Source organism: Mustela erminea, chromosome 8 (genome assembly GCF_009829155.1).
Source record: "Mustela erminea isolate mMusErm1 chromosome 8, mMusErm1.Pri, whole genome shotgun sequence".
Lineage (NCBI taxonomy): Eukaryota > Metazoa > Chordata > Mammalia > Carnivora > Mustelidae > Mustela > Mustela erminea.
Genome location: NC_045621.1, coordinates 104,843,798 through 104,915,886, shown reverse-complemented (window position 1 = coordinate 104,915,886; position 72,089 = coordinate 104,843,798). Strand labels below are relative to the sequence as shown.

The window sequence follows — 72,089 nt, the reverse complement described above, 5'->3', positions numbered from 1 at the left end:
TGTGTGTGCACGGGTGCTGCTCAGTAAGGACAAGGAATGTAGAATTTACTGTCTCCCAAGTTAACAAAGTTCTTTTTTTTTTTAAGATTTTATTTATTTATTTGTCAGAGAAAGATTGAGAGACAGAGAGAGCACATGCAGGGGGAGCAGCAGAGGGAGAAGCAGGCTCCCCACTGAGCAAGGAACCAGGACTTGATCCAGGACACTGGGATCATGATCTGAGTTGAAGGCAGATGCCCAACTAACAGAGCCACCCAGACATCCCCACTCATTCATTTAAAACCCACTTAGAAGAGCACTGTTCAACATAAATAAAATTCGAGCCACGTATTTAACTTTTCTTTTTCTTTTCTTTTTTTTTTTTTTTAAAGTAAATTCTATGCCCAAGGCAGAACCTGAACTCTCAGCCCAGAGGTCAAGAACCGCATGCTCTACACGGACAGAGCGAGCTAGGTGCCCTGGCATAGTCAATTTTCCTAGTACCCGGATTTAAAAAGTGAAAAGAAACAGTTGAAAATAATGTTCAAAGTATTCCTATTTAATCTGATGAATCCAAAACATGATCACTTCAACATAGAGTCAATGTGTCCAAAACGCAGGGTATCTTTTACACACACAGCACTGCTCAGTAAGGACGCGGAATGCCCATCCGGAATACTTCATCTGAATTTAGTTTGTCAAATTTGCAATCGGAAGAATGGATTCACTTGCCCAAGTTGTTTCAAGCACACATTAAGGCTCTCTAATAACTGAATGAAGTGTCCATTTTTTAAATTTTAAAGTTAAATTAATTAAAATTCAAAAAAAGTACAAATTTATTTCACTCATGCGAGCCACATGTCAACCAGTCCAGGCAATGCAGGTTTAAAGAGGAGGCCACTTTTACAATGTACCTAAAGAGCTGGGCGGTGAAGCCAGTCAAACCTAGACTGAAAATCTGGCCAGCATATCTACTAGCTGTGTGACCTTGGGCAAGTCGCTTAACCTCTCTGAGTCTCCTGTTCCTCTCCTAGAAATCGGAGCTAATAATGCCTACTTCACAGGGCTGCTACGTGAGATCCTAGCTATAAGGGGACCCCGGCCTTAGGTACGTAATAAACGCCACCCCACACTCACCCATCATAACCTCTCCACCTCCCTTTTACAAAAACCTATTTCACAAGTAGATAAGGCAATTAACATATAAATTGAATTTAATCAAGTAAAGCACTGCGAAGACTCTGCTCAGTCTTGTGAGCTACCACTAGAAGCTAGCTTGTGTTCCGCCCTCCAGCCCCTCTGTTCTAGAGGGTACCACGGACATTGCAATTACCTGCTCACACACCCACTCTCTCTCTGGACTGAGAAAAATATTTATGGGTTTCCACTCTGCAGAGCCAACACACACATGCGGCCTGGCACACCCCAGGAGCTCTCAAAAACTGGCTTTTCAATGAAAGAATGAATCATCCTATGATACTACCTGTGGAAAAAGGGGCAGGGGAGAAAGACTTGCCAAACGTGTAAATCTCGCCCCCACATCATCACTGGAGATGGGGGGGGGGCGGTGCAGGGAGGGGATGTCCGCTTTAGCAGAGGCCCATATTATCCAAGCAGCTTTTCCCCAAACACTCTGACCCACGGTGTTCTCAAACTGTCCTGAAGTCAGGTGCATTTTGGAGAAAAACCCAACGATTCTGCATATAGTCCTGTGCATGAAATTCTCCTCCAGTCCCTCCACCGGAAAGCACCAGCTCTCACCTCTTGCGCAATGTGATTCCTGAGCCAAAAAAAAGCCTTTCCTGCCTTCTTCCCCTTTGGGCACACACCTATTCTTCCCTCAGATTCAGCTTATTCACTGCTAACTCCAAGAAGCCACACCTAGCTGCTTGCCTCCCACTATGGGGCCTCATCCACAGCATCCGTGTTGCCCTTAAAGGTACTAGGGTTTCAAATTGTTCCTTTAAATATCTGTCCCCTCTCCCAGGACCTGCGTGTGAACCCCTTGAGACCCAAGTTCTGCATCCCCAGGGTCAGTGTTATGCCAGGGGCTGGGAGGAGGGGACAGATGGTGAGCGGGAGGGGGAACGCGGTCAGTGTTCACGGAACTGAACTGGATTGGATTGAATTAAAATCTCCCAAGCCTTGTGTGTGAAATTTTAAATGACCAAAGATCAGAGAACTGAGTTTTGTAGTCTCATGTAAGGTTTTCTAGAACTTCATTTTTGTGACATGTCATCATTCCAGGAACCAGGACCCCAGCTCGTGCAGGAGTGGGAGGTGTCTGAGGGAAAGAAGGTAGAAAGTTCCACTCTGGGACCTGCTGTTAGCCCAGTGCCCAGGCATCACCTAACGTGCCACACCACCACATGCTCGCCGCTATTCTCGGCAGCTACTTTTATTAATTACATGCATACACTGAGGCTCAATGAGCTTAAATAATTTGGCAGAGTTTTTGAGGACATCAGAATTCAAGTCCATCTCTTTTTTTTCTTTCCATGCCCCTGTACTGCTTCTAAGGCTGGAATGACAGCTCAAAGGACAGGTAAGACACAGGGAAAGGAGAGGAGGGGGTTTCACATCTGTCCAAGGGCCAATCCTGCCTGCCCACATGAGACAGAAGGAAGATAGTTCACTGTTTAGCTTTAGAGAGAAAGAGATGGCCTGCCAATCTGGTCATTGGTGCCGTATGTAACTGCTGAGTCCTTCACTTAACGTCCAAGTCAAGAATGCGGGAGGCACTTGCAAGAATGAAAAGTGCATGAGTTTGAGCACCCATCCGCCCCATACCATTGTCTAACTTTGGACACTATTCCCCTGTCTTCAGAGAGTAGCGACCTACCATGCACATTAGAGCCCAGCTATGTGAAGAACCAGGTAGGTAAGCAATGAATCATCATTACGGTTCTTGGTATTATGAGCAGAACTGCCAAGTCAAACAAGGGTCTTGCCCTCTGTGAACGTATAGTCTCATAGGGATGACAGCAAGGAAATGGAAGCAGGTCCTGCCGCTCCCCCTCACCCCAGCAGAGGATGTGTTCTTGAGCCCAACCTTCCTGCACCAGCATCTTCCTTCTCTGTCTCACTCGTGATCTAGAGACGTCCCAGAAGTGATGCCAGGGCTTTCCGCATCACTGCTGACCATTACGTGCGCTGCCCGCAAAGCTGACAGCATGATGGCTCTGACAGGCAGGAGCCAACCCAGTGCCTACCCCAAGAGGAAATGAAAGCCAGCCTCCCCTCGCCTGGGCACAGGCTCTTCACTGACGCTCCAGTGTGCTGGTTGTGTGCCTGACTTAATGTGACGCAAGGCAAACAGTAATTAAACCAGCCAGCTTGGCCCAGGCACTCAGGCACGCAGAATGGGCACTTGCATGGAAAGGGTTCCAAAATGATACACACAGTTGTTTCTTTCTCTCTTTTCCACCCTGACAACATTGTGACTAATGGCTTTACTTTGGGAGTTTTGGGATCAGTGAGTCCATTTTAGGGTCATTAGTGAGGGGGGAAACAGCCCTTCTCATTCTCAATCTGTTTGTCTCACAGTATTTTTCTCTCCCACTCTCTCCATTGCTCTGACGATCAGCATGAGCACCCTGGCTGTGTGATGCCATTTGGTCTGCACAGTCTCCACAGACCAAATAAACAGAGGCAACGTTGAGAGGCAGGCCATTCCAGCCTGAAAGCCTCGAGTTGTGGTATAGGCGGCAGTCAGTCTGTCTGCCCCGCATGGTGTCCCCCACCTCCAGCCCTCCTGTCCCCACAGGAATCTGCTCCCTCATCACTTGCTGAACACGCCACAAGCCAAAGGATTCCCCTCCCCCGCCACAGCTGACTAAACCCAGAGTCAGTACCTGACATAAACCAACCAAGCCGCAGGCTGACCCGGAATCAAGCACACTCTCCCTAGAATCAGAATTAAGGGAGGCAGCTATGCTCGTCGGGGATGGGAAACGGGACCCTCGGGTCATGCCCACTCAGGGCTGTCGGTCCTTCTGGTAAGATGCATGGCAGGAGGCAAAGAGCAGCGTAAGTGTGGGGCAGACACTGATGGACAGCGGGGTGGGAACTGATCAGCCCAAGAGAAGTTTGGAGAGAAGCAGCCAGAACACTTCCCACTGCCTGTGACTAGAGCCGTAAGGTCCCCTGGATGAGGCAAGAATATTTTATCTGGAAGGGCCTGGAAATTTCCCCAGCATACCCCTTCTTTTACAGATGGGAACATTTCCCACACAGGGAAACAGTGACCAGAGCTAGCCAAGATTAGGCTGTGATGGTTCATGTGATTATCAACTTGGCTAGACAAAGGCACCCAGCTGTTTGGACAACCACCAGTGAAGACATGCTGTGAAGGTACTTGTAAAATGTGATTAACATTTAAGTCAGTAGGCTCTGAGTAAAGGAGATTACTCTCTATAATGTTGATGGACCTCAGCCAACCAGTTGAAGACCTTGAGAGCAAAAACAGGTTTTCAAAAGAAGAAAGAATTCAGGCTGAAGACTGCTAAGTGAAGCTTTGCCTGAGTTTTCAGTTTGCGGGCCTGGCCCTGTGGGGGGCAGACTTACCAGCCCCCCAGTCATGTAGGCCAATTCCTTAAAGTTCTCTCTCTTTCCTTTCTCACCTATCTCCCCCATTTCCTGACGAATGCATGGACTCTGAGTTTTCTGCTAGTTTTCTGGAAAGAGAGCTCTCCAGGGAGAAGAAATGGATTTCTTCACATCAAGAAATAAAAACACTATCCTGAATAGTTTCTGCATAATATCCTGTATTACACAGCTGATATGTCTAGTGGTCATGAGTGGCTCTGGATCCAGCTCCAGCCCTGAAAGATTCCAGGGCTCGCACCTCTCTGCTCTTCCATTTTCTCCTCTGCTAAATGAAGATAGTGGTAGCACCCGGTTCTAAGGAGACTCAAGGGAGTAAATAAGCCAAGCACGAGAAACCCTTCGGAGAGGCCCTGGAGATCGACCTCCATACGTGGTAAATACTGTCGGTGTTGTTGCTGCTAATAATAATAACTAAAAGCACTTCAACACATTCGATCTTTCAACAGTGCATACTGAGTATGAACTGGATCAGGACACTTTCCACTGCAAATGGCTGACCTAGTCAGCGAGAGCCTGTTGGCACGCGTCCCTAGGAAATGCAGCACAGCAGGATCCTGCACCCCAGGACGTCATCAGGGCCCCCTCTCTTCTCTTTCCCACTGAGCTTCAGCTTTATTCTCAGCTGAGGTCTACCCATTGGGTCCCCATGGCCACCGGCTGCTCTAGGCCCAGTCTACCCTGTCCAAGGCTTTCCAGCAAAAGTCCCAGAATTGAGTTCTATTTGCTTTAGACTGGGTCACACGACCCGCCCTGGAACCAGATTCTGTGACTCTGATTGGCCAGGCTGAGGTCACATGGCCAGCTGCAACGGTGGGGTGGGGGCATTACAGAAGCAGATGGTGTGTAAGCAGGGGTATTGGAGGCTGGACGGGCAGATACAGCAGTGGGCCACCGTGGACACGTTCCCTGCACCACCCAGGACTGTGCTCTGAGCTTTACACCACAAATCAGCCTGTCTTCAGACTGTCCTAGGCTGGATTCATCGCCATAAGAAAAGCAAGCTTAGAGTGTTGGAGCCACTAGACCAGCTAAAATTAACAAGTCAGGAAATGACAGATGCTGGAGAGGATGTGGAGAAAGGGGAGCCCTCCTACACTGTTGGTGGGAATGTAAGCTGGTGCAGCCACTCTGGAAAACAGCATGGAGATTCCTCAAAATGTTGAAAATAGAGCTACCCTATGACCCAGCAATTGCACTACTGGGTATTTACCCCAAAGATACAAACGTAGTGATCCAAAGGGGAACGTGCACCCGAGTGTTTATAGCAACAATGTCTACAATAGCCGAACTATGGAAAGAGCCTAGATGTCCATCAACAGATGAATGGATAAAGAAGATGTGATACATATATACAATGGAATACTATGCAGCCGTCGAAAGAAATGAAATCTTGCCATTTGCAATGACGTGGATAGAACTAGAGAATATTACGCTGAGCGATATAAGTCAATCAGAAAGATAATTATCATATGCTCTCTCTGATATGAGGAATTTGAGAGGCAGGGCAGGAGGTCTTGAGGGTTAAGGAGGGAAAAAATGAAACAAGATTGGATTGGGAGGGAGACAAACCATAAGAGACTCTTAATCTCAGGAAACAAACTGAGGGTTGCTGGGGGTTGGGGGTAGGGTTGGGGTAGCTGGGTGGTGGACATTGGGGAGGGTATGGGCTATGGTGAATGCTGTGAAATGTGTAAGTCTGATGATTCACAGACCTGTACCTCTGGGGCAAATAATACATTATATGTTAATTTTTTAAAAATAAGGGTAGAGGGTAAGCCAGAAAACAAGTGTGTGTGGGTGGGTGTGTCTGTACATATATATGTATCTATATCATATATTATTATATTCTACATAAATACATAGGTATGCATATTGGAGTATGATATATTATTAGATACTGTATATTGTAGGGTGGAATAAAGGGACTAAGAGAATCAGAAAGGGCAGACATGGTGGTTGGGACAAGCCCACGAGGAAGAGATCCTTTAACAGAAAACTGAATGAAGGGAAGGATCCAGCCATGCACGGATGAGGTTTATTTTTCTTAAGCCCTTACTAGCACAGGCTTTGCTGATCTATAGGCAAAGATTTTGGCCTCAGGCCTTGTTTGCCCACCACCTCTGTACCCAACTCTGCCTTTTTCTGGGTCCACTTCACCCTCCCCTTTCCCACCTGCTCAGGCTCAGCCCCAGCACACCCAACAGCTGGCTGGACCCAACGGCTCAAGTGTGAAGATCTGTGAACAGCCTTGTAGGTAAGTGAAGGTTCCCCTACCCTTGTACCATTTCAATCTTACGTCCTCACACTGATACCTGGGTTCCAGTGGGAAGAGATTTTGTTTTGCCTTTCATGGTCTCCCAGACGTCTTCATTGCTGGGATCCCACCTTCCTTTTCTAAATTTTCTTCTTGGGGTACATGTCTTGGCCGAAGTTCTGTAACGGCTGTTCCCCATATTGCCTGTCCATCCTCTGGCCAGTATTTCTGACCATACCATGCCCCTGCACTCCTGCTCTGGACACCTGGGCCAGCCCTTCTGATGCTGCAGACCATGCTGGCCCCTCAGACGTGGGGGCCTTTGCTCCATTTTGCATGCTGCCTCCAGCCCACTCCTCCTCAGTGAAAGAGAAGTTCCAAAACCAAATTCCTGATACCTTCTTTGTGGAAGTGTTTACTGTCTCCAGAACCAGAAGAAGTTTGGTTTGGAGTGGCTCTCCAAAGGCCTTATTCCAGGGCACCTCGGTAACTCAGTCCGTTAAGCTTCTGTCTTCGGCTCAAGCCATGATCGCAGGGTCCTGGGATGGAGCCCTACATCCGGCTCCTTGCTCTGCTTCTCCCCCTGCCTCTGCCCCACCCCCTGCTTGTACTCTCTCACTCTCTCTCTCGCTCTCTGTCAAATAAATAAAATCTTTTACCAAAAAAAGTCTTTATTTCCTTCAGTTCAAGAGGCTGTCAATTGATCCTCATTCAGGACATTACCTTTTTAAGGTAACCAACCTAAATGTGAAAATTAAGTTGTTCCCAAGTTTCAGCATCATACAGCCGTCATTGAGACTCAGAGAAAGTTTTGTTGGCAGAAATCCATGGGTCAGGGCTTTCCTGATACACTTTTACCTCCTTGGCTGGAGCATCAGTGCCTCTGGTCTGTCACCTTACAGGAGTGGCAAAACCTCTGAAAAATAAGCTTAGGGTGGCCATGCACATCCTGTGCACTTGACTTCCTGACAGCAGTAAAAAAGGAGCTAACTGACCGTGTAGCCTAGGAGTCGAGCCGGGGAATACTCCATTTATGGAATCCTGGTCCCTAGAGGACTGTAACTTTCTCAGGTGACTCAGACACAGAATCCCAAATGAAGATCGGGACCGGCACCGTGCCACGCAATCACCATCACCACATGCAGCCCATGAGTGCTCACACGGTTTGGCTAGTCCACATGGACAGGTAAATACTCACCGGTGTAGAAGACTCACCAGATTGCTAATCTAAAGATAAAAATGGAAATACTTCATAATTGTTTAGTAATCACTTGATAGATTAACTAAGATATATTATTAAATTAATTTCTCTTTACTTTTTTACTGCAGTTACTAGAAAGTTTAAAACGACATATGTGGCTCGCATTCTTTCTCTTTTGGACATCTCTGCTTTACACACTCAAACCAAAAAAAAAGGATCCTGGGTCTCTGAAGACCTCAACAGATCCATGTGTGGTTTCTGTCTCTCCAAATTCCACTGGTTGATTAAACATCTAAAGCCCCCACTGCTCTCTCCTGACCCCAAGTCTGACCCTTCCAACTTCCCTAACCCTTTTTATTTGATTTCCTTAAAATCATTATGTTAAAAATCTGCACAGAATGTGTGTTCCATTATCAGCTATAATGTGAGGAATTTAAAAACAAAATGGAATTGCATTTAACTGTGCAAAATTTCAGTCTCTTCAAAAGTGTCAGTGAAAAAACAAAATTATCCCTAATTTTTCTAAAAAGTTATTCTTCTTCCAAGATAGGCAAACTTACCTATTAAAGTTAAGGCAGTATAAAATTACAAGTAATGAATATCAACTTCTAAAATGAGGCATGGTTGAATAAAACTTTATTTCTTTAAGATTTTATTTATTTGACAAAGAGAGATCACAAGTAGGTAGAGAGGCAGGCGGGGGCGGCGGGGGGAGGCTCCCCGCTGAGCAGAGAGCCCGATGTGGGGCTCGATCCCAGCACCCTGGGATCATGACCTGAGCTGAAGGCAGAGGCTTAACCCACTGAGCCACCCAGGTGCCCCGAATAAAACTTTTTTAATTAAAATTTTTTAATTATTTATCTAAAAATAAAATCATTTCTGATTCTGATGTTCACTGTCTATCTAAATGCCAGTGTAAAGGCTAGGTGTTGTATATTATGGTGTCATGTCCAGACCTCCCTACAAACATTACCACAAAATGTTCTCCAGACATCATGAGCATGTCTGTGAGCACCAGCCTTACTGGCAAGCGCTTCCAAATGGAAAAGAAAGTTGAGAAGGAAGAAAGCAGCTGTTGGCACTGGTAGAAAAATGACACTTTGTTTTGCAAGACTCCACTGTATTCACGCGTTCTGAGAGAGAGTTTGACAATTTAATTAGTCAGGCTTCAAGGGACATTTTGACAACCTAATTAGCTTATCTTTCCCTTCACTGAAGTGCTTCTGCAATTCAAATCTTCCTTGTCTCCCAAGCAATGATCACCAACGAAGCCTGCCCCGTCACGGTTTACAACCTCAGCTACTCTCACAGAGTAGGTGACACAGTCACCTGCTACTTTGAGGCTCGAAGACAAGACTTCTGGAGAGGTGCTTCTCTGGGGTCTGCTGGTGTTAGTCCCAAAATACAAGTCACCCTATGCCAGTGCTGAGCTCTAAGACACAGAGGACACCATGTGTTCTCAAATACACTTACGTTGTGTGACTCTGATATGCAAGACTCGTTAAAGCTTGAGATCCAGAGAAGGGGGATCCTGGCCAATGTCTTAAGGCAGCCTTGGGATGCAAAGTCAGTCATCCCAGACATGAGTTCATTCACTGAACTCCACCGTTTGTCACTGTGTCCATCTTGATGAAACAGGACACTTACCACACGTCATTAGACTGTAGGTCCCTTAGATAGCCAACAACTGGATCTTTTACACCACTGTCCCTCAGCATCGAGCATGGGAATTTGGCACAAAACATGAGCTCAGTAACTACTTAGTCAACTAACTTACTAGCTTGAGACCCTTCTTTTCCACATCCGCAAAACAAGGATAACATCTTACATCTTGGAGATCGTTTGGAGAATTACATGTGGTAATATTTGTAGAACTTCAGAATACTCTCTGACACACAATAGGGGCTCTATTAATTATCTGATGAATTGATTATAATAAGGACAAGTTTGGAAACTCTCTAGAGGCCTGCTTTCTTATTTACGAAGTAGAAGAAGTGATGCTGATGTCACTGCACGTATTTGAGAATTAAATAAGAGGACATATGTGGCACATAGTACGGGTTCCATAACTAAGTGGGAACAGTGTTGACCATCAAGTGACGATGGTGACAATGAACTTAATGTCGAACGCACCTCATTTCACTCACTTCATGAGACGATGAAGCCCTGAAAAGGCACAACAGGAAAACACGAGCCAAAAGTCAAAGCTCTGACCTCCACACTATTTAAGACCATAATACTTTAAAATAATTATTATTGTTGTTCTCATTATTAGTCATGAAATATTGAGTTAACTTTCACTAATGCAGGCATGTAGACACAGAGAAGAAAAACTCTAGATTCTTCACCATGGAAGTGGATATTGTCCCATTGAGATGATGACCTTGAAATACAAGAAATCCTTTTTTTAAAAGTGCGTAAGACAGCACATATCCTCACAAAGTCAAATGCTACATTGTATAGGGCTGGCTGGCTAGAATAGGATCCCAGACGGAAAAGTGATCAGTGGGGCTGGAGCAGTTGGTAGGAACAGGAGGGACTGTAACTGAATGATGGAGGAACGACTGGAAGGAGAAAGGGAAAAAGGAGAGGGAAGAGAAAGAAGAAAGAAGGGACACGTTGGATGGACAAAGTGAGTTAGGGGAGCTAGAGTACATATGGGTCTAGTTCAATAATAGGAGACTGGAAAGGAATATACTAAGACCAACTCTGTCCTTGACATTAGTTTCGGCTACTCAGGTTTTTCAGACTTGAAGGCCAAGGTCCCGTCCTTCTGCAGTGAAATGATGCCAGTGTGAGGAAGCAGATGGTTCTCCTGTAGCAGAAGTCATCCGTGCTGCAGTCTCAGATCCATACGGGAGCTTGGGCTAACACAAACTTTGACGTACCTTCTTGCTGTTCTTTCTTTCCAGATTATTAGCGAGTTTGTTCACTGCAGCTCCTGGTGTTAGCAGTAGCGTCAGTCGGCATTCTGATCATTAGTCACCATTAATTCCCGAGCACTCCGTCACGGTGGCAGGCATCGGCCATCTGGCAGCTCCTTCCACCATGCGCATTACTTACACATAGCACTTACCCAAGCTAATGTGGCCATTTAGACCACCAGGCTTTCCCTCACGTCCAAAACACAGATACGGGCAATAATATGGTGTCAAAATTAAATCAAGACATTTTAACCCCAACTCCTCCTTTTCCATCTGTCACCTCCCCCTCCCAGACCATGGCTCACTGCTCTAGGGCAATAGGTGGCCAGCCCAGGACCCCTTTAACCAGACAATAAGCTTAAACTCAGGCATTCCAAAAAAAGAGAGAGAGAGACGATTCTGTTTCTGTAGAATATATTTGAAACGTCAGGGGCCAGGCCCCTGAGACTTCAGACTCTAGCACTTTCTTCAAGTGAAGGACATCCAATCAGACAGGAGGGAAAGCCATTCTTTCAAGCCCAGGGAATTAGGGTAAGACGGGCTCCCGGTGAAGGTGGAAGCAGAGGGAAACAGGTGTTAAATGAGGGCTGGGAAGCGACTATGCCTGGTCGTGAGACGCTCCCACAAGAGCCACCTCATCTGCCCCTCCACAGGTCTCCCTTCTTCCTTCATGCCAGGAAACCAGAAGCCACTTTGGAAAGGAGGTGAGTGGGGGAGAGATCTGGGGGTAAAAAAGTGGCATTTCTTTCCTAAAAGACTTGGATTATCTTCCCTACTGAATTAATCAGGTCAAACCTTTTTAAACCTTGAAGGACTTAAAAGTTAATTCAGCGGGAAATGATGGACAACATAAACACACAACGTTTTATCAATGCTTCTGAGTAATTTGCAGGTAGCCATATACAGGAGCTCCCATCAATTCGGATTTTCTTCACTAATGTTGAATCCAAATGAGTTTAGGTGTACAAAACTGATGCCTCTATCTAGGGACCAAAAAAAAAAAAACCTTACTGTGTTCATCTTTATAGAGTAAATCAATTTATGAGAGAAATATTTACCTACTTAAGAGAATAAAACTATTGAACATCTCAGAAATGCAATTTTGCCTACAAAATGTGATTTCAGCTAAAGAAGGAGGGTATGATGCTCAGGCTAGTGTTTGATATGCTAATTATGTCAGTCATCTAATATGAATTCATTATTAATGTCAGCTAACATTTACTGAGCCTTTATTATGGGCCAGCCTATGTGCTAAGCACTCACATTAGCTCCAGCCCTGTAAGGGACACTATTATCCCCCCTCGTAAGGAAGGACCAAGACCAGAGGAAATGCCTGTTCTATTTACTGAACTGAAGTTACTGGACAGCAAAACAGTCACGTGTATATAATAAAGGGCATATCACAGTTGACACTAGAACAACGCAGCTTTGAACTCCACAGGGCCACAAATGTGTGGATTTTTTCAATAAATACAGAACAGAACTATAAATGTATTTTCTCTTCCTTATGATTTTCTTTTGTGATTTTCTTTTCTTAAGATTTTTATTTATTCATTCATTTGTTTATTTATTTTAGAGAGAGAAAGCACGTGTAAGCAAGGGCAGGGGGCAAAGGGATAGAGAGAAAGAGAGAGAATCTCAAGCATTCTCCACTGAGGACAAAGCCCGGCGTGGGGCTCAATCTCACAACCCTGAGATCACTACCTGAGCCAAAACCAAGAGTCAGATGTTTGACTGAGCCACCCACGTAACCCCCTTCGGATTTTCTTCATAACATTTTCAGGGTTCTAGCTTACTTTCGTGAGAATATAATGAGGAATATATACAACACAGAAAATAGATGTTGATAAGCTCATTAGGTTATCAGTAAGGCTTCCAGCCAACAGAAGGCTGGCTACCAGTAGTTGAGGTTTTTTTTGGTGGGGGACAGATCTTCTATAGGGAGGGAGGAGTCCCTAACCCCCACATTGTTCCAAGGTCACCTGTGTAAGTGAAGTCAACAGTGTAAGAAGTCCTGGACTTTTCTGATGGTAAACCACAGGCTTGGACAACCCTGTGGACAAGTTGTTTACAGCCCCTTTGCCTCAGTTTCTCCATCTGCTCAGTACTTTACAGCCCTGTCCTGAGGATTAAATAATCTGTGTAGGTACCTGCAGTCGCTTCTGGCACAGAATGTGCACTGCATAAGTGACAGCTATGGGCTTTCTAACCCCCTCTGTGACTCTCCATCTTCACCTTGCTCAATTTTCCACTGACATGGCCACATCTCAGTAGGGATGCTTGGCCGGGGGCAGGTGGGGGGGGGGGGTTGAAAAGATTCTTACTCTTCTTGTGGATAAAGCACAAATATACATACAGTACATCAACAGATAAAAAGTATACCTGTGATATTAACATTTCATGGGGAAGGGACAATTAAAAAAAAAAAAAAGCAAACAAAAGTCTCCTCGAAGAGACAATGAAGAAAAGCTGGGGAAGCACTGCCCTGAACTCTGGAACTGAGAGCAGATGTTGCAGGCACCCAACAGGGAGCCTCCAGAAAGTACCAGGTCTGAAAATAAACTCCCCTCAGTCTCGGGCAATTTCCACTCAGGTAGCACTGAGACATCCGTGTGTTCGTGGTCTCATGATTTCATGGAGTACACTGCCAGGAGCAAGAAAGAGCAAGTTCAGGGTGACTCCATGAGACATGGTTTATCAGCAACTGGCCTGCAGAAGGGAGCTGCAGGGGCCCCCACCTGCCACGGCTCGCAGCACCCGGACGCCCAGTTGGCCCGATCTGAGGAAAATGCTAGTAGGTAAAGGGCATCACCAGGGCCGCCTCCTCCCCTTCAGCCCCCAGCAGCACCTCAGAAGTCAGACCCCACCTCTGCAAGCCGCCAACCCAAACTACCTAGGGTCCACCACCCTAAGGGTTACTGACCAGATAGTGAACTGAAATGCACATGCAGACCACTGTTCCAAATTTGAACAGAAGGTAACTATCCAATCCCACAGGTAGGATGCAAAATGGCGGGACTTAAGGCATCTGCCACCAGTGGGGTTTTATTTGGTGGTTTGGTTAGTGTTTTACAATATTTTGTGCTTGGGGGAGGCTTTTTTTTTTTTAATAGGACAGATGACTCTTTTTTTCTTTAAGATTGTATTTATTTATTTGAAAGAGAGAGAGAGCACGAGAGGGGCAAGGGTCAGAGGGAAAAGCAGACTGTCCCCTGAATAGGGAGACTCATGCTGGACTCGATCCTGGGAGTCCAGGATCATGACCTGAGCCAAAGGCAGTTCCCTAACCGAGCCACCCAGGCACCCCAGGACAGAAGACTCTTAGCACCTGCAATCACAGGGGCCCACGGACACGTAAGGGGCACTGTGCAACACAGCTCCCTATACGTTGTGTCCCCAGCCTGTCTGTGGCTCGGTGGAGACCAGACACCCTGAGAAACCACATAAATAAGAGTGCAGAGAGCGGGGAGGCCAGGAGGCCCCAGCACAGGGACACATTTGCAGCTGAACCCTGGAAGGAAGCAACTCAATGTACAGTTGTAATTACAGAAAGCAGGATTCTTTATTTACACTTTCTCTTCGTTCATGTCATTAATGAGCTCCTGCTAATGGCACATGTGAATTGAAAAGGCCTTAACTGCACTTTCTACACCTTGTCATTCTTACGAGCCAATTACAAGGAACTGCTCATTGCTGATTGCTGTGAACGGCACGCTCATTATGCTGAACAGGTGTCTCACCGATAATAATGATCATTATAATCTCCTACAGACAAGACAGAAGGACGGAGTTTAAAGACGTTGGAAGGACAGCTTCGTGCCCCGCCCCCAACCAGCAACAAGGGCTAGTTGTATGGTACCCTGTCATGCAGAATACCCTCATCCCATGCAAATGGCCCCCCCCATTCTCTCAAACTTTCATCCACTGTATTAGATACTGAGCCAGCTAAAGATCAGGACACTTCCATGTCTTCAGTGGACACAGTGGGAAGAAAAATACCACTTTTCCTTCCTTCCCTCTAGGAGCCAGGCACTGAGCTGGATGCTTTCTGTGTGTTCTCTTCCGTAATCCTTAGCACACATCATGAGGGGGGAATAACACCCCCATTCTACAGATAAGAAACTGAGACTGTTGGTCTGGTGCGGTGATTCTCAGATGTAAGGTACCGCATCTGGAAGGCTTATTAAAACATAGATTGCTGGGCCCACACTCAGAGTCTCTAATTCAGCAGGTCTGGGGTGGGATTAAGAATTTGTATTCCCGACAGAAAATGAGGCTGATGTTGCTGGTCCTGGTTCAGAAGACCCCTGGAAGTTAATCAGAGAAAGACAATTATCAAAGATCTCACTGATATAAGGAATTTGAGAAACAAGACAGAGGATCAGAGGGAAAAGGAGGGGGGAAATGAAACAAGACGAAACAGACAAACCATAAGAGACTCTTAATCTCAGGAAACAAACTGAGGGTTGCTGCAGGGGAGGGGGTAGCTGGGTGATGGACATTGGGAAGGGTATGTGTTATGGGGAGTGCTGTGAATTGTGTAAGACTAATGATTCACAAACCTGTACCCCTGAAACAAATAATACACTATATGTTAATAAAAAAATTTTTTTTCAAAAGAAAACAACTGGAGTAGTGGAATGTGTATGAGCTGAGGTCTGACATAGGCTTGGGTTGAAATGCAAGCCCTACTTACTACGTCCAGTATGCTCATTGTCAGGGCACTAAGTCTCCCTTAGTTTCAGATCTCAAATGAAGATAATGGCATCTGCTTTGCAGGGTTGCTTAAAGGATTAGCAATCATGTGTGCAAAGGGGCAATCTAGGACCCACACAGCGGGCACTCAAGAGGACGGCCACCTCACTGTGCTGCACTGCGTCCAACGTGACAGTGAGAGCTGGAGCTTGAGCATGTCTCCAAAGCTTGGCTTGGTTCCCCTTGAGCCCTTCCTGAGCTCTTATCCCCCACCCCTCGCTCACTGAGTCCTGATGTGCTTAAGAACATACCATGAAATGGCCCTCATCATTCAAAATGGTGCAAATCTACTAGTATTATTTCCACATGAATCTTTTGCCCCAAGTAACTTTAAGTCTCTTGGGTGTTTTATATTGCTTCTAAGTCGCCCTTGATACAAAAGCTAACAAAGAAGTCCCTTGACAGTCTTGGAGCAAGGAGGCCTTCTTGCATTGCCACACACCACTCTGTCCCCCAAAGAACTGCCCCTCCTTGGCTTCCAGGTGCACCTGTATTTGTCAAAGCACTTTACACACTTCATAGTCATCATTTGCCCATAAGACACCACACCACACACACACACACACACACATACAGTTAGACTGTAAGCATAAGAGCAAGGACCATGACAGTGTAGTATACCACTCTATCCCTCAAGTAGGTCATCATTTAATATCTATCAAAAAAACAAAATTCCCATGTGGGAACTTTTTTCTTCTTTCCTGTATTGGCTGATGGAAAGTTCTGGAAGTAGGGAGATGACCTGATGCTTTCACAGCTGGTATTGATGTTAGCGGTCTCTGGCTAGGGTATCTATTCATCCCAGTTTGCCCAAGGCAGTCCTGGGTTTCGCCTGGGCTGTCCTGTTCACCTGGGATGGTCCTGGGTTTTCCAGTATAATTAATACTCCATTTCATTCTCAAAAGTGTCCACATTTGGAGAATAAGTTATATGGCCACTTTATCACTGGTATAAATGAGAGCTGGTGACAACACAGTTTGGGGACACAAAAGCAAGACATTCAGACCCTCAAGATCCTAGCAGGATACATTACTAAGAAAGAGAGGGTTCTTCGAGACCATTGGCAATGGTCTTGCCATTGAGTGAAGTCTAGAGGTGCAAATAATCTCTCATCCCACCTCCTAACCCTCTGCCCTTCACAGCTTTTAAAAGCAAGTGCAAAACATTCACTCGACCTCACTTGTCATCTCTGAGCCAGAAAGGTCATCACACGAAATTACTGGCTGCCTCTAACATGTTGGTGTGGACTCTGGGCTGATGATGGAGCCTTTCCTATTATACTCCCTGACACTTGAGGAAGTAAGGCACATTTATCAGTGGTTTTACTTCCCCCATCCGCTCTCCCCATTGCATAGGCTATAAATTAAAGAATGGGAGGGAGGCAAAGAAAGGGAAGCCAAACTGCTATTTACTTGGAACAAGGTCACCCCATCCCCACCCTGACCAGGCCTTGTTCCAAAGAGCTGTAGAGACAATGGGGACAGTGGGAGCGACTCCTGCAGCTCATCTCTGCCAGCCTGCTTCCAATTTTGGTGATGGCCAACACATCTCCAAGTCCTCAGGGGGTGTACCTATAATGGGGATGAAGCTGGGAGAATACTGGAGAAGTCTACAGCCTGCACTTGATAAACACAGTGATTCAAATGGGGCACGTGCTCCCCCATGTTTAGAGCAGCAATGTCCACAAAAGCCAAACTATGGAAAGAGCCCAGGTGTCCATGGACAGCTGACTAGATAAAGAAGAAGTTGTATCTATATATACAAGGGATTAGTATTCGGCCATCAAAAAGAATGAAATCTTGCCATTTGCAATGAGGTGGATGGAACTAAAGGGTATTATGCTAAGCGAAATAAGTCATCAGAGAAAGACAATTATCATATGTTTCACTCATATATGGAATTTAAGAAACAAAACAGACGAACATAGGGGAAGGGAAGGAAAACCAAAATAAGGTGAAAAGTGAGAGGAAGGCAAACTGTAAGAGTCACTGAACTCTAGGAGACAAACTGAGGGTTGCCGGGGGAGGTGGGTGGGAAGTGGGGAACTGGGTGATGGGCTTTAAGGAGGGCACTTGATATAATGAGCTCTAGGTGTTACACGCAACTGATGAATCACTAAATTCTACCTCTGAAACTAACTTTAAAAAAAAAAAAAAGGAGATGTCCATAGTCTACTTAAATGACAAGATTAAGGTATACACAAAACATAGCAAAAGCCCAGTCCCCATGGGCTTTTACTGGGTTGATTGGAAACCCAGTAATCTTGCATATTCTGATATGCAAGATATAGCTTAGGGTGGACTTCTATTTTTTTTAAAAAATCCCACATACTGAATGACTTAAGCAACAAACATTTCTTTCTGCTCAAGAGGCTGGAAGTCCAAGATCAAGATGCTGGCAGATTCATGTCTGGTGAGAGCTTGCTTCCCGGACTGCAGATGATCAGCTTTTCCCTCTGTCCTCCTGTGGTTTTTCCCTGGTGCACAAGCACATAAAACAAGAGACGGAGCTCTCCTGTTGTTCCTTCTTCTTACAAGGGCACAAATCCCATCATAAGAGTCCCATCCCCATGACCTCACCTAAACCTGATTAATTCTCAAAGACCCCACCTGCCATCACGTTGTGGGTACGAGCTCCAACATAAGAATTTGGGAAGGAAATATTCAGCCCATAACAAAAATGTCTGAGAAGATGGGTCACTCAACAAAGATGTGTTGTGCATGAGTCCCGTGACAGACTGCATCCCGAGCACTGGAGCTAGTATGCACCGACTACAAACATCTGTCCCCATAGACTGTACATTCCAGAGAAAGGGGTTGGAAACCAGCCAGTAGAAGATGATGAGGCTGCCAGTGTGTTCATGGACTTACCTGCAAAGCAAATCCCCCAGAATCACAGGGTTGGAAACCTTACCCAGGAAGGCTCAGTGCAGTGTTTAATTCTGGGTATGGTGGGGGGAAAAAAGGGGGTGATAAAGGAATAGAGGTAGTCAGGCACAGGAAAGGAAGTTGTCAAGGTCAAAAGTTCTGAAAGAGAAAGCTTTTGGTGGGTTGTGTCACCTGTCCTTCCAATCATTCTAGGAGTAAAGCTAGTAAAATCTCTGATCTCAATTCTCAAAATTCTGTGTGAAATGTTCACGTAGGTACATAAGTCCACTGGGTTTGGCAAGATGGTGTTGCTTAACATATGACCATCACTTTGAACTTAGGAGGCACAGATTTGAAACCATTATTAGTCATATTGCCTCTCCTGGACAAATGGTAAACTGAGCGTGACTGGCACAGATGATTCACTTACAGCAGTGGTAATATTAACACTACTGAAAACCTACCTTCTTCTCCTTCACCTTCATCTCTGTGTCAACATTAGGGGCCACTGAGTGGTGAAACAGATCCAAAGGCTTTGGGTACAACAGACTTGAGGTCACACATTGATGCCACCTTGGTGAATTATATAACCTCTCTGAAACTTACTTTCCTCATCTGTAAAATGAGAACAGAGACCTCAGAAGTTTATTGAACTACAGTTAATATACATGAAGTGTTTAGCACAGAACAATCACAAAACAAATTTAGCTAATGCTCATGCCATTGTTATTGTCAATAACCATTACTAGTGATCATAAGAGACACATTATGCTATAGTAATGTTATTGTGTCTGTAAAATGTTAAAATATCTCAGTATGAACAGCATGATGTACATACATACACGAGTTAACTGTAATCTACTCCGTGGGTGGCTGAATAACATTTGAATCATCTGATCAGAAATCCACACTCCAAAAGTAAGGTCTTGCCTTAAAGATGTTTTTCCTGTGTCTATACCAGAGCATGCATTAGTTAGCACTGGGGATGAGAGATAGCACTAAGTTGTCAGATTGTCCAATCAAACTCAGAAATCTTACCCAGTATCAAGACTTATTAACATCAAGGATACAAGTAATTGTGAAGCACAGGTAAAGAAAAAAGAGGTCTGTGACCCCCCCAACCTTAGACCCCAGGCCCTTCCTTGTTAATGAGCATGCACTATGAGGTCTCTAGATATTACATGTGACTGTATCACTTACTTTAAAGGGAAATGTTTGATTATGAAACATCTCTGTTTTTATACTCAGTCACATAGCCTACATGACACTTTCTGGGGAGTCTTACACCACAGCCCATAGATTCCAAGCCTCCTTACCATAAGCAATCTGACACAGACTGAGTACATTCTGCTAAAAACAATCCACAGGTAAGGACTCTCCTCTTAGTTACCACTAGTGCTATTATTAGTGAAATGCAAAGAGGTCTGTAATCAGCGTGTTTACAAGAACTTTCACCTTCCTTCATCCTTCCCGGAGGCATCCGAGCTTCCCCACCCAAAAGAAAGGACTAGATTTCAGGCCTAGTATTAATCATCCTTCCCTCGATGTTAGAAATATATTTTCACTGGTTAAATAAATGGTGTTCAAGAACATGTTTGGCTAGGAAGACTAAAAGGTAGTACTGCCCTTGCAAAAATGAGGTATAAGAAATAATATATCAAACCCAGTGGGCTTCCAGGTCAAGAGTATGTTCTCACTCTGTCCTCAGCTTAACTTGGGATTTTGTCACTGAACCCAACTAGAAAGTCATCTAAGTCTACAGAGTACTGTTGCTTCTCCCTCCAAGTGGGCATTTCATGCAAGATGCTTGTCAAAGAGGGGCATCTAGATGGCTTAGCTGGTAGAACTCAAGGTTATGAGTTCAAGCCCCACATTGGACATGGAGCCTACTTAAAAAAAAAAAAAAAGATTCTTGTCAAAGAGGATTAGGGTGGGTTGACTGGAGCTTAGAGAAGGAGGTAGTAGAGCTCTTTTTTGCCTGCTTCTGATAAACATGGCTTGGTAATAAATGTAATATGTGTGGTAGGACTAGATGTGAGACTTGTTTTCGTGGAAATTAATCACCTGATGGCAAAAGCTAGGGAAGGGAAATAGTGTCCTATCTTCCGAAAAACATCAAATTTGCCAAAGATCAGGCCCAAGACTGAGATTAGCTGGCCGAGAAATTTGGAAACCCCTGTCCTTGTCCTGCTCTGGCACTAGCTAGCTGTATTGCCTGGGCCTAGACAATGCCTCTTCGGGTCCCTCATCTGGGCTAAATCCTACTCAAAGCTCTGTTACACAGTGATTTTCTCCCTGTTGTGACAGCCTCCCTGAAGGGCTGGACCATTAAAATAGGGGAGGGGACAATAGCAGTTTGTTTAAATGAAAAAGGAGCAAGAAAAGGAGGAAAAGACCTATGGCATGAGACTGTAGGGTGAGGGAAGCTCTGGATTTGCAGGGAAGAAGCTTATTTTTCGATGTCTCTCTCTTGTCTTTGAGAAATTGAAATAAGAAACATGAGGAAATCTGAATAAGTAGAAGGAAACAAAACTATTAATATCTAGGGTGATTATATCATCTATTGTCCAAACCTGGACTCTTCTGAGAGTGATAGGAGACATTATGAAGAATTACTTCAGAAGAGACATAAACTAAGCCCAGGACACCAGGACAGAGGGTCATCTATCTGACTCAGAGCTGGTGGCCCTTATTTGCACACTGATACGCAAAAGTGAGTTACACACTTGATGTTTCCTACCACTAGGAAGGATTAACAAAGGTAACAATTGTGTCTTTCAAAACTCAAACATTTACCTTAAAAAATGAAAACATTCAAGCAAACATGCAAATACCAAAGGTAACTTGCCAATGTCATCTTTTTTTACTCTTAATTGACGGTCTTATTTTGTCTTTCGTCCTTGATGAAAATCTTCAACCCTTGAGGGGAAAAAAAAAGATATTTCCCCTCACCAAAGGTATAAATATTTTAAATAGGCAGACTAGAAAATATCTTTCAGGCTTCAATAAAAAGACTACTCAACTAACCAGACTCCCTTTCATATCATGGTCATCATTAAAAATTAATCTACTAATTTCACCCTTTCAAATAAATTAGGGAAAGTACTACCTTGCATCAGGAAAAAAAATATTTGTGAGAGCAAGACTGAACTAAAGTGGAAATGCTAAATCAAAAGGGGTATAATATAAATGTCCAACAATAAGAAATTATTAACTAAAGCATTCATGTAAGAGAAAATTGTGAAACCATTAAAACTAATAATTTAGAATTATATTGACTAAAGAAAGGTGTTTATGATGTATTGTGTTCAAAAAAGGTATACGGAAACACATAAAATATTTTTAAATCTATGAGTTCATAATGATACTAAAGACAAAAACAAAACAAACAAACAAACAAAAAAAAACCTCATGGTTCACTTTGGGGGAATGAGGAGGAAACAACCCATTATTTTGAAAACTGTTACTCTCAAGGAAAAGAATCAAGCATTTATCTTGCCCTTCCTGTGCTAATGATGCCTATGGGTAACCAAATGGCTGGCAAGGGGAATTTATCTTTATGGAAGTATTTTAGCTGATAAACAAAAAAAGATACGTTAGGATTAGAGTAACACCATTTTATATCACCTAATTATTTATAGATGTATTAGTTTGCTGGTGCTGCCCTGATAAAGGACCACAGACTGGCTGGTTTAAAGAACAGGAATTTCTTTTCTCATGGTCTTGGAGGCTGGAATTAAGATAAAGATGTCAGCCATCATTTCCTGTTGTCTTCATATGGTCATCCCTACGTGTGTGCCTGCATCTGTATCTCTTCTAATTATAAGGTTCCCTAACGACCTCATTTCAACTTATCCACCTCATTAAGTACTTTCCTTCACATTCAGTCACCTTCTGAAGGTACTGAGGGATTAGAACCTCACTGTATATACAGGTGGCAGGGGGTGGGGGAAGATACAATTCAGCCCGCAACGATAGATCTAGAAAACATTATAAAAAGAGAGATACCAAAGATTATATGCCTCCTGATGGGCACAGCACCATTTACAAAGCAGAGTTAACTAACAAGGATAGACTTTGAATCTGATCAAGCTTTGAGACCTAACTAGCAACTTAGAGGAACATTATAAATGACACCATAGAAAAGCAATCAGCAAAATCCAGAGTTAGAAACTCCATAGACTAGATGACCAAATTTTTTCAGCAAATGAAATGTGAGGAGGGAAAAAAAGAAATCTATGGATTTTAAAGATTTAAGAAGTATATGAACCAAAGGAAGCAATTGCAAGTCCACCTTGATCTTGATTCAAGCAAATCATTACAAGATGATCAGAGAAATTTCAACAGAGACGGGATAGTTAAGGATTTTAAGATTTTGTTAATTATTGAGGTGTGATAAGGGTATGGTCACTTCTTAAGGGTCAATATCTTAAAAGATATATATTCAAATGTTTACTGATTAAACGTTATGATGGCTAGGATTGGCTTCAGAATAATCTGGGGTGGGAGTAAACTGAGGTACAGATAAAACAAGATCAGCCATGAATGGATATTCAGCCTATTATTCAGTCCACTTTAGTATATGTTTGAAATGTTTCATAATAAAAAGATTTTTTTTAAGTGGGGGAAAGGAAATCGGTTAAAGCACATAGTACAATTCCATCACGGAAACTGTAGAGAGCACACACTACATATGTGCGCACAAGCTTAGGAAGAAAATCAAACGGTAACACATTGAACCTTCTAGAGGCGCTCCATGGGAGGCAGAATTATAAGTGATCTCACTGTTTTTACTCCCTTCTTCATTGTGTACAATTTTAATAAGTATTTAATATTTTTACCATCAGGGAAAACAAGCTACTGTCTTTTTTTTATATATCTTTGAATAAATAAAAGGTCTGCTGCCTTAAGTCCCTCCTCTGGGCAGCAATTCTAGACTTAAGCTGATGAATGAAAGCTTATTGCTCGACTAATCCTTCTTGTTACCAGAGTTTGCGGGCTATTAAGGTGCATTACCCTATGGAGTAATATAACATCTGAGATCATGTCAAACCGACATTAGAATGGTGAAAATGACATGTTTCATAGGCATGCCATAAAAAGTATAATTGGACCCATTAAATATGACGCATGTGAATTCCAAAGGTTACTGAATAAATAATGTTATTTAACAAAGTGAAATTGGAATGTGAATTGACTGAAATTAGAGTCCATTTCCCTTCTGCAAATTCCATCCCCTTCTTCACAGAGTGAACCAACTGGAGCATTCTCTCCAGCCAGCCTTCTCCTCACCCAGCTGATGACTCATGGGTGGGCAGGGAAGAATTGGCCTTGGCAACATGTTCCCCACCCACTGCCCCCTGCCCATGTGTGTCAGGAAGCTTCAGTGGGGGGTCAGTACACTGTATTAGAAAAACTCAATTCAGTCTACCTCCTGTGTTTCTCTTTGGGGGGTCACCTTTACTTCCACATGGCTGACACTTCTGGTCATGATGTGTGGAGGGTTTTCCCCACAAGCAATTCTCCGTAACACCAGCTAGGTGTCCCCCAATTTTTTTAAATATAAATTCAGTTAATTTACATATGGTGTATTAGTTTCAGAGGTAGAGTTCAGTGATTCATCAGTTGCTATATGCAATTGTGTATATGTGTACATGTTATACACACCCAGTGCTTATTACATCACACGCCCCCTTTAATGCCCATTGTCCAGTTACCCCATCCCCCACCTACCTCCCCTCTAGGAACCTCCAATTTGTTTCCTGTAGTTAAGAGTCTCTTATGGTTTTTAAAAGACTCTTTTTTTTTTAAGATTTTATTTATTTATTTGACAGACAGAGATCACAATTAGGCAGAGAGGAAGGCAAAGAGAGAGGAAGGGAAGCAGGCTCCCTGCTGAGCAGAGAGCCTAATTTGGGGCTCAATCCCAGGACCCTGGGATCATGACCTGAGCCGAAGGCAGAGGCTTTAACCCACTAAGCCACCCAGGTGCCTCTTAAGAGACTCTTAATCTCACAAAACAAACTGAAGCTTGCTGGGGGTGGGAGGAGAGGGATAGGGTGACTGGGTGATGGACATTAAGGAGGGTATGTGCTATGGTGAGCTCTGTGAAATGTGTAAGCCTGATGATTCACAGACCTGTACCCCTGGGACAAATAATACATTCTATGTTAATAAAAATAATTTAAAACAAAATAAAATAAAATTTAATTTTTAAAAGTCTCCTATGGTTTCTCTCCCTTTCTGATTTTATCTTATTTTATTTTTCCCTCCCTTCCCCTATGATCCTCTATTTGTTTCTTAAATTACACATAGGAGTGAAATTGTATGATAATTGTCTTTCTCTGATTGACTTATTTCACTTAGCCCAATACCCTTTAGTTCCATCCACAAGGCTGAAAATGGTAAGATTTCTCTTTTTGATGGCTGAGTAGTAGTCCATGGTAGATCCATTCATCTGTCAACAGACATCTGGGCTCTTTTCACAGTTTGGCTATTGTAGACATTGCTGCTGTAAACAGTGGGGTGCAGATGTCCCTTTGGATCACAATTTAACTCAACTATAACTCTATCTACTGGGAGATAGTGTCAGATCCCCCAGGTGAAGAACTGAGCCCCACAATACTGATACCCCCATATCAAATGCCAGCTGCAAGCCCAGGCCATCATCTGTGCTTCTGACTAAGCATCTATAGATCAGAGGGTCCAACAACCCCATCCTCAGGTTGGATTAATTTGCTAAAGCAGCAGCTCACAGAACTCAGGGAAATGCTTACGTATATTCTTCACTTCCATACACACCTATTTTACTCTTCAAGAATGGCCACTACAACTAAGAGCCAATGGTCACCATGGAAATTCCCCTTGCTTGCCCCCCACCACCATTTCTTGGAATCCCCACCAAACATATGACATTTGGGATACCCAAACCCAGGAACATAGCCAGCCCAGGAAGAGCCTTTGGGTGAATTAGAATAAGGCCTCTTCTCAGAGTCAATACAGCCCTGGGTGAACAGAGAATACATATAGGATAACCGGAAAATGGCACCTCTTTCTCTATGCAGGCCCAGGCCTGTCCCGGAATGCCGGGCCAGTCAGGCAGATCCCTGCTTGCTGCTTAGCTGATGTCCTTGTACAGAACCATATGCAAAGCTCCAGTCCAAACCCCTGACCACCTGTTCTGTGACTGGCCTCTCACCTCAGTCCAGGGCTGCTTTGCAGCAGAAGATGAAGCAGGAGACATGGGGAATAGTCAATCCCTGAAGTTCCTTCTCCTCATCCCCCTACCACCAGCTCCAGCCCCAGTCCCACCAGCAATGGGAGGACATGTGCCCCACTCACAACAGGCTCAGAACCTCAGCCCAGCCTAAGCCTGGGGATTCCTGGGACCTGCAGATGGCACCTCCCTCAGCACTTCCTCCTGCATGCCTCTGCCATCCCCTACAAGGCTTACAGGCAAATGTCCCTAGAGACACTCAGGAGGAAATGTTTTAGTTACATGCCTCCTAACTGTTGCTGAAGAAAATCCTCCAGAGAGGCTGCTAGGATGCTTGAGAAGAACAGGAGCCATTGCCCCTCAGGTCCCTAGTGGGCCCCACTCCCAAGGCTCTCTGCCCCAGTGGGAGCTGCAGAAGCATTTCCAGAAAGGGCTATCTGTGCAAAATTAACTTCCCACTGCTACCCAAGTAGTAATTTCTATTCAATAAGATGTCCTATGTGAGTTCAGGCTGAAGAATCTGGCTCAATACTGATCTTTTAAGAGAATGTGTACCAACACCATTGTGGGAAAACGCAGATTGGAGGGGAAAGAGTAATGACTAGACTCCTCTTTATCTCCCCTAATTCCTTTCATTCCACTCATAAACAGCTCATGGTTGATCCCCACTCTGCTGATACCACATCAGAGGATCAAGAATGACAGTGACAGTGGGGTGGGGCCCCTGGGTGGCTCAGTCAGTTATGCAACCAACTCTTGACTTTGCCCCAGGTCACGATCTCAGGGTCATGAGAGGGAGCCCCGCACTGGGGTCCATGCTGTCATGGAGCCTGCTTAAGATTCTCTCTCTCTCTCCCTCTGCCCTTCCCCTGCATTCTCTCTTTCTCTAAGAATAAATGAATATTTTTAAAAAAAAAAAAAAGAATGAGGGTAATGCACTTTATCTTGGACATAACTATGAAACAGAACAGACCACAAACTCCACCAGAAGTCTGGGGTGATTTCAGAGACAGCTTTGGAAAGACCCGCCAGCTAAACACACTTTCCTCACACGCCTTCACACCGCCACCATTATTGCTTTATACCTTTGGCCTAATTCTTAGCCCTTTTCAGAAATGTCACCATTTCGGGGAGCAGGGATGTATAGAGCTCTTGCTTGATATGACACAGTACAGGGCAGAGCTTAAGAGAATGGGCTCTGGAGCCAGGCTTAGGGATTCAGATCCTGGCTCTGCTGCTCACTGGTGGGTGACCTTGGGAAGGTCATTTATCCTCTTCTTGAGTCCATTTTCTCGTTTGTGGAATGAAGGTCATCATAGTCTTTTCCTCATAGGTTTGCTGGAAGTATTAACTGAAGTGACATTTAAGCTGGTTAGCATAGTGACTGACACGGAGAAAGCAATCGTCAAACGTTAACATCATTAGTCTCTAATACTCAAGTATAAACTAGTCTATCAGCTTTGTTTCTTAAGGGATGACAGAAATCGAAACGTGGTTGGTTTTAAATTAACTGACCAAAAAGTCAGTGATTCAAGCATCTCTCTGGTGTCACCTTGTCTTTTGTCTAATGTCACCCCCCCCCTCAGGCTGATGTCACAATCCTTCTCTACAAGATCAGCCATCCTCTCTGCAGTGCCCTTGGCTTTGACTGGAAACTGCTATGGAAGGCAGAAACTACTGAGAGTTGTTTAAAAACCAAGTCCAGGGCACTTTGCTGAGGGCAAGGTGAACATGGCTGCAATCCTGTCCCTCTCCAGTGGCTGTAAATTTGATTTAATCAAAAAAGCATGGGTTAAGGATTTAATGGAAGCCCGTCTCCAGCTTGGAAAGAAGAAGAGTAAAAAGAGAGCGGTTATTGACATTTTTACTGCCTAGCAGGAGATGCATGTCTGGCCCAAGTGAGTGAATCAGGGAATCCATCAGCATTGGAAAATGGATGGGGCGCCAATCAATCTCTCCCCCACTAAAGTGGAGCCGGGCAGCACAACCTGTCAAGCTGTGTACCCGGTGAGCGCCAGCTGGGCTCCTAGACTTCCAGAGCTAGCAAGGCCACAGCTGGGCTGGAATCTGAATGAAAATCTATGAGAGGGATTTATTGTCTCCCCTCTCTGATATGGTCAGCCTTTGAGATCTGAATCTCCCTAGTATACAGGGGAGAGTGTTGCTCGACAAATTACCTAAAGGTAACAGGAGCTCCCCTCCCCCACCCCAATTCCAAAATACCTCTTCTGCCAACAGAGTCATTGCTTTGAGTTATTTGCAGGTAGTCTACCTTCCTATTCTTTTAAAATTTATAAATATTCTGGAGTGAAAATGAAATTAAAAATATTATCAGATATTAATGGCAGAGGCTAAATTGGCTTATGTAATTTCTTCTCCCTTTGGGGAAAGCCAAAGGCTGGTTGCTGGAGGAGGGATTTGGTATTAGGTGGAACATCAAAGATGGCCCCAGAACAACAAAGCCCTGTGCTCCCCCTCCACAGAGTCAAGGTCTTGGTGACAAACCAGCCCGCAACTACATTTCCCAGCTCCCTTTGCATTTGGATGGATCTCCATGTCTTGCCAAAGGAATGTATGGGGAAGTGATATAGGTCACTTCCAGACTGACATGGTTAAGTATTAGATACGCCATTCTCCTCACTGTTCCCGCCGTCTGCCAGCTAGGTGATACCGGGCTTGCCTTATGGTAGCACAGGTGGCAAAGCCATCAGATGGAAGCAGCTTAGGTCCCTGAGTCACCCTCGAAGAGAATGCCCTGACTCAGGATGGACTATGATGGTGATATGAGGGTGGTTTGTACAGTGATTACTTTGTACAGACTTCAAAGAAGGGGTATTAGCAGAGAACAGTCTCTCACAGATGGGTACGGTGGGGAAAGAGGGCGATGGGTCCTTTCGGGGAAGGATAGTGGTGCACTCATGCTGTGGTCAAGAATTCCCAGATGGGGCGCTTGGGTGGCTCAGTCAGCGAAGCATTTGCCTTCCACTCAAGTCATGATCTCAGGGTCCTGAGAATGAGCCCCACATTTGGGGCTCCCTGCTCAGCGAGGAGTCTGCTTATCCCTTGCCCTCTACCCTTTGCCCCTCCCCCCCACTCTTGCTCTCTCTCAAATACATAAATAAAATCTTTGAAAAAAAAAATTCCCAAACAGCAGCCCCCCCAATTAAGTCACATGGAGTTACCTGACAAGCAGAAGGGACAGGAATCTAATGCTCCAAACAGGAGTTATTTTGTCAGAAGAAACTGAGTGATGTGTTGTTTTAAATTTTTATCTTGCTTTTTATTTGACTTTCACCTGAAAGGCCTGAACACCAAATAAGGCCTGAACATCCATATAAGATGCAGTTTATTCCTGAGCTTCTCCGCATACTTGGAAATCAGACTCCAAAAGAAAGTTCTCCTAAATCCGTACACATGCTAAAATACTCATGTCAGTAATTTTGGAACCTCCGAGCTGAGATTTAGACCAGCTGATAATGTGAGGTAATATGAGTAAGGTTATTGATGCTAAATATTTTACGCGTTAGTCTCCTGCCCCTGCTGTCTGTCATATTGTACATTTCCTTTGTGCCAAGGACTATTCTAGGATCCTGGTGTGTATCAGTAAATGCTAAATAATAAATGTGATACAATTCATCTTCTCAGTCAATCAGTCAAAATATCTCCTAAGTGGCTTCTACGCAAGCAAGATTCCCCCAGCCGCCTTCCTCTATAAATGGGTTTGGGGGAAGGTGGTGGGTAGGGTGTGGCAAGTGGAAACCATCTCAGACAAAACTCTCCTCCATCATAGTCAAGGGCTGGCTCAGATCTGCAGCCGCCCACTCATCCCCCTGACAAATTCTGCCATGACCCTCCTTAGGATGACATCAACAGGTGAATTAACTTGCTTCTTTCTCTAATTAAGGCTTTTCAAGGCCCCACTGTTAACCTCTAATATATCCTCAATGAAGTCCTAAAACACACACACACACACACACACACACAGGGATAGATAGTATTGAACACTCTAACAATCATGGCTCTGAGAGGCAAACAACAGAAAACAACTCCAGCTAAATTAAGCAGAAAAGGAATTTACTTGCACTGCAGTGGCTAGAATCACAGAATCAATGGAAGTTTAGAGAATCATATTCAGAAGAGAAAGAAGAACTAAGAGAAATAAGGCATTGAGAAGATCACACCCTGAGAACAGGTCTTCTTAACACACCATCACTGATGCCACTCTCCCTGGACTCTTGTCCCTATCAGCCACTGAGAATCATCTCTGCATATCCTGTGTAACCATCACCCAAGTTTCAAAGTCTTATTACAGGCACCTCCAAGTGACCCAGGCTGCATCATGTGTCTGTACCCTACCTGCCAAGAAGTGAGGATAGGTGGTAACTGCCCCCCTTATTTTCTCAAGTGGGTTGTTTAGAGATGAATACATCAAAAATAATATGTCCAGGGGAACCCGGGTAGCTCAGTGGGCTAAGTAGGTGACTCTTGATTTTGGCTCAGGTTGTGATCTCAGGGCAAGCAAACTCCATGCTCAAGTGGGGAATTGGCTGGAAATTCTCCCTCTCCCTCTGCCCCTCCTCCACTTGCACATGCTCTTGCTCTCTCTCTCTCTAAAATAAGTAAATAAATATTTTTTTAAAATATGTCTATTGCAGTCCATCACTTTGGCTCCCCACATTTCCTCACACTAGGAGCACAATACAACTATCCTTTAAAATACTCAAAGTACTTTCAATTCACCCCAAAGTGAGTCATCCATACACCCCCAGAGTAACATGCAAGTACAGAGTAACATACAAGCTATTCTGTCCAGCTCAAAATCTATGACCTCTAGAACATATATATTTCACCTCTAATTCTGTTGCCATCTTGTCTTAATATTTTAGGTATCATTGATAGTCTGTCTTGATATTCTAGGTAACTATTACTGAGATATCCTAAACAATAAATTATAAAATAAAAATCATCAAGACTAGAGTCAATATTGAGAGGCAAAAGAAGGGAAAGTAATTAAAATTATAAATGTACATATGAAAAGACAAGAAAAGGTATTAGTAAAGAGTATAGTCCTTGCTTCTAAAGCATAGTATTTATGTCTCCCAACCTTCATTGCTCATTCCAGGTTCTCTTGCATGGTCCCTGGCCCTCACAATGCAGCTATTGACCTGGAAATGCCTTTTCCTCTATTTCAATAAGCAATAAAGCAAAATAAAACAAAAATTTAAGACGCAAAGCAGCTTGCTTTCACCTGATAAGGACAACTGTACAATTTCCCTGTCCTTCTTTGGGGTTGTGTTGCACTTTCAGTTCTGAACCATACCCAGTACACAACCTGCAACATTTTACACTCACCCACAGCACTGACCTCCTTTAACCCCCAATAAAGCCAGCAGACAGCTGTGACATTCTGGTCCCACAGAAATCAGCCTTATCTCAGAACTAGTGCAGAATAATCCCCAAAAGGACTGAATCTTTCCCTGTCCCCACTGCACAGCTACTTTAGTAAATAGATACAATCTTTCTACAAAAGATTTAAAGAAAGATTTATAGTACATACTTGTGGCAAGACTGCAGTATCTTTCCTCAAGGAACCCTGTCTTCTCTTAGATTCAAAGAGATTTGGGTCTGACAACTGACTCAGATTTCTGATGAGGTAATGGCCATGACTGCACCACCACATCTCTGAGGGGATTTTTCTTTTGTTTCTTCCTAGATCAAGTAAGATCTTAGTGGAATGCCTGTTTATTTCAATTGTACAGTCCCTAAAATTAACTAGCCTCCAAAGATATACGTGGGTCAGAACACTCTGCTGACTAACTATATAGTCGCCATAATTTGGTAACCATCTTGATTCTCACTTCAGCCTGTGCCATCCCAGAATTCTCTTACCCTGATTGAAATCAGGGAGCCCATTTCAGCTATAATGTCTCCTAGCAGCAAGTAGAGATATCCCCTTATGGTACTTTTCAAAAATGCTAATACTCTTTCTCAGCAGTCTATTTCAGACTACCTTAATGAAGGGCCTAATGTCTAGGCCCTCCTGAGGGGCATATGCAGTGCTGGCCCTAATTCCAAGAAACCAGGTCCCTTGTGAGTTCCACTCTGGTCCTCCTTTGGCTGTGCCCTTCCCCATGGAGTGAGATCTCTCATAAGGTTACAGTAATCAACAGCTGTGGTTTCTTCTGAAGGTCCAACTGGGAGTTGGGGGAGGGTGGATCTGCTTCCCAGCTCACTTATAACGATATTGGCAGGCTCTGACCCTTTATGATATGGGCCTATAGAGTGACTCACAATATGTCAACTTGATTCTCCCAGGGATCTGAGAAAGTGAGGGAATGAGCCCCAAGATGGAAGCCACAGTGTTTTTATAAACCTAATCTCAGACGTGATAGTGTGTCCGCTATAGACTGACTTCACTAGATCCAGCCCAACACAAGGGGCAGGGGATTACACGGAGATGTGAATATCTGGAGACTGGTATTGGGTTAGTGCTAGCACAATGTCCTTAGCACGGTGATGAATATTCCCAAGTCAGGATGGTCTTTGTATAGGCAATAAAACAACAAATTGTCCATGATAAGCATCTGGGTAAATTAGTACCCAAATATTAAGGAATCCATAATAGACCCGGAAAAAATAAGCTAAAAGGTCATAGTGCAATGTAAGAAGTTCTCCCTCTCTTTCTCATTTGGTTTTTCTTGGCATTTGGACAGGTCTGGCCATTTGTGTGTGCAAAGAGTGACCACATGATGTGATTTGACAGACACAAAATCTGCCTGCTGAGACCAAGGTCCCAGGATTTTACCCCCTTTTTCTAACACTTTACACATTCCAGTATTGGAAAAGTGTTCTTTGAGCATAAGGCTCTTGACTTAAAGCAAACACCTCTGACTCTGTGAACACAGGAAAATTTTCTCAGTCATTAGTATATTGGAATGGATTTGGTGGCTCAGAGCACTTGTAGAATATATTTTGATTGTGAAAGAAAGGTAGGCAAGAAGAAATTGAAGGAAGATCCCAGGGGATGATTACACCATGGTGATTCCAACCAAGGGAAGAGAAGGAATATTGAGAGAAGGTAAATGAAAGCCATCCTTCATTTTCTTCATCATTCTGCCCACAATTTTGAGTCTGCAACAATCATATTGTACTTATGTATAATGCTTGCCTCCCCTGACACTTTATCCTTATGATGAGGTAGTGAGGTAGGTATCATTTTCACTATTTAATAAAGGTGAAGTGACTTGCCCAAGGCCACAGAGCTATTTTGCTACTTGGCAGCAGGGTCAGAATTACAACCCAAGGATGTGGATTCTAATAGCAATGCTCTTTCTAATGCATTATCTTCTGATCTAAGAAAGGGGGACTGAAGGGGGTGGGGATAACAGAGGGGGTTTTCCAGAATGATCACTAAGGGAAGACTCATTCATGACAAAGATAGCATCACTCCTTGTGATACTGAGAAAACAAGTAAAAGACATCCTTGCTTGAGGGGAAGGCAAACAGCTTGGTAGGCATTAAGGATTCTTTAATCCAATCTCGAACACTGAAGCTTTGATTGGATGGAAACAAATGAATGAACAAACAAAAAACAGACTCTTAAATACAGAGAACAAACTGGTAGTTGCCAGGGGAGACATGGGGGTGAAGTGAAATAGATAAAGGGGATTAAGAGGCACCAGCTTCCAGTTATAAAATAACTAAGTCGCAGGGATGAAAAGTACAGCATAGGGAATAGAGCCAATAATATGGTAATAACATTGTGCAGTGACAGATGGCAAGTACACTTCTCGTGGCAAGCACTGCATAACGTATAGAATTGTCGAATCACTATGTTGTACACCTGAAACTAATATATCATTGTATGTTAATTACTCCTCAATTTAAAAAGGTTTTTAGAACAATAGATGGAACATTTGGGAAAGGGCTGTTTAAGTTGAAGGGGAAGCCATACAGTTGTGGAGCTAACAACACATGCGGGCTCTAGCATGGAGCGCTGGAATATTATGACTTCTAGAAGACAAGTTTCCATCCTAGAAGCAGTATTTCAGAGCCTAAAGCCACTTCATCATTTTCAATGGCCCGTCCAGACACAACCAAGGACAAGGTTGATATGAGGCTAAGCCAGGAGTCTTAGATGACTCATTAAATTCTTGTTTTTATCTTCTCTTCCAAACTTGGAAGTAAGAGGCCAAAAATCTGTTGCTGAAGAAGTGTGAGCACACTTTTTCTGCGAAGGGCCATGTAGTATACATTTTAGACTTCGTGGGCCAGTCTATGTCACAACTATGCAACTCTACCATTGTAAGGCAAAGGCAGCAATGGGCTATTGGCAAATGACTAGGCCTGGCCAGGATTGACCCTGCACTTGCAGGACCCAGAGAGTGAGCATCTTCTGAATTCTTGCACCCTGGGCACCTTGTTTCTCTTACTTAATCCCAGTCCTGGCTGTGGCTATGTTGCAATGAATTTTACTTAAAACATAGCAGGCATTACAACAGGCCAAAAGGTAGAAACAACCTAAATGTCTGCCGGCTAAGGAACAGGGACAAAAAATATGGCATATTCCTAGATTAGAACATTATCCACCCATAAGAATTGCTAAGGGAAAGAAGTCAATCACAAAAGACCATATTCTATATGACTATTCATATGAATGGAGTACCTAAAACAGAGAAACCTATAAGGACAGAAAAAAGATTAATGGTTGCTTAGGGAGAGAGGAAGGAAGTGGGGAGATGTTGGGGGGACAATGATAGCTAAAGGGTACTGGTTTCTTTTTGACACGAGGAGATTTTCTAAAATTGACTACGGTAATGGCAGCGCATATCTGTGAATATACTAAAAACCATTGAAATGTACACTTGAATGCATTTATATGAATTATATCTCAATAAACTTGTTTAAAAAAAAAAAAAAAACAGTGGCAGACCAGATTTGGTCCATGAGCCATAATTTGCCAAGTGTGCTCCTGAATGCACTTTATTAAAAACTGATCTCCTTTCATCTTCGCAGGAAACCTGTGAGGCAGGGATGATTTTGGAGGCTCAGAATAACTGGGTAATTTGCCCAGGGTCAATCAGCAGACAAAGTGGACACCAGAGTGCCTGCTGACTACAGAGGGCACACCATGTAGCATGTCACTCAGACAAAAGGGGTCGCTTTTTTATCTCCTCCAGAGTGCAGCTGACCCTTAAACAACACACAAGTTAGGGTTGCCAACCTCAAAAATCCACATATAATTTTTGACTCCCCAAAAAACTTAACTACTAATAGCCTACTGTTGACCGGAAGCCTTACAGATAATATAAATGGTTGATTCACACATGTTTTGTATGTTCTATGTGTTCTATGTGCATGAGAAACTGTGGACTCTGAGAAACAAACTGAGGGTTTTTGGGGGGGTAGGGGGGTGAGCCTGGTGGTGGATATTATGGAGGGCATGTATTGCATGGAGCACTGGGTGTGGTGCATAAACAATGAATTTTGGAACACAAAAAAAACTGAATTAAATTTTAAAAATTAAAATAAATTTAAAAATAAAAAAGAAGAGGAAATACATTTACAGTTCTGTATATATTTATCAAAAAGAATCCACATGTAAATGGCTCCTCATAGTTCAAACCCATGTTGTTCAAGGGTCAAGTAAATATATGCCCAGAGCCATGTGCTTGGTAAGGAGGCAATGAACCTTCGGTTGGTTTGGTTTTGTTCAGAGAAAACACACAGTGCAAGAGTTACGAAGATAGACTCTGGAGGCGCCTAGTGGCTCAGATGGTTAAATGTCCAGCTCCTGATTTTGGCTTAGGTCATGATCTCAGGGCTGTGAGATCCAGCCCCTTGTTGTTGGGCTCCACAATGGGCGTGGTACCTGCTTGAGATTCCTTCTCTCCCTCTCCACCTGCCTCTCCCCTCTCCCCCCACCCCTGCCCCACCAAAAAAAGACGACGACAAACTCTTTTTTTTTTCTTTTTTATAAACATATAATATATTTTTATCCCCAGGGGTACAGGTCTGTGAATCGCCAGGTTTACACACTTTACAGCACTCACCATAGCATATACCCTCCCCAATGTCCATAACCCCACCCCGCTTCTCCCAAGCCCCCTCCCCCCAGCAACCCTCAGTTTGTTTTGTGAGATTAAGAGTCACTTATGGTTTGTCTCCCTCCCAATCCCATCTAGTTTCATTTATTCTTCTCCTACCCCCTTAACCCACATTGCATCTCCACTTCCTCATATCAGGGAGATCATATGATAGTTGTCTTTCTCCGATTGACTTATTTTGCTAAGCATGATACCCTCTAGTTCCATCCACGTCATCACAAATGGCAAGATTTCATTTCTTTTGATGGCTGCATCTAGGTTCTTTCTATGGTTTGGCTATTGTAGACATTGCTGCTATAAACATTCGGGTGCACATGCCCCTTCGGATCACTACGTTTGTATCTTTAGGGTAAATACCCAGTAGTGCAATTGCTGGGTCATAGGGTAGCTCTATTTTCAACATTTTGAGGAACCTCCATGCTGTTTTCCAGAGTGGTTGCACCAGCTTGCATTCCCACCAACGATGTAGGAGGGTTCCCCTTTCTCTGCATCCTTACCAGCATCTGTCATTTCCTGACTTGTTAATTTTAGCCATTCTGACTGGTGTGAGGTGATATCTCATTGTGGTTTTGATTTGTATTTCCCTGATGCCGAGTGATGTGGAGCACTTTTTCATGTGTCTGTTGGCCATCCTGATGTCTTCTTTGCAGAAATGTCTGTTCATGTCTTCTGCCCATTTCTTGATTAGATTATTTGTTCTTTGGGTGTTGAGTTTGCTAAGTTCTTTATAAATTTTGGACACTGGCCCTTTATCTAATATGTCGTTTGCAAATATCTTCTCCCATTCTGTCAGCTGTCTTTTGGTTTGGTTAACTGTTTCCTTTGCTGTGCAAAAGCTTTTGATCTTGATAAAATCCCAATAGTTCATTTTTGCCCTTGCTTCCCTTGCCTTTGGCGATGTTCCTAGGAAGATGTTGCTGCTGCAGCTGAGGTCAAAGAGGTTGCTGCCTGTGTTCTCCTCAAGGATTTTTTTTTTTTAAGATTTTATTTATTTATTTATTTGACAGAGAGAGATCACAAGTAGGCAGAGAGGCAGGCAGAGAGAGAGGGGGAAGCAGGCTCCCTGCTGAGCAGAGACCCGGATGTGGGACTCAATTTCAGGACCCTGAGATCATGACCTGAGCTGAAGGCAGCGGCTTAACCCACTGAGCCACTCAGGTGCCCCCTCCTCAAGGATTTTGATGGATTCCTTTCTCACACTGAGGTCCTTCATCCATTTTGAGTCATTTTCTGTGTGTGGTGTAAGGAAATGGTCCAATTTCATTTTTCTGCATGTGGCTGTCCAATTTTCCCAGCACCATTTATTGAAGAGGCTGTCCTTCTTTCATTGGACATTCTTTCCTGCTTTGTCAAAGATTAGTTGACCATAGAGTTGAGGGTCTATTTCTGAGCTCTCTATTCTGTTCCATTGATCTATGTGTCTGTTTTTGTGACAGTACCATGCTGTCTTGATGATGACAGCTTTGTAATAGATCTTGAAGTCTGGAATTGTGATGCCACCAACTTTGGCTTTCTTTTTCAATATTCCTTTGGCTATTCAAGGTCTTTTCTGGTTCCATATAAATTTTAGGATTATTTGTTCTATTTCTTTGAAGAAAATGGATGGTACTTTGATAGGAATTGCATTAAATGTGTGGATTGCTTTAGGTAGCATAGACATTTTCACAATATTTATTCTTCCAATCCAGGAGCATGGAACATTTTTCCATTTCTTTGTGTAAGAAGACGACAAACTCTTGAGCAAGACTGCCTAGATCCAAATTCCAGCTCAGGGCTCCTGCACAACCCTAAACGAATTGCTTCCTCTTGCTGGGCCTCAGTTTTCTCATCTATAAAATGAGGATAAGAGCTCCTGTCTCCTAGGATTGTTATGAGAAATTAATGAATTGTTGATATTAAACATTTATGACAGTGGATCCGATTTGCTATCATTAGCTGCAAGTCGCTCTTCCCGTGGGTGCTGATGCTCTCACAGGGAATATAATCTATCTTAATGATGGACAATGGAGGCTTCACAGCAGCCCAGTGAGGGAGATCTGCGGAATAGAGGAGATGCCTGGCCCTAATCAAACCATGCCACAGGCGAGTCTTGCTATTCATCCAAACCGACAACACCCCAAGCATCTGGCTCTCCCGAGTGTGCAGGACCTCTGGGGTCTGGGCACCCTCCTCGGGCAGCAGGCAGAAGAGGGCTGCATAGGCAGGCTGAGCCTGAAGATGGGGGCGTGCACCAGACCTCGGGCCCTCAGCACCACCCAGCTTCCATTTAGCTTATAATAGCAGATATGAAAATTTCATCAGCTTTTCTGCTTTACTCTTGTGAAATATTAAACATTAATAAATTATTAAGCTCAATGTAAAATACTACAAATGTTGGTAGATTCCATCAAGAGGTACTTGAGAAGCACGTTTGTTATGGGGCTATTTCAGGCAAGGCAATCTACTCCAATAAGGGGTGCCTTCTTTCTTCTTCCATTCTTTGTGCTCCTTGATAGGGAAATGTCTATTCTGGGATACAGGGGCTACATATAAGCATGGAGGGAAGCAGGAGCTCTGTCTCTGTGGCTGCTTGCTTGACACATTCAGGGATGCCAGTGGGAAGGAGATCTGGAGTCTGTGAACCAGGGGTCACTGATAGGGTGGGGCCCAAACTTGAGAGAAAAACGTGTCCCCTGAGTGAATTTTTCTCCCAGGCCCTGAAGCAGAACATTCACTGGGCCTGAGTCATAGCCATCAGGGGGTCCAATGGCCCAGGGGGGTATGTTTGGTGAATTCACAAGAAGTAGCTGAGTCAAGTCTGCTCCTTAGGAGGCAGGGGCTATACCCCCAGAGAGAACTCCAGCAGCCTGTGAAACTAGCTCACCTGACAAGTCGATGGGGTGGGGCATGTCCTCTGGGGAGCAAAGAGCTCACCACCCCAAGAAGAACGTGCAAAGCCCTACACCTTCGGCTGGAAGAAGGAATTCTGAGGCGAGCTCTGTTGCCCCTCCTCTTGGCCCTCACCAGGCCTAGCCTCCTGGACACATATCTGGGCAAGGAAGAGAGGTGGCTCCAAAAGGAACCAGAAATCAAAGTCCCCCGCTGCGCTGTGCACAATCCAAAATGCTTGGGGACCTCTCCCCTACAATACGTTCTGAACCAGGAGAGAGGCACTTTCCCCTGCTTTGTCACAGATGGCCATGTAGCTCAGCACACAGGTGACAGTCAGCCAGAGAGATGGAGCACTGGACAGCATGGAGGGATGGTGAGGGCTGGTGGCACAGCTGTTCCTGGGACAGCAGCATCAGACACAGGGTGTCGGGCAATCACAAGGAAGATATGGGACAGAATATCAGTGCCTTGCGAAGCCTCCTTCAGTACAGCCCTGCCCCTTACCTTCCTTCCCTGGGACCTGAGGCTCCCCCTTGCACCTTCGCCTCCTACCTTACCCTGGGATGTCCTCCTGGCCCCAGCACAAGTGTCCTTCGCCCCTCCATCCTGCCTCTGGCTGTTTCTCTTGAACTCTGTCTGGATGTGTATCTGTTTACACAGTTTATCTTGTAAATCAGAGTAGCATCCTATGTAGCAGCAAAGAAGGGTGTTAACAGGAATGGTTTCACCCTTAACTAACAGAAAATTCATCGGCCGTAGCTTATCACCTGACAGCAATTCCTGCTTGCTGCACCCTTGTCCGGCGATGGGAGGAGGCGAGAAACCAGCACCTTCGTTCTCTTAGCACTTTCACTACTTCTTAGCATGTTGGGGTTTTTCCCTCCTGTGGACACTTCATGCCACTGCTCTAGGCACCATGACCCCCAAGTATAGAAAACCTGACTTCAGTGGCTTGAATGAATGGAGGCTGTTTTCCTGTCATAATAATAAGTCCAGAGGCAAGCAGCTGCCAACAACCCAGCACCTTCTATGCTTCCACGCTCCCTCCTTTTTGGGTCAGCTTGTGCAAAGCTCTCAGTTCATGGCAACAAGATGGCTGCTGCAGTCCCAGACATCACATCTGCCTCCGAGGTAAGAGAAGGAAAGTGGGTAGAGCCACCTGCAGCTTCACAAAACCCCTTTTACCAGAAAAGCAAAAATATATTCACTGATGATGTTCATAACTCTGTCTGCAGCCTAAGCCTCTCTGTCATGACCCAGATCCACATTCAACAGTCTACTAAACATCTCTGGGGTTCTTGAGATACCTGAGAAGACCAGGAGACCTGGGTTTGAGACCGAGCTCTGTCATTAGTTGGTGACCTCGGGAAAGGCATGGAAGTGGACCCTCAATTTCCATCTGATTTGGAGATAATGCACCCCCGCAAAGCTACTGTAAAAACAAACTAAATACAGGTCCAAGTCCTTTAAAAATTGTAAGGCACAACAGCAGCATTTCTGCACGTGTGTTCCAAGAACCATAGAAACAAATATGTCTATATGCAGTCTTTCCTGCGACCCTCCCCTCCTTCCAGATTTTTCTTTGTATTGCCAACTCACTGGCTCTCCTTTATCTCGCAGCACCCCAGCAGCAGGCTGAGAATTCAGTGGGAAGCAGTTTGCAGGGGTTCGATCCCAGGCACTCTGCCTGGGTTTAAAGGCCGCAGATGAGGGAAGCAGGATGTGGGGAATGGGGGTGGGGGGGTGAGCCAGTAGGCATGTGAGTCAGCTCAGGCAGCCATAACTAATCCCACAGACTGGGGGGCTTAAACACAGACTTTTACTTCCTCACAGTGCTGGGAGCAGCCAGTCTGAGATGAAGGTGTTGGCAGGCAGGTTCCTTCTGAGGCCTCTCGCCTTGGCTTACAGACGGCCACCTTCTCCCTGTGTCCTCACACGGTCTTCCCTCTGTGTGTGTCTGTGTCCTAGCCGCCCAATCTCATAAGGACACCACCCTATTGCATTAGGGTCCCCCCATCACAAACTCATCTCACTGCAGCTGCCTTTCCAAGGGCGCTGCCTCCAAACGCAGACACCTCCGGAGGAACCAGGGCTAGAGCTGCAGCCAGAGGGGTGGCGGAAAGAGACAGGTGTGATGTGGGAAAAGCTGGAAGGAAGGTAAAGCCATCACCCCGTCCCACCTCCCCCACACGGCCCATGCATGCCTGCCTCACCTGTCTGCCTTTCCCTGTTGGCTCCTGTCAGAACAAACCACTGTGGAGGAGAGACAGATGCAGAACAGAGAACCATCCACGGCTGCCAGAGGTGGGAAGAGACGGTGGAGAAGAAGGGCATCTGGGGGTGCCTTGGTGGGAAGCTCCAAATGCTCCCTAGGACTCTACACACTGCTGAGCTGGGGAGAGACACCTCTGCTGAGACCACACAGTACACGGATGACCCCGGAATACTAGGACCTAAACAAATGAGTAGGGGTTGGTTCCTTAGAAAAGGTTAGACAAGTGTCGAGGCCATGCTGGCTGCAGGGATAGGAACCTGGTCCTTTGGACGGAGCCTCTGGGCACCACACAGGACATGTGGGTCTGACCACAGACCCTGTGCCGTCCCCTCCCGCTCCTCCTTCAAGCACTCTTATGGTCTGGCCTGCTCCTCCACGTCTGTCTCAACACCAGTATTCCAAGAAAACCATTCAAAAATTGCAACACCCCTCAAAGTAAGGAATGGCAGCACCGTGGAGGTACCTGAGAAGACCAGGAGACCTGGTCCCAGCTGGACCATGGAGCCAGTCCCAGCTGGGCTCCTGTCTTCAAGGGTTCCCGGCTCTGCTCAGGCACTGTCAAATGCACAGCAAGGTGCATCTGTCCTCTCGCCTCGTCCCCCACTCCTTGTCCCCTAGGCAAGGTTCAGGATCACCAACAAGGTGTTCCTGCCCCCAGCTTCCCCTGCTGCTCTCGTCTGCTCACCTGAGAGATCCTCACGAGGGAGGCACCCCACTACCCAATGAAAAATTCAGTATCAACATTCATGAGAAGCACAGAGGTAGAAAGTGTGGCCAGGGAGGGGCCCTGCTACCCTGCCTGCCCCTCCCCACCACAGACTGGCCCAGTTCATATGCCCAACCTCAGGGATGCTGGGAGCCTATGTTGCACCTTTGCACAGATCAAAAACAAAAAAGATTCTCCTTCTTCAGACTCTTCATTTCCAGGTATTTTTAAACTGTCATTTTCTGGTATTCATTAAAATGAGACATTTTACTTCCACTTTCCTGAATTCTCATATTAGATGTATAAATCCATGGTTTTTATTATGTGAATGGTACTCTCTTTGATGTGGCATCCTTGAGCAAATGCACAGCCTGCACAACTGTATACAGAGGCCCTGCCTAGCCCTCTATCTGCTAGTGCTAGAGTTGTACCCAGAAGGCTGGCCCCTTCCCTCTCCTCTTAGTTGTTCACAGAACAACCCCTACCTACACACAAACACATATACAATGATATATGAGCCAAAGCACACCTGGGTTCCAGAACCACCTGCTACTTGGATGCCTTCCTTGTGAAGCCAAACCAGCATCGAGGTATCCTGACCCACTCTGCAGATCAGAGAGTCCACATCCTGTCCACAGGGGAATCTCCTGGAGGCCAATGTTCCCCCACCCCCATCATCTGTCCAACCTTCCTCCCCCAGGATGAACATAAGTGTCCCTGGAAGAAGAGAAGCCCCCAGCATCCCCCAGTGCCCTGCTCAAAGCCCCTCCTTCAGTTGTGTACCTGATCCCCCAGGCTAGTGACTGGTTCCCTGTCCTGGTTCTCACAGCTCCCACACGCCTCCACTGCTTCATATACCCACTGGTGCCCCAATTTCTTGTTTCTGTTTGTTACACTCCACAGAAGGTAGACTCCTTAAAGATGGGCCTTTCTTCCCCTCACCCTTGTGGCTTTGGGGTTACACTGAGCCCTACAGCACTAGCCACAGGATGGCTGCCTTGCCCCAAAACAATAAAGCTTATGTCATTCTACATATTCTTGGTGTCATGCACAGTGAGCTCAGGGCTAGGGAAGCAGGATACAAAGGGCAAGCTCTCATTATCAAAATAAGAGGAGGGGGTAGGCCAAAGACATGGCTCTGAAGACCACTGAACATAGCAGTGTTTAAGAAGGAAGATTTTACACTGAACCTAGCAGTGTTTAAGAAGGTCCCCTGAGGGCCGCCAGTGCCCTCCTGATAACCAGGCCTCCCTGATGGCTGATTTTCATATTCCTCTTGGCTTCACCTGCAGGGAGGACTCGGAAAGGCATCCTTCCTTCCCTAGGGAGTAAAAGTAATGGCTGCCTAATTCAATAGCTCTCACATTGTAAAGCACCGGCTAATAAAAAGCATTTATAGAAAATTCAGTGGAGAACTTTATATCCACACTCCCCCAGTAAAAGCCTGATCATCTCCAAATGTTACATGCTCACGTGGGTCAATGGCTGGGTGAGCCCAGCTCCAAACTCATACCAGAGTCTCCAACTGCTGTCAGACAGTATTCCACTGGCCTGCCTCACTTCTCCACTCTCTAGCCTCGAGGCTGCCCTGGGCTGGCCTCAGGGCTGGATGTGGGCCTCTGCTTCCCCCCACCCACAACCCTCCTACAGAAAGTAATAATTCTCACCATTGCACAGAGCACTCTTACTGCTCAAGGTCAGGGCCAGCCACACTGCCCTTATACTGTGAACCCCTGGGCTAAGCACTGATGTGCCTCAGGTCATTAATCCACTCATCCTAGAAATGAATCCATCAATGAGACAGAGAGCTCATGTAATCTGCCCAGAGCCACACAGAGTCTGGCTCTGGACACCACGCTCTTCAGCTCTGCTGACTAATCCCGGTCACATTAGTAGACAGTTCTGATTTGTATCTGACACTTTGGGGGATTTGTCCCAGGCTCTGCCATCTCCAGCCCCACCTGCCTGCTGGATCCTAAAAAGATAGGTGAGCATTCCAGAACCCATCTGGTCATTTCCCCAAGGCCCAAGAATTAAAGCATCCAAGCCAGAGAGCTGTGTCCTCTCTGGGGTCAGCTCAAGGCAGGGATGACCTGCCTTGGGATAACCTTGGGTTGTGTGCCCTCCAGAGAGCCCTGGCACCCCTGGACCACTCTGGGAAGGGGTGGGGAAAGCCCCAAGCCAGGTTTCCAGGCCTCCTGCCAGACACCCCCAATCACAGGGTGTGTTCAGCCCCCAGGGGCAGAGAATGCATGGCCACCCTATCCCACTCCCGCCACCCACGTCTCCATTCCCGCTGAGGGTATTCAAGATGGGGACAGTCACCCTATCCATCTCCCAGAAGGGGCTGGCATTGAAAGAAAAAAGGGCCAGAGGAAGGTTCAAAGGGTGACATAAGGAAACAGGTTTGAAGGGTTGTTTCTGATTTGCCCAAAGCCTCAGAATTATAAAGAAACCAGGTTAGGACTCAAAATACTATTGACTGGTGCCCAACCGATCCTCCTGTCCTTAAACCCTACAGAAAAAATACCCAGAATGCTCTTCCAGGCACTGCAGCCTAGAGATAAGGCAAGCCACTCAGAGCTCCTACATACCTGCCATGACCTCCGTTCCAACCCTCCTTCTGCCCAGGACCCCTGCCCACTTGGCTTCAAAGCCCCATGCATCTCCTCATCCAGGAAGCAATCCCCAAATCTTGAAGTGGCACAAACCACCCCCTCGTCCATGTCGTCCATGCCCCAACGCTCACCTGTGGTCTTCCTCAGCACCCTGCCTAGACACCTGCTCCAACTGTGCCTTCTCACAGGACTGGGGCTCTTAGAGTGTAGGGCACATAGTTTCAGCATCTCCTGCTCCCAATACAAGGGCTGAAACCCACATGCCAAAGAAACACAGCCTCATACTTTGGATCTGGGTGTGGAAAGCCTTAGCATAGGGGGCCAGGAAGGCCAATGAACAGAACAAAAGGAAGAGTGGTGGACACCAGCAGCTGCCTCCCTTGTCGTCTCTTTGTCTCCCCAAACCTCAGTCACCACCTCCTCATTTCCTCATCCTAAAATGGCATTTCTGGATGAGATCTTTCTGGTGAGTCCAAACTCTGACTGGTTAAGGAAGAACAATTTCCTAGGGCAGGATGTTAGACATACAGTAGTTGTGGCATCCACTAGGGGTTGCTTTTGCCCAGCCAGGACCCCTGGGAAGGACATCAGGAGTATTCTGGGCCAAGAGGAAGGGACCGGCCTGAACTGTGCAATGGAACAGGGGCTGTGTCTGGCTCTTTGTCAGGCCACAAGAGCCTGGACAGAGAAGAAATGGTAATGCTGTTCAACTACCAGAAGAGACAAGATGGCCTTGGACCACCCCGGGAACCAAATCAGGACTGTGGGGGGAAGTTCCAGGGAGGCTAACTTGCTTGTCATAAGAAAAAACATTCTAGAAATTAGAACTTTCTAACTAGATTCTAAAGATGCCAGGGATGCCTGGGTGGCTCAGCCAGTTAAATGTCTGCCTTTGGCTCAGATCATTATCTCAGGGTCCTGGGATTGAGACCTATGTCAGCTTCCCTGCTTAGCAGGGGGCCTGCTTCTCCATCTTCCTCTGCCTCTCCCCCCATACTCTCTCTCCCAAACAGATAAATAAAAGCTTTTAAAGATGTCAGCTCCATGAGAAAAGGGACTGTCTTGTTTTTAGTTGCCACTCTATCCCCAGCTTAGAACAGCAACTAGCACACAATAAATGCACAGTGATACATGAATGAACGAGTGAATGGATATCCATGGACACAATGAGCTCACCCTCAAAAGACACACATGGAATACCATCTGTCAAGCAGAGGACCCTGGCCCTGGTGAGAGCTAAGTCAATGATGGTTGGAACCATCCCCTCCAAAAAGCATTCTCAGACTGGGACACAATGATGCACTGGCACTGGCCAGTGAGCCTGTGGCCAACTGTTCATGAGCGACGTCTTATCTTCTCCCTCTGTAAGCTCTGCAAGGCCTGGCCAGTGCACATCCACAGCACAGGTGCCATAATGTCTGGCCCCTGCCTCATTCTAGGCCACACCCCACTACATTAATCAAGTATAGTAGGGTTTGACTTTGAGATGATATGTGTATGTTTTGGAGGTAAATTACAGCTCCTGCCTATTTCTTAGTCAAGCCTGATGGCACCAAAATAGCATGAGAAATGGGGGCTTGGTCTATAACGTTATCTAACTATTGGAATCAAACCTTATAAGCAACTCCTGCCATATAAGCCCTATTCTCTAGGTCTAGGATCCTAACGTTTCCACAGATCTTAAACATCCAACCTCTACATCTCTGAGGTTTTATTTTAAAGTTTGCTGGTAACTGAAGTGAACACCCTTGGCACCCTTCCTGGGTACATATCATGAACCTCATTACCTGCTAGCTGATGAAAAACACGGGGAAAGACAACATATTCTATTTGGCATGGTGTTATCATGAGTGGCTGGGGCCCCACGAGCCCCCAGAGCCAATTTAAATGCGTGATCTATAAAACCAAGAGGATTATGCTGACGGTGGTCTGCCAGGGATCCTTAAACATTACCCAGTTCAATTCACAAAGAACAGGGAGCTACTCTTGTTGGGAAGACAGACAGGTGCAGAGTGCATGCTGACTGTACCACTTACCAGCTCCATAATCTTGGTCAGGTTACTTTCCTGTCCCGATCTCAAGTTGCTCATCAGTTAATGGGGCTAATTCCTCACTACTCCATAGGATGGCCGTTAAGAATGTGTCTCCCATATACCAAACACTCAAGGAGTGGTGGCTATTACTTTCCAGGTGAGGAAGCCGGCCAGCACTAGACCCGCAGGAGCATGCGCACAGGGTCATGGCCTTTTCGGGAACAGGCCAGGTCAGAGACTCCAGGTCCATTGTCTCCTAAGTCCCGGCAATGGGGATCAGGGACCTGGGCTCAGTGTCAGTCCCTTACTTCCCCTCAAGAACTGACAATTTCTCCGATCCAGCCGCAGTTCCACCTCTCCTCTCTGCTTCTAGAAGGTCACTAAGGTGTTCCGGCCTCATGGGTTTCTGGGAGCTGGCTGGAGAGTCCCTTGTCCCAGCCTCAGCCCCAGTAGGTTAAGACCTTGATGAGGTTTGATTTTTTTATTAGAGGAACCCAGTGGGGTGAGGAGAAATTCCAATTCCTCCAACAGCTCCCTTAGAAGCATTTGCTTCATCAAGCCAACCACAATTAAGTAATTTACTTTTTTTCTTTAATCCACACTGGAGATGCATTGTCTAAACCAGCACCTTGTCCAATTAAAGAAAACACTTCTTGGCAACAGTTTCCGGCAGGGCTCTTATGAGGCGTAGAGGATCCTGGCTCTGGGAGAGAGCACAGGTGACGGTGCTGACATTTCAATTAGCTTTACTTTACTTGGGGAATTTATGCCTTTCTCTGGCATAATTATATCCCAAGCTTGCCTACTAATCCTCCCACCCTCAAAGTCACTGTCTGGCCTCACCTCCTCCTACAGGAAGTTTCTCCTGCCCCCCACCCCCAACCTCAATGACACTCCCCACTACCCTGCTCTGAAGCCCTCTGATGACAGTTTCTCACACAGCCTCCGAAACGGGCAGGAGCAAACAAAGCTCCTGTGTTTTCACAAAGTCTGATGAGAGAAGTCACAAGCAGCCGCCGAAGGCAGAAAACACGTCACTTCCTGATGGATACCCATGAGCAGACAGCAGAGGGGCCTAGTGTTCCCCAGCCTCAGCTCAGAGCATGCAGTGCCAGTGAGGCTGCCTTGGAGAGATGTAAAGAAGACTGTCAGGGAATGGATGTACCTTGGCCCCTGCCCGCTAGCAAGGGTTGAGCTTAGGTTCTGGAGTTGGGCTGCCTCAGTTCAAATCCCACCCTTTCTTCTGGAGCTCTCCAAAAACTAATTTCTCATCCTTTTTTTAGGATTTTATTTATTTGAGATAGAGAGAGCAAGACTGAGTGAGCAAGAGAGAGAGCATAAGCAGAGAAGGAGGCAAAAGAAAAGAGAGCTACAGGCTCCCTGCTGAGCATAGAGCCCAACTTCGGGTTTGATCCCAGGACCCCTGGATCATGACCTGAGCTGAAGGCAGACGCTTAACTAACTAAACTACCCAGGCGCCCCTAATTTCTCATCCTTTATAATGAAGATGAAAATAGCTCCCACATGGATGAAACTTAAAGATACTAGACTACATAAAATAAGCCAGTCATGGCATAAAAATAGACACATAGACCAGTGGAACAGAGTAGAGAGTCCAGATATGGACCCTCAACTCTATGGTCAAATAATCTTTGACAAAACAGGAAAAAATATATAGTGGAAAAAAGACAGTCTCTTCAATAAATGGTGCTGGGAAAACTGGACAGCTATATATAGAAGAATGAAACTCAACCATTCTCTTACACCGTACACAAAGATAAACTCAAAATGGATGAAAGACCTCAATATGAGACAGGAATCCATCAGAATCCTAGAGGAGAACATAGGAAGTAACATCTTCGATATCAGCCACAGCAACTTCTTTCAAGATATGTCTCCAAAGGCAAAGGAAACAAAAGCGAAAATAAACTTTTGGGACTTCATCAAGATCAAAAGCTTCTGCACAGCAAAGGAAACACTCAACAAAACAAAGAGGCAACCCACGGAATGGGAGAAGATATTTGCAAATGACAGTATAGACAAAAGGTTGATATCCAGGATCTATAATGAACTCCTTAAACTCAACACACACAAAACAGATAATCATATCAAAAAATGGGCAGACAATAGGAACAGACACTTCTCCAATGAAGACATACAAATGGCTATCAGACACATGAAAAAATGTTCATCATCACTAGCCATCAGGGAGATTCAAATTAAAACCACATTGAGATATCACCTTACACCAGTTAGAATGGCCAAAATTAGCAAGACAGGAAACAACATGTGTTGGAGGGGATGTGGAGAAAGGGGAACCCTCTTACACTGCTGGTGGGACCGTGTGGAGATTCCTTAAGAAATTAAAAATAGAGCTTTCCTATGACCCTGCAATTGCACTACTGGGTATTTACCCCAAAGACACAGATGTAATGAAAAGAAGGGCCATCTGTACCCAAATGTTTACAGCAGCAATGGCCACGGTCGCCAAACTGAACGAACCAAGATGCCTTTCAGTGGATGAATGGATAAGGAAGATATGGTCCATATACACTATGGAGTATTATGCCTCCATCAGAAAGGATGAATACCCAACTTTTGTAGCAACATGGACAGGACTGGAAGAGATTATGCTGAGTGAAATAAGTCAAGCAGAGAGAGTCAATTATCCTATGGTTTCACTTATTTGTGGAGCATAACAAATAACATGGAGGACAAGGGGAGATGGAGAAGAGAAGGGAGTTGAGGGAAATTGGAAGGGAAGGTGAACCATGAGAGACTATGGAATCTGAAAAACAATCTGAGGGTTTTGAAGAGGCGGGGGGTGGAAGGTTGGGGGAGCCAGGTGTGGGTGGGTATTAGGGAGGGCAGAGATTGCATGGAGCACTGGGTGTGGTGCAAAAACAATGAATATTGTTATGCTGAAAAGAAATAAAAAAAATTTTTTAAATCTTTCTCAAAAAAATAAATAAATAAAAATTTAAAAATAAGCCAGTCACAAAGAGGAAAGATTGTATGATTCCATTTATGCCTATAGTAGTCAAATTCATAGAGGCAGAAAGTGAAAGGACAGTGGCCAGGAGGTGGGGGAGGGCTGGGGAGTTGTTTAATGGGCACTGAGTTTCAGCTGGGAAGATGGAAAAGTACTGGAGATGCATGGTGGTGTTGATAGCACAACAATATGAATGTACTAGAACTAACCACGTGAAAATGGTTTAAATGGTGAATGTAATGCTATATGTATTTTACCACCAAAAAAAAAAAAAAAAAGCTTCAATCTGGTAGAATGGATGCGAGGGTTCAATTACAGCATCTACATAGGGTTTAGAATAGTGCCTGGCACTGCCACCATGCTGGCCACATCCCAGTCATTCCAATGGTAACCCTTTCCCTCTTTGATCCTGGTATTCTGCCCCCTGGCTTGTTTCGCCTCATAGGAAAGTTTCTAAGAGTCAGGTCTCCCATGAAAAGATGCTCGGTGTCACTCATTATCGGGGAAACACAAATCAAAACCACAATGAGATCCCCCCTCAGTCTTTTGACACCTGTCAGAATGACTAGTATCAAAAAGACAAGAAATAACAAGTGTTGGTGAGGATGAAGAGAAAAGGGACCTCTGGTGCTCTGTCAGTGGAATTGCTAACTGGCACTATGCAAAACAGTATGAAGGTTTTTCAAAAAAACTTAAAAATGGAATCCCCATAGGATCTAGCTATTCCACCTCTGGGTATTTATCCAAAGAAAACAAAACAAAAACATGAATTTGAAAAGATATCTGCACCCCTATGCTTACTGCAGTATTATTTACAATAACTAAGATATGAAAGCAATCTCTTAGATTTGTCTATCGATGGATGGATACAGAATTTGTATATGTATACGATGCCACACTACTCAGCCATAAAAAAGAATGAAATCTTGCCATTTGCAACAACATGAATAGACCTAGAGAGTATTATGCTAAATGAAATAAATCAGACAACAAATACTATATGATTTCACTTATATTCAGAATAGAAATAAACAAAACAACAAAAATAGAAACAGATTCATAAATACAGAGAACTGGTGGTTGCCAAAGGGGAGGTGGGAGGGGGATGGGAAAAATAGGTGAAGGGGATTAAGAGGTAGAAACTTCCATCTATAAAATAAATTAAGTCACAGGGATGGAAAAGTACAGCATAGGGAATAGAGTCAATAATGTTGTAATGACTTTGTATGGTGACAGATGGTAACTAGACTTATCAGGGCAAGAACTGCATGATGGATAACCTTGCCAAATTACGGTGTTGTACACCTGAAACTAATATAGCGCTGTATGTCAACTATACTCCAATTAAAACTTTTTCTAAAGAGGGGTGGCTCAGGTGGTTAAATACCTGCCTTCAGCTCGGGTCATGATCTCAGGGTCCTGGGATCAAGTCCCATATCAGGTTTTGTGCTCAGTGGGGAATCTGCTTCTCCCTCTGCCTGCTGCTCCCCCTGCCTGTGTATGCGCTCTCTCTCTCTCTCTCTCCAACAAATAAATAAATAAAATATTTTTTTAAAAAATTCTAAAGAAATAATCTCAGATCTTGAGCCCCTCCTCCCTCTGACTGATGGCTCAGTTCATAAAGTTGCCTTTGCCCAATATCCTCCATCCACTGTCCCTGCTTAGTATGTTCACCTGCACCATCCCACCAGGGTGAGCTTGGTTTCTGAAATAACTCTTCAGGTTTTGGCACCAAGGTCACTATCCACTATAATAAGCAGGACAAAAAAAAGTGAGGTTCTGAGAAGGAAAGTAATATACCCAGGGTCTCATGGCTGGTAGAAGCTGAGCAAGGATTCAGTGCTAGTTCTCTCTAACCCCAAAGTCTAAATTCTTGCTACTAAATAGCCATGCTCTCACCCCAAAAGCAAAGAGTAAATGCTATCCTGTTTGTCTCACTCAAGGCTATACCTCCAACACTGTGAAATAAGACTAAGCTGTCTTCCTCTTTTTTTTTCAAGATTTTATTTATTTATTTGACAGAGAGAGAGACAGAGACAGCGGGACAGGGAACACATGCATGGAGAGTGGGAGAGGAAGAAGCAGGCTTCCCACTGAGCAGGGGGCCTGATGCGGGGCTTGATTCCAGGACTCTGGGATCATGACCTGAGCCAAAGGCAAATGCTTAACCAACTGAGCCACCCAGGCTCCCCAAGACTAGGCTGTCTTCTTCGCTGCCCCATCCATTCTCTGGAAACTGGGAGAAATGCAACTCAGTTTCTTTTTTCTTTCTTTACCACCACCATCCCCCACCAGTTCTAGAACACTACTATTCACCCTTCAAAACCCAAATAAAATGTGATCTCCTTTGAGAAAACTTTAGAGATGGCCCCACTCCTTGGGCTGGATTAGATATCCCTCCTCTATGTCTCTAACCTTTTCTCTATCCTTCTGCTTTTAACTCTGCTTGTAGCTGATGTCCATTCCTCCACACAGGACTCTCAGCTTCCTAAGGGTTGTGTCATACTCATAAAATCCCAAAAATGGGGTTTTTCTGAGCCTAGGGAGCCCACCATAGACCAACGGATCCCAAACACAAGGCTGGAAGGAACAGGAAAAGAATATAAAGGCCTTCCGGAACTTGAAGGTGGAACTTCAAGATGCAATCAAGCCCAGATTTTGAGAATGAAGTGTCTTGGACTGGTCAACATCATTGATTTCAAAAGCACATAAAACCCTGCAAACTCTATTCAACTCTTGTTTCAAGGATTATTTTCATCAGCTGGTCTTATCTAAATGCACTGCCCCTCTCAACTTCCCCACCAGCACCCAAGCTCCTCCCAGATAAAGACCCTGGAGGCAGACTTACTCACCCTCCAAGCTTCCCTTTAAGACCCAGGTGTGAGAATCTGGACAATTCAAGCATTTTGCTGTATTTTTCCCTGCAGCAAAAGGAAAGGCACAGCAATGATAATGCAACATTAAGATTAAAAAATATAAATCATTCATAAGCATGAAAAGAGGGTCAAGGTGCTGCTAAAGTTTTAATTACAGATAGTAATATTCCTTTTTGCAGGAATGGACTTTCTGTGCAGTCATCGAAAACACTGTATTCCTGCGAGAGCATGGGCACAGGTGCCATTACAGGCTGTTCGTTCACACCGTTGAGAGGAAGCCCCGGGCTCTTCTGGATAGTTCCTTCATCTGCAGCTAATGCAGGGAAATCCAACATTAAGTATTTTCTGCCTTGGTTGCATGTTAGATTCCCCTTGGAATATTTTTTGGGTTTTTGTTTTTGTCTTTGTCTTTGTTTTAAACCAAGGCCTAAGCCCCAGTCCCAGAGGTTCTTTTGAAATTAGGGTCATTTACTACATTATGCTGCCCACTGCCCATCCCCCCTGCCACTCAGCCATCCCTGCTAACCACTCCCCTGGGCTGGCCATCTCCACCACCACCACCATCACCCCTGCTGCTGCTGTCTTCTGGGTTCTTGTCGCTTTGCGTGGGAATTACTGTGTTACCCAGGGTGCCTGGGTGGCTCGGTCAGTTAAGAGTCTGCCTTCGGCCCAGGTCATGATCCCAGAGTTATAAGACAGAGCCCTACATCGGGCTCCCTTCCCAGGAGAGGAAGTATGCTTCTCTCTCTTCCTGCCACTCCCCCTGCTTATGTTCCCAGTCTCTCTCTCTCTCTCTCCATCTCTCTCTCTCTCTCTCTCTGTCAAATGAATAAATAAAAAAATCTTAAAAAAAAAACTATTATTGTGCCTGATCTCCCCCATCTTCACCCCCACCCCCTGTGATCTTTCTTACCCCCTAATAGGGACCATTTCAATGTAACGGAGGAGACATAAGGCCTGGACAAATGGGATGGGGTTGGGAGACAAAGGAATCTCCCTGTGGCCCCACGAAGCATGAGGGTGGCATGCGACCACCAAGAGGAAGGCCCTGGCAATAAGATCCAGCACCTGGATCTGGTCACTGTGGTTACACGGTGATCAAAGCACCACCTGCTCTGGCATGTGCCAGACACATAGGGACAGAGAAAAAAGACTATCTCCATTATCAGGCACTCAGGGTCCATGGAGAAACCAGCACATAAACAGAGCAGCTGTGCATCTGACCACTGCCCTCCTGAAGGGCTCCCAGAGCTGTGGGAGTCCATGGTGGCACCTGGCTCAGTCTGTGGGGTCGGCAAGGGTTTCCAGAAGAGCTCATCTTCCTGGATGTGCCACGTGGACTTAAGGAGCACTCTCCCACATTATCTCTCTGTGAAGATTCCTGACGCTGTTACAGACCCCATTTATGGATGGGGACACTGCTGCTTGGGAATATGGAGTAACTTTCCCAAGACCTGGCATGTTTGTAATATGGAGTAACTTTCCCAAGACCTGGCATGTTCGTAGCCAAGCTCTCAGCAACACCAATAGGAGTCAGATGAGCAGATCAGGTGAGGGTGTTAGGGGTCACCGGTCCTCAAGCAAGGGTCCCCACCTGCCCGTGGTCCCCACACGCTCACCATATCAGGGATGATACTCTTCCCTTCCTATCCCCCAGAACCTGAGAGAGGTGCATCATGCCCTCACAGGCCAGCATCCAGGTACACGCAGCCTACACACCTATTAACACCTGTCCTCGGACATCGCCAGTGTTGGTGTTGAAGAAGGGTCCGTTGTCCTGGCAGGAGCCTGGGCCCAGCAGATCTCAGGAGGTTCAGGTAAATCACCAAGAGGTGAAGTCCGCTGGTTTAGACAGGCCTGAGGGCAAGGACCTCAACCCCACCTAGTCCTAGCAGAACAGGAGTGCAAACCTCCATTAGCACCTCACACTCCAGCCAAGGTCAAGCAGGAAACCCAACCCCTTCCAGACCTGCAGGTGTACCTCTGCCCACCTTTACCAGCTCCTGAGACTTGTCTATGGTTGGCTAATGTTGCAAGACAATTGTGTACAGATGTTTTTTCTCCCTACCTGTCCCCTTCCCACCACCACCCCCCCTTGCTCCTGGCCCCAAAGCAAGTAGCTGGGTCTACCCTCATTGCCTCAGGAAAGATATACTACATAGCAAAAAAATGGAAGGAAAAAAAAAAGCCAGTCTTCCTGGATTTTAGGCCCCAAAAGTCCAAGTCTCAAACCCAAGTCTCTGTCCAAGGGTAACAGAATCACCAAGAGGGCTATTGAAACACAGCTACTGGGCCCTGCCCCCACCGTCTCTGATCCCCAGGACTGAGGTGGGTTCTGAGAACTCCCATTTCTAACAAATGCCCAGGGAATGTTGACACTGCTGGTCCAGGGGTCACTCTTTAAGAACCCCTGCGCTACTCCAGTGCTTTTCACTTTGCTGTATACTAGAGACACCTGGGGAGCTTTCCAAATGTCCCATCCTTGGCATACCTGACATTCAGATCTCAGTGCTGGGCCAGGCATGAGCGCTGGAAACTTAGGGACGCTCTCCTGGTGATGCCATTGTGCAGCCATCGAGGCGGGAGGCAGAAGGATGGTTTTCACAGCCTGATCTGGGCGCTCTGTCTAGCCTCTCCTAGCTCACACAGGCCAGTGCTCTCACACCCAACCCCACTGCTTTAACCACACCCCATGACCATTCTGGTTCTGTGTGCCATCCCCAAGTGTGCTGCCTGGAGGGCTCTGCCCCTATACACCCATCCTCCTCCCCCTCCTCTGCACCCTACCTACAGTCCTCCCAGGACCCTCCATCCCCATCTGCACACCCAGGTCTCCCTGCCACCCCAGCCTGCACGCGGAGGACCATTTTTCACATTCGTTTTTGTGTTCCCGGAACCTGGGAGAGCGCTGTACCCACAGCAGAGGCTCACTGATGTTTGAATGGGTCCTGAAATAATCATCCTTCCACTCAGACCGCATCCCGACGGCCAAACTCTGCCTCACACACCATGCAGTAAAAGAGAAAGAGGCAGCAATTTGGCCTTTCAGCAAGACATGAAAAGAGTGATCTTTAAACACCTGCAGGACAGCAAGAAGGAAGGAAAGGACAACTTCCCCGTGTCACCTGGGGCACAGCACTGAAGCTCCAGGTGGAGATCCTGAAACAGGCACATTCCAGGTCAGGAGCACGTTGTTTCCGTGGTGACCGGCGCTTCCGGAAGGCCTCTAGGCAGGGTGCGGATTCCACCAGCGACACTCCTTGGAAGGGCAGAAAGCAGGCGGCTGACTGACGGGCGCCGTGAGCCACGATACGGCCTGGGAAGCAGGAAGAGAACGTTGTTCTACAGGGCGGGAAGAAAGAGGAAGATGGACAGACAGCCTAGCAGGGTGGGCTTCCCCTATTCTGGAGACCAGGATGGGGCCGGCTACACTTCCAGCAGCTTTCAAATCCTCCCCCCTAGCTCAGAAAACATTTTCCTTTTATGCTTAAACAAGCTCCAGCAGATTTCGGTACTAGCCTCCAAACAAGGGTCTGTCTCCCCTTGGTGCAAAAACGTTAGGATAATTAATCAGAAAACTCCATATCTGTTTCATTCCTAAGGCTGTCATTATCAGGTACAATAAGCAGAGGGAGGACAAGAGCGTGCGTGATGCTCTCCTTCCTTCCCATGCATTTAAACCTAATTTGGTTAATAACACGCAATAAATAAATAAATTAGTTAGTTAGTTAGTTAGTTAGTTAGTTAAATGAGTGCCAGGTTTCCTCCCCCCACCCCCAGCCACAAACATTCACAACAGCGCTCCCGGCCAGCATCAGCGGCGTCTGAGCACCGGTTAGAGACGCGAATTCCAACCCAGCCTTATATCCGGGGTCGTGTCGAGCCTCAACAGCCCTCTAGGTGATTCTGAGGCACAAGAAAGTCGCGACCCTCAAGTTCACTAGTCACCGAATGCCCTCACATACATCATTCCCGCACCCATTCCACACGCCCAAGTGAATAACTCCTCTTCCGGTTGGGCCTCTGAGGAAGCGGAAGCTCAGGGCAAGGCGGCCTCGCCGGAAGTCGTGTGACCGGAAGAGGCGGGCGGGGCAGCTCCCCTCCCCCTACACACACAAGGTTCATGATCCCTGCCACCCTCCCATTTAGCTCTTCCTGGTGCTGCTCTACTCCCGCATACCCCGGGAGACTCTCCACCTTCTGTGTGCTCCCCAGCCCCCTAGGTGCCGTGTTTCTGCTACCAATGAACCCAGCCTCTGCTATACCAATGAACTGTTAGCCTCAGGGGATGCTCCCTGCTGGGCCCACTTATCATTACCTTGGCTTTCAAGCAATCTTTTTTTTTCCTTTTTGTGTGTGTGTGTGTGTGTGTGTGGGTGGGGGGAGGTTGTTCTATAAAGAGAGAGACTGTCTTCTTTACCTTTGATCCTTCCCTGACCTGGGGTGGGTGGGGGGAGGTGTTGCCTAGCACATGGTTTTCTAACTGTGTCTTTCTAGCTCACCTACAATTTTACAGTCTTAAATTGAAATTGTGATGTACTGTATGGTGACTAAAATAACATAAGAAAAAAGAAATTGTAGAACTGTGAGTTCCACATCTACAGACAAGCCGGACATCCTTTCCCAATAAAGCAAGTTTTCTCTCTTTAGCATTGAATTGTGGCAGCCAAGCAGCTTCTTTGAAAGAGTTCACACTTCAGCAGTAAGCAGTCGTTTATTCCTCCTCCTGAATGATGGACTTGAGAGTCAGTAGGAGCTTCCCCGTGATGATGGAGCCAGAGCCATTCATACCAGCACTGTGCTGACCAGGAAATGAGAGAAAAAGGACATGTTGCTTCCCTGATGCCAGGTGTTGTCAACACTCACCCCTACTGAGACTCGAGGACAGAAGCAGGGAGAGAGGAGGACACTGAGAATGTGAGCAGGTGGGGAAAGCCCACACATCACCTCTCTCCCACCACCACCTCCTCCCAGGGTGTCAAGGGCATAGGCAATCTCCAGTCCCTTCTCAACATCCCCAGAACCACCACCCAACAGGGTCTTCCTAACAGTAGTGTCTCCCCTACTTACAGACTGTCTGCTTCTGGCCTTCACTCTTATCCTGACCGGGACACCCACGTGGCAGAGCCTGGGCCCAGGCACCTGAACCAACAGGGTCAGGAGTCTTGGAGGCAAAAACAGATTGACAAATACCAGGTCTGCAGGGCTTCTCCCTGAGAGAGATTTTCCAAGCCACCTCATCCCAGGGAGTGACTCAAAAGCAAGCAAATTCACAACTGAGCCAGAGTGGGGTTTATTGGATTGGTTGATATAATGAGCTGCTTCAGCTCAGGTGGGCATCTGCTTTCTTAGCCAGGTGCCAGCTACTGTAGGGTAAACAAAGTCACTCCACTACAGGCCTGCATCTCTGCCTCCCGTGGAGGGAAGCCTCATTCTTGACTCTCCACAGCCCCCCGGGGCTGCCCTGTCCACAGCTGTCAAGGATAATCTCTCCCTTTCAGAAGTGCTCACTGCTCTCGCTGCCCCCCGCCTGGCTCTGAGCTTCCTTTTAACCTGTGCTGTCCTGACCTTCATCCCAGCTTCTTTTCAGGCATCAGTTCTTTGGTCCTTTGGGGAGTCCACTCAAGATGGGTCTGATGGAGGAGTAGGGGAGGAGGATACAGACTAAAGCAGGAGGAGAGGAAGGAGAAGGGAGACTTCATAAGCCCAAAGTGTTATCTCCAAAATGATCAGACCCTCAGTGCTGCCAAGTTCAACTTCCTCTTAGCAGATCCTTCAGCCTCATTTTGATAGAACACTCTGTCTCTCCCTATACCTTGGATTTCATGACCAGCTACACCCTGTGCCAAGAAGACAAATAGAGGGAAGAAGAACTAGGATGACCAGACTTTACTTTTTGTACACTGATTAATAAACGCAAAATCTCCCTTGTTAATTCCTCATACATCTCTCAATTACCAAATGCTTAAAATCTGAGAATTCCACATTGCATATCATCACCTTTGTACTCTTTCAAGGACATCTCCCCTATGTTATTCGGGCCCTCACAACTCAACTGTAAGATCCTGAAAGGAGAAATGGCAGCCCATCCTATTTTGGTCCCCCCAACTATAATGTAGTCCTCCGGGGAGAGGGACTGCGCTCCACTTCTGTGGTCACTGCCTTCCAAACCAGCTGTCTGAATTTGGATTCCCATTATCCTGGTTGGTTCACTGCAATCTGGTCACACCCATTTGAAGCACTCACTGTCTTCATGAGCTTCTCATCCACAGGCCCCAGCAATAGGTCCAAAAGGCATTTCAACATCTGAGTTTGGCCCAGCTAACCCCAGGTGATAAAGGGGCTACAGGGAACAACCTCCACTTAATGGTGCAGGGCTTTCCCTTTCCTGCCATGGAGGGAGAGAAGCCGAGCAGGAAATGCCAGCCGAGGTCCCCTCTCCACCCAGAGCTAAATGGGAGCTTCATGGTCTCTGAGCATCATGACAATGTGCACATGGAATAAAATGTTCTTTCCTAGGCTCCATTCAGTACAGCTGGTTGAAAGATTTTATTTATTTTGAGGGGGAAGGGGCAGGAGCAGAGGGAGTAGAATCCACACTGAGTGCGGAGCCAGACACAGACTCAATCTCACAACCTTGAGATCATGACCTGATCTGAAATCAAGAGTCAGATGCCTAACCGACTGAGCCACCTAGGGGCCCCCAGAACAGCTAGTTCAAATGAGAAATGCCACGACTTCTGTCTGTAAATGCAAGCAGGCTTTGTTGGCGTGCTGGGGCTGATGGGGCAAGGAAAGGGAGAGTTTCTGAGGACTCTGTTTGCCTGGTATGTGGGTGGGGACTTCAGCTTCCCATGTCCTGCATTCCCACAGCATCTGCTGTCTGAAGTTTTAATTATGTTCAATGTAACACTGTCATGAACCAAACGGCCCCCAAATTTTTACTGCTTCTTAGCCGTGTACGGACTGGGGAGGGGGACCAGAGAAAATAACTGTAATGTCCTCTGGGCCAGACCTTCCTGTAGTGGAGTGACTTTGTTTACCCTACAGTAGCTGGCACCCGGCTAAGAAAGCAGATGCCCACCTTGCATTTTTTTATGGCTCCATGCGGCTGAGGTGCCGTCACATTCAAGATCTTAGCTCTACAAGGTCAAGGGGAAATGCACCAGGATCCACATTTGAGCAGAGGCAGCTGAGGTAGGGCTGATTCTAGCATCAGGTCTGCTGTCTCTTCATCTACACTTATTCTAAGTGTGAAAATGCTGTAAGAAATATCCAAACTCGGAAATCACACAAATGAGGGGAGATTATTTGCATTGCAAAAATATTTATTTTTTGAAGGATGTTCTTAAATGAGAAACACTTTGTATGTTTTTTAGTTGCATGTTTCCAAGATATTACTCACTTGTCAAAATAAAATTCACAAAGGTAGAGAAACTGAAAACTAAATTAATAGACTAAAACATTAAATATTTAAAAATATAACAACAATAAACTAAAAAAAAAAATAGAGCTGAACATAAGTTAAACATACCAAAGAGAAGAAATTTCTAAGCTCAAAAGAATAGAAGAGGTGGATATATCCCAGTAAAAATATATCTAGTAAAAATGAAATACATATAGTTAATCTTTAATAGCTAAAACAGATAACAGACTGATAAAAAACACAACAAACGCAGTTTAAAAAGGAAGAATTATCAATCAACACAAATGGAAAATATTCAACTCCACTTGGGAATCAAATAAATATACAAATTCTTTTTGGCATAAAAATTGAGCATAGACGAGGCACCTGGGTGGCTGAGTGGGTTAAGCCTAAGCCTAAGCCTAAGCCTTTGGCTCAGGTCATGAACTCAGGGTCCTGGGATTGAGCCCTGCACCAGGCTCTCTGCTTAGCAGGGAGCCTGCTTCCTCCTCTCTCTTTCTGTCTGCCGGCCTCTCTGCCTGCTTGTGATCTCTGTCTATCAAATAAATAAATAAAGTCTTTTAAAAAAAAATTGAGCATAGAATACCCAGTAATGAGGCACCTGGCTGGTCCAGTAGGCTGAGCGTCTGACTCTTGATATCACACCAGGTTATGATCTCAGGGTGGTGAGATGGAGCCCCACAAGGGACTCCATGATCAGCAGGGAGTCTGCTTGAGATTCTCTCTTTCCCTCTCCCTCCACCCCTCTCCCCACTGGCATGCTTGCTCTCTCTCTCTCTTTTTTCTTTAAGATTTTATTTATTTGTTTGTTTGTTTGTCAGAGAGAGAGAGAGAGAGAGAAAGCCCACAAGCAGGCACAGTGCAGGCAGAGGCAGAGAGAGAAGCAGGCTCCCTGCTGAGCAAGGGTCCCAATGAAAGACTCTGATCCCAGGACCCTGGGATCATGACCTGAGCTGAAGGCAGCAGCTTAACTGACTAAGGCACCCAGGCATCCTTCTCTCTCTCTCTGAATAAATAAAATAAAATCTTATAAATAAGTAAATAAATAAAATGCCCGGTGTTGATGAATATGTGGTGAGATGGGCAATATAATGTATTCCTGATAGAAGCATAAGCTAATGCAACTGTCTTGAAAAGCCATTGGAGAAATATGCATGCATGTGTCTATATTTATCTTTAGCCTTTTCTTTAGCTTTGGAAGAATGTGACTTTTGCAATTCTACATGCATATATAATGTACTGTAATATATATTAATATGTACTGTGTATCTATTATACTTCTATATATGATGTGCCACATATATGTATATACATACATATGTGTATGTATGTATATGTGTGTGTGTGTGTATATATGGAACATGTAGCATTTTATATATACAATGTATCATAAAAGACTCACATCTTGCCGAAGCTAAAGAGGAAAGTTAAAATGGAGACAAGAGCAAGACCAAAGGCTGCTCCTTGATACCACATAAATTGACACTTGCGTCTTCTATCAAGAGCAATCTGGCTTTTCCTCCATCTGTGTCTCTTGCAGAGGCTGGAGATGGCTTCAAGCTAATTCTTTCCTACAATAATTGGCCAATAGCCTTTCCAGTGGTTCTCAGATGTAAGCCTACATCAGAATCACCTGGAGGACCAATCAAAACACACATCACTGGGCTCCACTCCCCAGAGCTTCTGCTTTGACAGGCCTGGCAGAGGGGGGTAATTCTAGAATCTGCATTCCTCACCGGTTCCCAGACCAAACTTCGGAGGCACTGACCTGTAGTCCAGGTTCCATCAAGGAGCCCCACCTGAGGGGCCTCCTTGCTCCTCCACAGCTGGTAGAGCATCGTTGTACAACTCCACATTAGGAATGGAGGAGTGGGGACTTGCATCTGATCCCAGAGTCCAGTGTTAGACACCTACTGCTCAGACAGAAACTGCCTTGTATCCTCTCAGCACGCACGCCTCTTCTTTAACTATGAAACTGTCAGCCCCTGCGGAGCACGCACGCCTCTTCTTTAACTATGAAACTGTCAGCCCCTGCGGTAAAGGAACCAGTCGCCCTAGCCAACTGAATGCGTTCATCCCTTCAGTTTTCTCCCCTGCCCACAGCGTTTATGCTCGGAAGCCGTCCTTGGAGCGCCCTCTAGAGGGCGCAAAACTCTGCTGACACCCCAGCTCCGCTACTTTCTAGCTGTAACACCTGGGATGCATTCCTTTACCAGCATAAGCTTCAGGATCTTCATCAGCTAATGGGCACAGGAACACCGTTGCAACTATTAAATCAGCACTCAGCACAAGCAACTCATTATCATTTTTATTCACTGTCCAATCTCACCTGCAGCCTTCAGTTTCTCTAGTTACTAACCCAATCTGTCCTGTTTATTTTCCTTTGAACTATGTCCCTTTGCTTCCATACTGCAAAATGCTTTTTTAATGGTTTTAATGAAATAATACCTGTTTATTTTTCTAAGTCATCCATTGTGAAGTATAAAAGGGGCAACTCCCCATCCGTCTCTACCCTACTCCTCTGAAGTAACTACTGCTAACACTTGGGTGTGCACCTTTGGCGTTCTTTACATACAAACACACCAACATATAAATACGTATATATGTTCTATATACTTATATGTCTGCAAGAATGAGGTAGGGCCACATATTTTCCCACAACTTTTTCCTTGTCCCATTTTATGCTGAAAATTGCATTCAGGGGACTTCAGGTTTCCATTCCAACATGTCAAGAGCTTGGAAGTTTTCACTCCCACACTCACAACATGAAAAAAAGTGAACCAACTGAAAACCAGTGATGTTTCTGAGACCCATTAGATAATTGAGATCACAAGGCAAACCATCACCCCAAAAGCTGGAGAGACAGACAAATCCAGAGAGTCACAGCTAAGTGACAAGGTAAGAAAGCTTACCTTGAGCCAAAGCTACTGCAGCCATAAACTGGTAGGAACACCTCGGTGAAAACTCTGATGAACTCGTGAAGGTTGAGTGTGAACAAAGGGGAGAGTGAGAAGCTCCTAGGGACTGTAGGCTTGGGGAGGGGGGGGGTCTATGTTTTGTGGGCTTTACATTATCACTGTGAAGAGATGAGAAAGATCCCATGATTTGGGCATCAGGGGAAGGGAAAGGTCACTATTTTTAAATAACCCAAAGTAGCTCTATAAGAAAAGCCTACTCTCCAGGAAAGAAGCCCAGAGCCCTACCCATCTCCAGCCCCTCTGGCCTCACTGTCTCACCTAAGGAGGATGAAAAGCTAAGAAATATTTGTGAAGGTCACAGGCCAACTAAAGGACTGAAACTCACTCATGACATTGTAGAACACTTCCCTTCCCCATCCCTCCCTATCACACTAGCAGCGCTCCAGTATTACCCAGTGGTAGCTTGGTGGATTACAAGTGAAAGAGCTTAAGGCAACAATTCTACTGGGAGTCTCTAGAGAGATCCAAGGACAACAAGGAAGACATAAACAAGGAATCTGAAAGAGGAATTTTAAGCCTCTTTAAGCGGTAGCAAGCATTAAACAACCCAGTTCCTAGCAAGATCAACATGAAAGCTTCATACCAAGGGCCTATTTAGATTAGTTCCTATTACCTGACATATCATATCTGGCTTTTAAACAAAAATTACAAGGCATGCTAAAAGGCAAGAAAAAATAAAGTCTGTGATAAATGTGTTAAGAGTTCTAAGGAAAAAAGTACACAGCATACAAGAAGAGTAGGCTCGTGTAAGCAGAGAGATGGAAACTCTGAGAAAGAATCAAAAGGAGATGCTAGAAATCAAAACCACTCTAACAAAAATGTCTTTTGAGGGGCTCATCATTAGACTAGACATGGCTGAAGAAAGAATCAATGAGCCTGAAGCTGAGTCAATAGAAACTTCCTAAACCAAAATGCAAAGAGAAAAAAAAAGAATTTAAAAACACAAAAGAATATCCAAGAACTCTGCAACGATTTCAAAAGGTGAAATTGGAATGCCAGATGAAGAAGAAAGAGAAAATGGGCCAGAGAAAAACATCTGAAGTAATAATGGCAGAGGATTTTCCAAAATTAACAATTGATATCAAACCATGGATTCTGAACACACGGAGAAGGCCAAGCAGGATAAATTTCAAAATAACCTACACAAAGTATATCATAGTCAAACTGTAGGAAACTAAAGACAAAGAAGAAATCTTGAAAGAAATAGAAGAGAGAATGGATACCTTATCTATATGGGAACAAGTACAAGAATTACAACAGACTTCTCATCAGGAACCATGCAAGCAAGAAGAGGGTGGAATGAGATGTTTAAAGTATTGAAAGAAAAGCACCACTAACCTAGAATTTTGAATCCAGCAAGACTAGCCTTCAAAAGTTAAAGAGAAATATTTTCTAAAACAAACAAAATGCATCATCAGCAGATGTCCCCTGCAAAAAATGTTAAAAGAAATTCTTCAGAGAGAGAATGGCTGGGAAACTTGGATCTCAGAAAGAAAGGAAGATCATTATGAGAAGGAATGGATGAAGATAAAATAAAAGTCTTATTCTTAATTCATCAAATAAATTATTGTTCAGAGTAATAAAAGAAACAATGTATTAGTAACTATAGCTTATGAAATGATATTTGAAGGGGTGGGTGGAAGGAATTGAGAATACTCTGTTATAAAGTAATTGTACTGTGGCACCTGGGTGGCTCAGTGGGTTAAAGCCTCTGCCTTTGGCTCAGGTCATGATCTCAGGGTCCTGGGATTGAGCCCCACATTGGGCTTTCTGCTTGGCAGGGAGCCTGCTTCCCGCCCCCTCTCTGCCTCCTCTCTACCTACTTATGATCTCTCTCTGTCAAATAAATAAATAAAGTCTTTTTTAAAAAAATACTTATTTAAAAAAATAAGAAATAAAGTACCTGTAATACTCATAAAGTAATATAATGTTATAAGAAAATATATTTAGATTAATTATGTATCACATATGCACAGATAATTGCATATCACAAACTCTAGGGCAACCATTTAAATAATGTGTTGAAGCAGGATAATTTCAATGTAAGAAAGGAAAGAAAATAGAATCATATAAAATGCTCTATTAAAATTATAGATACGTGTGCCACACTCTTTCAATTGAGTGTTTAAAGCTTTCCATTTTTTAGAGGTTCAGGATAACTAAGGTGTAATTGTAAATTTTAAATTTCCCAAGAGCCACAGTGCTTCTTCCCCTTCTAAGACCTGTAGCCAAATGGTGACACACAACAATGCCCAATGAATATCTGTGAATTTGACTACAGAAGTTGGGTTATCCTTCTCTGACCCCTGGCAAGATGCCCTCTGATTGGATGAATCTGGTCGCTGGTTCCTTTTTGCATAACATACAGGGCTGGACTGGTTGCATGACTGTCTTTTCTGGAATCTCATTACCTTCCCAGTGGAAGGGGGTAGACTGGATGAGCAAAGAAAGGGCAAAAAACTACCAGGAGAACCAAAAATCTGGGGGAAAATAAAATATTTGTGACTTTCGTGAGTCGGCAAAGAGAAGAAGCCACACCCAGCTATCAAATCCCTGGCTACCCTCCAACATGTCCCTTCCTCAGGCCTCCTTCTCTTTTGGGGACATCTGCCTAGAGCCTCTATGCACTTCTGATGAACCATGGAGGGGTATTGGTTCCCTCCACTTCTGAGCATCAAGGGACTATGACCCACCCCCAGAAAGGTCAGCAGGGGTACATGTTACAATGGCCAATAAAATATCAGTATATAAGAGCCAATGTGTCTCCATCTTTCTTTCCCCCACCTTTGGTAATTGAAGATGTTGCAAATGGTGAACCGTGGACCCTGAGTGAAGAAGAACTGGTTGGCATAGATCCCACTATGAACCTGAAGCATGAACAAGAAATAAAACTTTGTTGTTTAAAGCTCCAGGGCTTTTTTTTTTTTTTTTTAAACCATTCCCTCACTCCTGTGAATCAATCACCAAGGCTCTGAGAATATTTATCCGATAGAACCCTCGGGGTATACACACCAGTTTAAATTCACACGCAGCTAGTGAGGTCATCTTACAGCTTAGTTAGTAAATTCAATTTCTCCTAACCAACGTATTTTATAACTTAAGTGGATAAATGCATTTCTTTTTTTTTTTTAAGATTGTATTTATTTATTTGAGAGAGAGAGAGAAGCACAAGCAGGGTGGAGGGGCAGAGGGAGAAGGAGAAGCAGACTCCCTATTGAGCAGGGACCCCAACATGGGCCTGCATCCTGGGACTCTAGGATCATGACCTGAGCCAAAGGCAGAGGCTTAACCGACTGAACCACTCAGGCACCTCAGATAAATGCATTTCTTATAACAGACCTGGTTCCCAAGTCTAAGAGACTAACCCATTAAACTCACCAGTTCCTTCTTCTCATTAAGGGCTAGTTACATGGGGGAGGAGCTTATCTTTGAAAAGCCTGGGCCCCCACCTAGCCCTTCATTTCTCAAGCTCTGATGGGAACTGAAGTGAACATCCCCTCTCTTCCCAATTACAACACAGCTGTGAAAGTCCACAGGGCTCAAGATCATTACAGCTTCGCTTCTATAACTAAAGTCAATCTGTGAAAAGAAAGGCAGCAATGCCTGATTCCCCCAATAGTACAATCATTATTTCTTTTAAAGAAGTCCTATATATTGAAGTGCTTGGGTAGCTCAGTCAGTTAAGTGTGTGCCTTCGGCTCAGGTCATGATCTCAGGGTCATGAGATCAAGCCCAGCATCCAGTTCCACACTCAGTTTGGAGCCTGCTTGAGATTTTCTCTCTCCTTCTCCCTCTGCCCCTCCTGCTCATGCTTTCTCTCTCACACACTCTCTTCCTCTCACTCAAAAATAAATAAATCTTTTACAAAATAAAATTTAAATTAAAAAAAAGAAATGCCAATCCCATGAAGGATTAACAAAATCAATGTGCTAGGAGAGACAGGTGAAAATAGAAAAAGAAGAGCCAGTTAGAGACACATGACAACAGTAGTTTTCCAATTTTCAAATGCAGTATGAAAGAATTAGGAAGAGCATAGGAAAATTTGGCTGCTTGGATCAAATACCCAGATATTCTGATTCAGTGTCTGCAGAGGGGCCCAGGGCATGGTGCACAGGCTTCCCAGCCAATTCTACATGGCAGTCTCAGCACCACACCTTGAGAAACAGGACCCAGAGAAAGCAGAATGGTTCCATCCAGTGCACAGGTTGAAGAGGGACCCACACAGGGATATCTTAGCTCACTGAGTCTTATCCCTGGGGGCATATGGGCATCCTTTTTTTTTTTTTCTTAAGTACTAATGCCTGAAAATACTAATGGTTCAGAATCCCCGAGCACCTGCAGATCTGGAAAGTTCCCCCAGAGATTCTGATGCATGGCAGGCTGAAGGCCACTACAACTGGACATAAAGGCTCGCCCAGAGGCGACTGCCTGCTCCGTCCAGGCCTGGCTGCCTGCTCAGGCTGTCCATCACAAACCCTGGCGACGGGGCAGAAAACAATTTGGCTGAAAGCAAGCTGGCCAGAATACAAGTCTTAAATCCTTCAAACAGGAGAGAAACCCGGAAGCATGGCCGAAGCAACAGAGCAGACATAATTGACTTTAAATGAATTCAAAACTTGAAAAACAAGGAACTCCAGCCCCCGAAAAAGTCCAGAAAATTTTCTTCTGCAATTTCTTTCGCTGATGAGTTTCCATTGTTGCTGATTTCCTTTCATAAGAGCAACCCATTCTTACGAAAGAAATGTGAAAATCCAGCCAGCAGAAAGGAAAGGTGGAGAATATCCGTAATGCCACCCGTTCCATGACAATCAATAGAGCGACTCAGAATCTCCTTCTAGACCTTTCCTTATGCAGATACGTGCATCCATTTTTGTCTAATACTATTTTGCCAACGAATCCCATTAGGTATTTACAGTGATCCACACCGTCCTTGTTCTAAAAAGCACAGAAGAGGGAGTTGTAGCTAAGAATAATTTTACATACATAAGAAAAAAGAATGTAAGAAAAAAAGGAGGTTCTGAAAAACTATCAGAAACTCTCAAGGAGACACAACATGTTGCAAAATGACTCTAATTCTGTCCGAATATTACTACAACTTGCAAACATGAACGACACATATTCCCAATGAAACTGTCACTACTGCTAAATCACTGTGAGGGGCAACTTGGGCAGTGGGGTCAGACAGCTTTCTCTGCAGGCTTTCCCAACTGCCGCGGTCCTTCATGGGGACTGTCAGGCTTGCTCCTGCCTCTGCAAAACTTCCACGCCCTCCTGCCCTGCCGGTCCCTCCAACCCCATCCTTGCAGCTGTTCAAGGACGAGTTTCGATCCACACCCCTCTCCCAGACCAGCCTCCATCCCTTCCACGCGCCCGGCTGTATTTTCTCTGAGCCTCTCGACATTCACTACATCATTGCCTGTGGCTCTTATTCAATTCTCGTTCTATGCACCTCAGAGTCCCCTGCGCATTAATTTCGAGTCCCCACCGAGATCACCATTTGTCCTCGAGCCGAATCCAAGTTTATCCTTTTCATGTCACTCACAGCATGGAGCACGGGGCTGGGCACACAATAAATAGTCAATAAATATTGAATGAAGTGGAGGGAATTTACAGAGAGGGGTTTTTTGTTGTTGTTGTTGTTGTTTTTAAGACATTCTATTCACCAGAAAAACTCAGTGGGATTGTGTTTACCACGGGAGGGCCGCAGTGGAGGTCTGGATGTCGTTGTAAAGAAGCAGGTCTGGGAGAGGGCAAGGGCATGACATGATGCTCCAAAGGCAGGCAGCTGGAGGGAAAAGCGGGGCCAAACCTCTGAGTGAGGACAGAAGGAGAGACACAAAGCAACATCCTTGTCGGAAGGTCCCCCAGGATGAACCCTCCAACAAAGGCTTTCCCAAAACAGTCCTCTACACCACTGTGAGTCAGATAGGGCAGGGAGGGGACCCGGACAATCTGGCAGTCTCCTGCTGCCAAGAAACCCGGCACCATAGCAACCCTTGGTGGACCACAAACATAACATGGATGAGGACAGAGGAAGGCACGAGGGGCAAAGCAGCTTAATTCCCACTGACGCGAGAGAGCAGCCTGCAATGTCCAAGTGATGACAGCCTTGAGAAGGAATGACAATGTCACACTGGAGTCCCTGATAGGGGAGGACAGGATAGCCAGTCAAAAGCAGAATCCAAACCAGACTTTGGAGAAAGAGATGTTTTTAGTCTATAAAAGATAAATATGATTCAGTGGCTCAGGACAAGTGGAAAGCCAAAAGAAACTAAATTCTCATCATAAAATTCCAAGCCTCCCACTGGGGAAGGGGTGGGGGGCTGAGAAACATAAGAGGTTCACCACAGGGAGCACCCCAGAGGTCAAGTCAATGTCCCCAGGGTCTGACACCCAAGAAATTTCATCAGGAAAGGCTAGAGCCCAGGATAATCTGAAAACCGCCAGAGAAAATAAGCCAGCTTTCTAAAGAAAGAGATAAAAATTGCTTTCAGAGGAGGATTTCTTTACGCGGATTGCTTCGTACTTGTTCAGAAGAGATTCCTTAATAAGCCACTCGGGATGGAAGCTGTGGGCTGTAGCGAATGTGCCAAAACCCAATTCAGAGAGAGCTAATTGTCCAAAACACATCGCGTTGAATGTTTAATTCGCTGACTGTCCAGTTTGCCAAACACCATCTGACCCGTACCATGAAACTGGTCCCTACCCATCGGCCCCGGCAGCTCCGCCTCAGCCTATCAAAGGTTGGCTGTTTCCATGCTTGGGGCTCACGGCCTTTCGGGATGGGACCACTCCGTGCGCTCCTGCTTCAGGCAGCGTGCCCTGCCTCCGGTGTCCGCGGGACCAGATTGCGGTCTCCTTGCGTATGTTACTTATGACCCTGCCCCTTCCACATCGCTGCCCTCCGAGATGCAGCAGCATCGACAAATGAATATCCCAGGTTCATTTCACATCACAGGTCCCGGGGTTTGTTACTCCAGACACGAAAGAAGGCCGGAATCTTTCACCATTTTACCCCAGTTCAGATTTTCTCTATTTTATAGACTGTCTTCAACCTACCACTCAGAAGTGGGAGGCACTCCAAAACCTTACGCATACAGAGTACGGGTAGGCTGATTTAGGGAGAAAGATGAAGAAGGAGAGGGGGCAGGGACCTGTCTGGAGGGTAAACCACCCCACTCGTAGCTGACCTGTTGGTCGCTGGACTCAGGGTCAGTCTCTGGAAGGTGAAACATGCAATGCTCACATCCATCCTATCTGCACGGATGCCATGCAAAACCATAGCATGTCCCCTTTATGATCCCTAGCTGGGATCATCCATTAAGTGAACCTGGGGAGTTAGCTTACCTCCAAAAGCGGGACTTCTCATTTTGGCCCGAAAAAAGTCTTTTACAAGACTAATAAGGAGATTTTTTGATTGCAAAGGGACAAGGGAAAAGAGGGGAGAGGAGAAATCCACGAAGCAGAGAGATGGGGGAAGGCTGCAACACTGTGACTTGTGAGGGGCCGTGAGTCACGTTCTTTGGGAGAAGCAAAGTCCTACAACCTGGGACTTGGGGGTTTGTAAAGTGCTGTTCTGCAGGGGCAGGATTGCCAAGACAGGGAGCAGTCATGGAAACCTGCAGATGCCCTGGAGAGAGCTCTGGGTCCTCACAGGCCCAGCAGGCTGGATCCAGTCAAGTTCAACTACATCTGTGAGATGCAGGGGAACCAGGAGACATCTGGGCTGCGTGACCCAGAAGAAGACAAGGTTGGCTCACCAACACACATTTGAAGCAGAAAGATGGACATTGTAAGGAAAGTTTCAGTGCTTCAAGAATGCTGTAAGATTTATAAAATGAAAGGAAGCAGAACTATCCTGGGGAAAATGGTTATCAACCTTGCAACTTGATCATACTGAAAATGAAACATGTGGTTGGGAAAGGCAGGCAGGGTAAGAGCCCCCCAAAGATGCCCATTCCCTGGTCTCCAGCATCTGTGAATATGTTACTTTATGACAAAAGCGACTTTACAGATGTAATGAAGGGCACAACCTTGAGATGGGGACATTGTCCTGCATTCTCTGCATTGTCTTTAAAAAGGGAGAGCATTCCCTGGCCATGATCAGAGAGGAAAGAGGAAGAAGAGAACCCACGTGTGGGAGGTATGCCACCTGCCTTTGCTGACTTTGGAGATGGAAGAAGGGGACCGTGAGCCCAGGAATGCAGAAGCCTCTAGAAGCCAGGGACAGCCCTCCAATGATGTCCAGCCAAGATGTGAGGATCTCATTCCCACATCCACAGGGAACTAAATTCTGACAACTCAAATGAGAAAGGAAACAGGTCCTCCCATAGAGCCTCTGGAAAAGAGTGTGGCCCTGCACATACCTTGGTTTTAGTCTGGTGACACCTGTGTCAGGCTTCTGTCTTACAGAACCGGAGGTAATACATCTGTATTGGTTTACACCTCTATATCCGTGGTGGTTTTTTACCACATTAAAGGAAAACGAGGGGCGCGTGGGTGGCTCAGTGGGTTAAAGCCTCTGCCTTTGGCTTGGGTTGTGATCCCAGGGTCCTGAGATGGAGCCCCGCATCGGGCTCTCTGCTCAGTGGGGAGCCTGCTTCCTCCTTCCTCCTCTCTCTCTGCCTGCCTCTCTGCCTACTCTCTCTCTGTCAAATAAAGAAAATCTTTAAAAAAAAAAAAAAAAAAGAAAGAAAGAAAGAAAAGAAAAGAAAACGAAAATGAAAAAAAAATGAATACACAAATAAGAAGAAAGCCAACAGGGGCGCCTGGGTGGCTCAGTGGGTTAAGCCGCTGCCTTCGGCTCAGGTCATGATCTCAGGGTCCTGGGATCGAGTCCCGCATCGGGCTCTCTGCTCGGCAGGGAGCCTGCTTCCTCCTCTCTCTCTCTGCCTGCCTCTTTGCCTATTTGTGATCTCTCTCTGTCAAATAAATAAATAAAAATCTTTAAAAAAAAAAAAAAGAAGAAGAAGAAGAAGAAGAAAGCCAACAACACCTTTAAATGAGTTCAAATCTCCGGGCCCAAATTGATTATGTCCTGGAGGATATAGGGGGAGAAAATGGCACATGGTAAAGCTGAGAAACTCTATACATTATTCCCCCTTCTTAGAGATTCTCAAGCTCATTAGCACCATATTAAAGGTTCTAAAAAGTCCTGGGGAGAGGTGGAATTTCACTTTCTTGAGGCTACCTTTTACAACACTGTATCACCTTGAAACCCACTGACTTCTGTTGAAGCAGACAAGGTCACCCCTGTGGGTCTCTGCTGGTGGATGTGCATTCGACCATATCACTCCTCTGCTAATAACCATTTGGGGACTTTCCAGGCCTCAGGATAAGCCACGTGCTCCTTAACATGGGGCTCAAAGTCCTCCATGGTCATACCCCGCCAAGCACTCTAGCTT

At 45.3% G+C, this 72,089-nt stretch overlaps 2 long non-coding RNA genes across 2 annotated transcripts; both read right to left on the bottom strand.

Annotated features, from left to right (window-relative positions):
• Positions 1–18,004: 18,004 nt before the first annotated feature.
• Positions 18,005–21,464, bottom strand: LOC116597024. The gene is made up of 3 exons (XR_004288445.1): positions 21,385–21,464; positions 19,053–19,203; positions 18,005–18,197 (listed from the first exon to the last, which is right to left on the bottom strand). It is a non-coding gene; the product is annotated as an uncharacterized LOC116597024 (long non-coding RNA).
• Positions 21,465–56,278, bottom strand: LOC116597025. Its single transcript, XR_004288446.1, has 3 exons — positions 56,114–56,278; positions 55,407–55,597; positions 21,465–21,507 (listed from the first exon to the last, which is right to left on the bottom strand). It is a non-coding gene; the product is annotated as an uncharacterized LOC116597025 (long non-coding RNA).
• Between the last annotated feature and the right edge of the window lie 15,811 nt (positions 56,279–72,089).